This window comes from Salvia splendens, chromosome 1 (assembly GCF_004379255.2).
Source record: "Salvia splendens isolate huo1 chromosome 1, SspV2, whole genome shotgun sequence".
NCBI classification, from domain to species: domain Eukaryota; kingdom Viridiplantae; phylum Streptophyta; class Magnoliopsida; order Lamiales; family Lamiaceae; genus Salvia; species Salvia splendens.
The window spans coordinates 42,877,907-42,947,386 of NC_056032.1; the positions used below are offsets into that span (position 1 = coordinate 42,877,907).

Consider the following 69,480-nt stretch of genomic DNA (forward strand, 5'->3'; position numbering starts at 1 on the left):
ATCAATGACTGCGTGATCTTGACTTCTTATCCAAATATTTAATTTCAATACTTGTTTTATTTACTCTCGTGACAATTTAGATACCCAATTGTAGTAATATGGAGTAATTAATTTGTGAACATAATAATTAAAAAATTCGATTGTAGTTATGCATATTTTGAGATATTACCATTACAAAGCTATCAACATGGTTAACGACTTGACTCGACTCGGTTCTGAAAAAAATTAACAGCTATTTCCACATAATAAATTTATAAATATAATTATGCATATTTTGAGATATTACCAATAGAAAGCTATATGCATGATTAACGAATCAGCAACATTACATGTATGTAAATCGTAATTGTTGCTATTTAAAATGTGAGATAGTTATTCAAGTTTAATTAGTTGCTCTCAAAACGCATGAATGTGATTAATTTGATGACAATGGAAATCTGAAAATCAAATATGAAGGGCATGGTATATATGTAACAAAAATTAGTGATGGTATGCAATAATGAAGGGTGGGTTGGGACCAACAATATGTCAGGGCGTGGGAGAGATGACGAACATGACATTGTCGGTCGTTTTTTGCTTCTTAATCTCACCAACTCACTTGTTTCTCTTCCCTCTCCCTCTCTCCAACCAACCTGTCTCTTGTTGCAAACCACCCCAACACACCACCACCCCTCTTCAATTCCTCTTCTCTCATTAGATTCTCTCTCCACCAAACTCTAATTAGTACAAATGATTTCCAATTCCATGGCTGTTGAGATTTGCCTCATAAACCCCCAATTTAGAGTTAGTTAAAGCTCCAATAGTGATCACTTTTCACATTTCTAGGGTTTCCTCTTTACATATAATCAAATCAACGATGTCTTTACCCGGCGAGGACAAGGAAATGAGGGTACAACTACAACCCGCTTCTTCACTACGCTACACCAAACCCGACCCGTTGTCCGGATCCAAGCCCAAACCAGCCCGCTTGAGCTACCGCGAGTGCCTTAAAAACCACGCCGCGAACGTGGGCGGCAACGTCACCGACGGCTGCGGCGAATTCATGCCCAGCGGCGGCGACGGCACGCTCGAGGCCCTCAAGTGCGCCGCCTGCTCCTGTCACCGCAATTTCCACCGCAAAGACCCCTCCGCCGCAATTGTGCAGCCGCTTCAGCTCCCGGCGCCGCCGGTGAAGATGGCATTCGAGGAGTCGTCGAGCGAGGAGCTGAATTTCAACGAGGTGGCGCCGAGGAAGAGGTTTAGGACGAAGTTCACGGCGGAGCAGAAGGGGAGGATGCTGGAGCTGGCGGAGAAGGTGGGGTGGAGGATCCCGAGGGAGGACGACGCCGAGGTGCAGAGATTTTGCGCCGAGGTTGGAGTCAAGAGGCAGGTTTTCAAAGTCTGGATGCATAATAACAAGACTGCTGCTTCTTCCTCTTCCGCTTCCAAGAAACTTCCACATGAATTCTAGAACCTTCTTATTGTTTTTTTTGTTGAGTATTAGGAGGAGTACTAGTTAATTAGATGAGGCATGTGATGGGTAGATTGAGATTGTTATGTTGATATATGGATTATGCATGCCTTCTTTCTTAGCAACTAAGAACTTGATTTCTCTCTATTCATAATAGTATCTATTTTATGCGTTTCTTTTCAATTTCATGTTATGGTTGTTTGAGTCTATATGTTTAGAGAGAGTGTTTCATGTGGTTTCAAAAAGAGATGTCACTAGTCAGTTTCTAATAACTCCATAAAATTACAACCTCATAAATTGGTTGATATCATATATATAGATACGGCTTTAAGTACAGATGGTATCAATAAATGACTTTTTACAAATTTATGAATGTATAATTGGGGTTCAAGTTTTTCAAAGGAATGATTATTTTGGAAGTTCTTGTTTGTTTTTTCATAGAGTGTTTTGTGTATACGTACTTCATTATTTGTGCTGTATCTGATCCGAGAGAAGCGATTGAACTTGTGCTATGAAAAAAAGCAAGCAGGCTTTGTATTTAATAATGATTTTTTCACATTTAAAGCATTTCTACTGTGCAGATCTTTTCAACCCTGCGATTTCAAGGGTGAAAAAACTGGCATGACTTTCAACGTTTCGACAATTTCAGTCTTTTTCAGTCATGAATGTGTGTGCCAATTTTCGACCAAAATTACGCACCTGGTATTTTTGTTTCCTCTTAAAATGTGATGATGGCATGAAAATTCACTTAAGTATTGGAGGAAAATGACTAATTGTTATTTTTTAAAAAATATTTGAATTATTAAATTTGAAGTTTTACGAACTAGAGTACATAGAAAATGTGTTCTAAACTTCGAATAATAAGTATTGTTATGAAATCTCGAAATATATATGGCCAGCTTCATAAATTACAGGTTCAATACTACACCGAATTTTCATTTGAACCCAACCCATTTTCTTGATAAAAAAAATTACATAGCTTATTTGTTGGGAATTTGGTATAAGTGTAAATTCCGTCGGGTGATGAAGAATCCGATGGGAAATATAGTTATTATTGAAATATTGCAATAATAGCTTTTGTGTGCATGTTATAGGAAAGAAAGTTACAGTTTTGTGATAACTTTCAACCTATTATTTTGATAATCACAATGTCTAAAATCCAATACTAAATAATTAGAAAATTATAATCATGAAAAGCTTTATAATTATACTAATTATAAAGCAGATGGAGTATCTAATTTCTCTCCCATTATCCCTTTAATACTTGACACAACCCTATTAACTTAGAGAGCTGCTACAAAATTACTGATATTTGAAAACATTGATCTATTCTTAGTTTTTATCAAAGAATATTACATATTGATGTAGGAACTCCAGTATGATAACAAAGTACTAGTAAATTCTAAATAAGGTAATGTGGGTTTTTTTTAATTATTAAAAAAACAAAAATTTCGAAGGATGTATCATGATGAACTCATCCTACGACATTTGACTTCAGACATTAATCATTTACCATTATATAACACACGCATAATATAAGAGTCAACATAAAATAGAATTATGAATGCCATCATTAATAGGTAAAGGTGGTAAAAGATCGGGCTGGACCACCTTATCTTAGCCCGATAATGAGCTAAGTGGGCTTGGCCCGAAAATTCATAGGTTGCGAAATAGTGAAATCCAATCTCATGAGATAGAGTACTAGTACTATCTTAATTGAAGTCTCTAAATTTTATTTTTTTAGAGTGAAACACTTTGAATTATATTTAATTTCATTATAAAATATAAATAATATATAATTCAACATTTGATTCTGAATTTTACGGTGGCATGATTTAATAGATTATAAATTTTAATTGCCTACATATCCAAGAAATAGAGAATCTTGAATGAAAAATAAATAGTATCTTGGTTGTATTATTTTAAAGCTAGTTGCTGAGCCTAAAAGACTGTAATGTTTCACGAAATTAACCTTTGATATAAGTTTCAAACGTTTATTAGTGAAATTTATCTTAATTAACTAAATTTATTAAACGATTAAGCAGCTTTAAATCACTCATCTGTTAGTTAATTTTGACTTTTTAAATAAACGTTAAATTTGATGTTTAAATACGTAAATCTAATATTTTCACAATCCGGCAAAATCAAATTTGACTTGGCACCGATAATAATGGAGTGGCATTAAAATATTAAAATATAACAACAAATATGAAATTAAGTTAAGAATTTAAATTCATGAAAATATCATAATACATTAAAATTTATATATTTATACACTCATTTTAAAGATTTAAGTTAAAAATGAAATTCACTAATATTTTGTAGTTTTGCAGCCTATTAAATCTTTTTAAAAAAAAGAAAACTATCTTTCCTCTTTCCTCTCTTTTATTTCTTTTTTATTTATTTTACCATTATCCCTATTTAACATATTTATCCATATTAGTTCTTCTATGTTCTTGATTTTAATAAATAAAATTTCCCATGAATATTGAGGACCAATTAAAATAAATTATCCAAGCCGAATTAAACATAGCAACACTATCTTTACTATTATTAGCCCATTCTTCCAACTTCTATCTTAAATCAGAGTTCATTTATGAGAATGACATTCTGAAGAGAAACCATATCTCTGCCACGACAAATCCTTTCAGGAAAAATAAAAATAAAAATAAAATAAAAATAAAATGGCAGAAAATTAACTACTATTAATTCTCTTATTTTCTTGAACCTTAATTGGAGTATGCATTTCCTCATCACTGCAGCTTGAGATTCCTCATAAGCCTGTTGAAATTCATAAATGGAAAGTATGAGGAAATTTGCTGAAAATATATTATTACTATTAGTATTTTTCTTTCTGATAAAGTGTAAAAGATGATGTACAAAATTCAATGCTTCTAGTCACTTCTTGATCGTATTCATAACTGCAATATATAATATTTTAATCAAACCCAAATATCTAAGAAAGTTCTGTCTGAGATGATCAAAATAGAAGTGTGTAGAAGCTTAATTTTAAAAATGATGGATAATGTGATAGGATCTTATCATGCTTTATTTAAATAAGAAGAAGACCATGTGGGATGATATAAACTTAGGATTAGATTTCATGTGGTGCCATCAAAGAAAATTAAAATACCATATTCGATATCTTCTTGAAAAGATGCATGTACATATATAATGATAAGTTATTTAACTTAGAGCATTATACTATTCACGTGCTTTTGAACACTAAATATAAGCGTGGAGCACTATATTATTCTCCTATTTTTATATTTTCTATTTCTTATGTTATTATTTCTTATTTACAACTTCTAATAAAATTGATTTATATCATAAACACTAATATTTTATTAAAACAATGAAAATGACGTAGATGAAATAAACGAAATATTATATATTAAAAAAACTTATATGGCTGAAATAAATGGAAAATCACATAGTTAAATCCTAATAAAAAATTAAATTGGAGTACAAGTTTATTTATAGATGTGAAATAAGAATAGAAAAAATTAAATCTGATTCTTTAATTAAAAATAAATGAATTAAAAGCCACATGGCACACGAATTAGAGTGCGCAAGTGTGCACTGTGTGCAACCTTCGCATGCTCAATCCGTGCAAGGGGTGTGAGCACGCTGTTGCGGCTGCCCTTACTCTTTTCTTTCCTTGCCATGAAATCCTAAAACTTAATATTTTTTCCTTGCCATGAAATCCTAAAACTTAAACAATGTGATAAAATGGTGAGAGAGAGAGGGTATGATATAGACCTTAGTTCATGGGCATATCCTCTTGCAAGGGCTCTGTAGTTAGGAATGGGGACTTGATCATTCTCTATTTGCATAATGTCTTTAACTAGTATTTCATAATGCCTCCTCACTTCATCTGCTGATTTCCCACCAACTGCCCGGGCTACGTTGTGCCAACGATCCGGTGTGTCCTTGTCGAACCTTGCTAGGGCCTCCTCGAACCTCTTGTTTTGCTTGGACGTCCACGAGCATGCCAACGAGCTTGAGGCCATGGCCTAACGAAGACGAGAGAGATGAGGACAAGTGTTGTTTGGAGGTTTTCACAACTAATTGTTCTTATATACACAACAATATGTGATGGTGGTAGGGTTAGAGATGTTATTCTATTGCTTCAAGGGACAGGACATGAAAAGAGCTCACTAAATATTTTGAGAAAGTGTAATAAAAGGACAGATATTTTCTTGTCCTTTTGTAATAGTAGGAGTATCTTTTTCCTTGGATTGCAAGTGGAGTTCTAGTGCAGCTGGATAGGATTAGATCCCCCTAAACTGATGGCCTATACTATCTAATTCTCATTTCTTACCTCCCACATTTTGTCCACCATTTTTTGGATGAGTTCAAAATTGTTCAAAGCCAGGAGATAATGAGTAGCGTCCGCCAAAACTGGTGATAGTTCAAACGATGCAAAATAAATATAGCTTACCAAAATTAGGGGTGAGAAAACATTAGAAATCCATCGATGCAATTGTTACTTTTGTCCTTAAAATTGTGCCTAGTGCACTGATATTATGTTTTAGGAAATTACTCCTATGTTTGTTGCAGCAGCTGATGATAAGTTTTAATTAAAGTGATAAAGGAACATGATCATCATTTGGAAATTTCATATATATGGGTTATGATAATTAGATGATCGATTTTCTCATTCCATAAATGCAAAAACATGATAAAGATATGTGTTTTCTTTATCTTGTCCATCTTTGATTTATCGATTTTCATGTTATCACGTTAAATTTGTGCATTAATCTCAAACACCATACGATTTTATTTTGCATTTTATGTTAGCAATTGTGCTATCCAGCGCTGAAATTCATTAATTGACCAACTAAAGTGACTATAAAGATTTATTTTTTTTGTTTGAAATTGTCAAACATAATTCACTTCTCTCTTTTTTTTCTCTCTGTGCAATTAGGAGTATAATTGATTGGACATATAACATAAGGTATTTGAAGACGTTCTTGTATGTGACATACGCTACTACAAAAAAATCTATAAGTTATATAATGCTCTTTATTACGGAGAACCCTAGAAAACCATTGAACTATTGATTTGTACATTTGAACTACAACGACCTTTGCAAGATTTCTTGGTTAAATTTAAATTTCTTAGACAATCATAAATAAGCATATTTTGGAACACTTCCATAAGGATCACCTTGGCTCTTAATATATAGTAGTACTAAATAGCCTATTTTAACTCTATAAATTTTTTCCAAATCACTACAAAAGAAAAGCAGCGGACGAACACAAGAAAATATGTATGTATAAAAGAGGCAGCATGCCGTTATCCGCCAACCTCATCCATGAGAAAAAAGTGGTGACACGAAGGAGAAATTCCTAACTTAACAACAATCACAAAATATACTACGAAGCATCCACCAGCCAAACGAACAGTAAATCGTAAGAAACTTCAAACTATAAAAATATAATGCAAACGTTTAAAGGCTAAATGGTTGATTTTCCAATTTATTCCATTTGTTTGGATAAAGTTACTAGTACTAGATATTATTATGCCCCTTCCTGAAAATTTCACATATAAATCCTGAGTGGAATAGATTCCTAATGTACCAAAAACCTTCCTCATCAACATTGTCTTAAGTGAATGGAACATGTGACCAAAGTTGATTCCCAATTCTTTTCCTTTCAAATTTGACCCTACTACTAATTTTACAAATATATATCATTGGTATATATATACCCTATCATTTAAAAACAGTAATCTATTTTTGAATGTCCAATCACGAGGAAGAAAAAGTATTTTAATGGACAAAAATATTGTGATAGATTATTTGAATAATTAAGGGGTCCTACATTAATTTGGAAAAAAAATATCTCGACATAATTGAATCACCAACATGGAAAAGGAGCAATATTTGATGATTCCATGGAGATAGAGAATTGTTCGAAAAGATAAGGAGATAGACCTATGTATATGTACAAACTTTTGGTGCAGCAGCAGACATAATATTCTCATGAGATTTGATATTCTCAATTAGTACAATTTTTATTATTATCATTAGTTTTTACCCGTATATCTTGTTGTGGAAAAGAAAATTCCTACAAATTTGCTGCGACCATAAAATTTTTATTCCCTTAGTTCAATTTATTTTTGTTGTAGCCTTTTCGAAGGATAACCTCCAAATCACAGGAAAAGTATTTATCGTATACTATTTTATTTACATTTTTGTTTATTTTCTATCTCAGTTTTCTTCTATCTTTATGCTTTATGGAGTATTATTTTCTTCATTGTGATCATGTCAGTATTAGAATGTTTGTTGCCTCAATTAGTTCTTTGTTGGGATTAATTTACTTGATTAAGTTGTTGCCAACTTATCTTTCTACTAAGGCAAAATGAAAAGGTTAACTGTTATGTTCAATATGAATTTGCAGAAATTCAATTTGAACAAAGAACAGATACCAAGTTTGTGGTGTAGGAAAGGGCAAAAACCTAATGGAAGAGTGAAATTTGGACAAAAGTTTAGTACTTGGACAAGTAAAGTTGATTCCTTACAAGGGCAAGAAATCACCTGTGCCAACTTCTGCATCACAAAACGGTTATAAGCTCTCTCTCAAAACAATTAAGAAAAACCTTTTTCTCTATTCAAAGTGTTGTTTCAGAACATTCCATGGCAGATCGAAAGTCGTTATTATCTCAATTTTGGCCACCTTCTGCTTCCCGCCCCACACCCACCGCCCAAACGCCTGCTGCACCACCACCAGCCACCACCATTAAACAAACACCTGCATCCCAATCTAGTAGCCAGACCAACCCCACCTCATCACCATCAACACCACCCCGAGCTGAAACCAAGACTCCAGTCAGGAAGTCGACCGCCAAAGGCAGCCCTTCTGCCCCTGCCACTCCACCAAGGGCAGAACCTCAAAAGGCATCCCCCAAGCCAAACAAATCACGGTCCCCATCCTCATCAAAGCCTGCTTCACCCTCTCGTTTGTCAGCTCAATCGAGATCACAGTGCGACCCCCACTTCCATCCCCGTCTCGTGTGCCCCCCTCCAAGCCAAAACAAGCATCCAAACCTCATTCTCCATCCCGCGCCACTCCTCATTCTCCCAAGGGGAAACAGCCGGCTTCCCCCTCAAAAGTTTCAGCACAACCTACTGAAAAGTCCTCCACTTCAGATGAAGCCCCCATTTTGGCTTCAAAAGAAAATGATTCAAAGCCTGCAGCATCTCAACAAGAAGCAGAGGTGAAGGCAGAGGTTAAACCTGATAGCGCCGTAGCAGCCAACGTCCAAGCTCACGAGGGGACGAGCTTCAAGCATGATGACGTGGAGGAAAAGCCTTCTCAATCATCGCAACTTGACAATGCAGCACCACCTGCCAAAAGCCCGGAGACACGTGAATTGAGCAAGAGCGTGGACTCTTTTGCTGTCAATGATGGTGGAGATGCACCCAACATCAAATTGGATGCAAAGCGTGAAGACGTGAAGGAAGTAGTGGAAGCAACAAAAACCGATGAGAAAAAGAAGGAAGTCGATGATTCTGTTGCTCCAAAGTCTACCCCTGAAGCACAAATTGTTAAAAAGGCTGAAATTCCCAGTGAAGAAGATCAGATCCACAGAGAGAAGCACGAGGCCACCGACGTGAAGGAGATTTTAGCAACACCAGGTTACGCTACAGCTTCTCAACCGGTGAACAAAAGCAACACGTCTGATTGTAGTGAGAAACCTGCTCTACTAAATGAAGAACACTCCCCATCGCACAAGAACATCAGGGCCGACCACAAAGAAGTAATTCCTGATAGATCTGTAAGTGTGATAACCCTCGCAGGTGAAAATAGAGGAGCATCGATGCATATGGGGCCTGATACTACAAAAGGAGAATTGCCAATTCACATTCATCGGAGCTACAAGAGCAACCCCGATCAAAGTCCTCAAGCAACTACCGACAGAGAGGAAATCTCCAAAGGGAAAAAGTCAGAAGACGAGAGTTGCATGGAGGATCAACAGACAGAGACATATATAAACAACAATGCACAAGGGATCAACAACGCCATCGTGTTCAACAGTTCCATAGTTGAAGGAAGTCCAGGAGTCCACATGGTTGTTAATCATCTGCCAAAGGAACCGATCCAATCAAAAGAAGAAACAAGTTTGCCTGAAGCACAAATGGCTGAAGTTAACATGAGTCGTGCAGAGAAACTCACCTACAATAAGAAGAAGATGGCTGAGAGGTCTTCTGTTGGAAACAAGTGATTCTTATCAAGAATAGCCTCGACGCCATGGTTGCCATATTGCCATCCAGAAAGGGGAGGATAAAGACAACAAATAAATGTTCTCTAAGATGAAAATCACAAGTACACCTACATACATACATAAAAGCAGATACTGCTCTTGAACCAACACTTGCTTGTAAAAATTTCATATGTGAATAAATAAACCAACATTTTCCATAGTCACTATTAACAAAGCACTTTGAAATAGCTTACTTTTACAACCTGATTTTCTACATGAGCAACACATATTAAGCTTATGAAGGGTGACTGCAAGGTACCTTCTTCAAGGAAATAAGGACCTAAAAGAATACACAGTAATATCTATTTCCATGGACGGAACTCTCGGAGGCCCTACTTAAAACAGAAAAAACCTACTCACATACTGGTTTCGTATCAAAGCTGCTTAAACAGATAGCGAAAGCTTGGAAGGCAGAGAGGGGATATTGATAGTCCATGGTAAATATGTCTTTCCCTATCTTCCCAAATTGCAAAACCACGCTCTCTTGTTCCGGGGATGGAACGTTCTCTGAAGGCTCACCGGAAGCTACGAGCTGAAAGTTCTTGACCGATGCCACTGTAGCACGTCCTCTGAAGTTCAGACACCAACACTGCAGCTGCTCATGCCATCTCGGAATTTTGTTCTTCAAAATGAGCTGTTTACCAATGCTACCGTATTTACCACTGATAGGAACATCGGAAGCAGAATCCTGTCCTCTCCCTACGGAAGGTGTGAAGGGGCTAAAACTATCATCAAGACCATAACTAAATGTTGCAGGAGTGGGAGCACTTCCACCTTCTTGAGTTGATGATACCGGAATCATGTGCATCGTGCAGTTCATCCTTCTTGGTCCTCTTGTACGCAGAACATTAAGTTCGTAAGCAATAGTTGCAACATTGAAGTTGCAAATAGGTATTCTTGGTGCCACCTTCTTTGGGGAAATTCTTTTCCTCGACCAACCGTGAGATTGGATAGGAGTGTTGCATGGAGGCTGAGAATCGTGAACGTAGAATTTGGATCCAAAGAAGTTGGACCTGATAAGATAAAGTCATAGTGTAAACAATAGGAGTATAATGAGGATACAACAGAAAGCAAGTAAGATACGAGAAGGTACCTCAGTTTGCCTGCATAATATTCACTGGTGTGAGAAATATCATTTGCAGCAAAAGATATGACAAAATCAGTTTTCGTAGCTCTTTTGATCCGTTTTGCTACTAACAAAAACTTACTTGCATCCCCTGAAATAGCTGTAACCGACCACACAATTCAGAATCACACCAAACATAGAGTGCTGTAATCATAAAATTAAGCTATACATGTAAAAGGTCATCATGCTATTCATCATAACACAAGTATCCAATTCAAAATCAAAGCCAAATCCAGTCATAGAACTTGCCACAAACTAAGAACAAAGTAAATGTGTTCTAAAATAAGAATAGAGTGAGTGGATCGTCACTTACCGGGGCTTAAGCCGAGGTATAATCTATAAGTCGATGTTGCCCTTTCTCTTCTGATGAAGCACTGAATCAAAGAATCCCTTGGTCCAGGCTGACACACGCACACACACACACATACTCAATCAATCATGAACTACGAATCAAAGAACAACACGACATCTCTACATACACAAACATAGATTACCTGCTTCAGAGACATAGGGAAAGTGAGCAAACCACATTCTTCAGGAGTCTGAACGACCTCCCTAACTACCCCCCTCCACGACCTGCAAACAGCAGCACAACACACCATAGCTCTTCGAGCAGGCCACGCTGTCTCATCAGCCTCTACTCTACCAATGATATCAAGAAGCAACTCCAGTGGCAAGCTGGCCCACCGGCTCTGCCCCACCACCGGATATGAGGAAGACGAGCCCTCAGCACTAAAATCGAAGCTCCTACGCTCCCCCAACCCACATTCCTGCTCTACCTTCTCATCTATCCCCCCTTTCCCCTTGAGATCTCTTAAAATGGATATAAATGGCATTTTTTTTCACTCCTAAATCAGGCACTCACACACTACTATTGTGATTTCCCAAAATTCACCTTATACCTAAATTTTAATCCAGAAAAAAATGCAGATTTGGGATTTCTTCACATTTGTGCCACCACCATTCCTCTCTCAGCAAAACATCAGGAATCAAACTATGTAAACAAAGCCCAAAAACGAATTTATCTCACAAGCAAGAAACAACCATGAAATTTGACTAATTTCTTACCAAATTGCAAAAATAGTCAGCAAGAACCCAACCCAAGCCCTAATTTCACGTTTCTAGGCACCCCAATACAAAGCACAATCACACGCACGCACAAATATAGGCACAGATTCATGCATGTCCATGATTTCTCCACGGAAAAGGGACCCAATTGTCTCGGGGAAAATGAAGGAGACACAAATACAGTGGATGAGAAGAAATACTTAAACAATCCTTCCATTTTCCCCACTTGTGATGAGATGCATTTTGGAAGTCGTAATCTTTTTCTTGGACTCTCCAAAGCTCTCTGTTTTGTGCGTCTCCTTTGATTTTGTGTTCTCTTATTATACTCTTTTTGAGGATCTTGATAAGTTTCATGGTCGGTAAAACTAACTGTCGGGTGGTCACAGAAAAGGGAGAGACTGATAAATTCAGAGAGAGTAAGGAGAGACAGTTATGGGTCCAACATCATCACCTCCATTACTACCATTCACGTGCAATATTTTGGGTAAATTACATTTATTTATTAATTTTGTTATTATTTAATTAATTAAATATGAACATTGTCAATTTATTTTATGTTAGGGTTTTAATTTTATGGATAACTCATTTATGTATCTTTGTTATTTTTATTCATCGAGATTAATATCAAGAAACAAAGATTAAAATAATTTTTAGAGATTTATATTTATGTAAATTGATTTTAATTTTTATAAATAAAATACTGTTAAGTAGTCTATCTAGAAAATATCTTTTTAGACTCCACGGCCGCCGGATAAAGTGTCTGGCTCCACCATGGTACACACCTAAGTTTTATTCATTGATTTACAACGAACATATAGTACTCCACTTTATAGTCAGTCATAATATACTTCATGGTACTCATAATTCAAATTCAAACTTGAAGAATTCCCAGAACAATTTTAAGAAAATGCTTATGACCACACTTTGATAGATATTTAATTTATCTACTCCCTCCTCCGTCCCCACTCCCAAGGAAGATGATCTCTTCTTTGCGCGGTACGAGATTTTATGCAACTTTATTTTGTTATGTTCGTTGGAAAGATTAATTAATATAAAAGGGGAAAAATAAAGTAGAGATAAAATTGTTTGTATTTTGAGTAATGAGTCATCTTGATTGGGACAAACCAAATATAAAGTCGACAGCGACTATATATATATATATATATATATACTTCATTTAATGGAATTTTACGACCATCTTAAACTACTGAGGATGGGATAGGTCGATCGCCTAGTTTTTTCCCGATTTAAGTTTGGATCTAAAAACAAAACACAACACAACACGAGCAAAAAGACAATATAGATATCATCGAACATATAGCGACGTGCTTTTCTTAGCAAAAGCATTAATTAAATATCCACAAAAGAATTATGTGATGGGTTGAAAAATAGTGAAAAGATTAGCTGTGGAACCACAGATTAGTACATTATTATTTAGTTGCTGTTGGAAGCTTTTGTGATATTGAAAAAATCAGCCGACAATAAGCTCCTTGACATGAATGGAATCTCAGTCTCGATTTGTGGCTGTAGCTCACACGTACATTGTGATAATATCATACTTGAGTTATTACTTTTGCTCTAATTCATTAAGAAATAATGCCCGGTTCATCAAACGTGACTTGTGAGATCAGATACAAGGAAGAAGGTCATCATCATTGTCGGTAAACATGTATGATATGTTGGCCTTTACTAGCAATGGATGGCAGACCAAGAACAGAAGTGAATCCCAACAAACCCCGAAGGATTCTACAGCTCTGTTAACCAAATTTCTTTTAAGTTTTTCATCCATTATGGATTGTCAAAAAGTGAATATTTTGGATCAGCTTTGTATTTCGGTCATAGGTTTAGGACCACTTTTGACATTTACTGTTTCAAAAGTATATTAATTTATAATAGAATGTGAGTGTAATAATGATTGAATGGTGGATCCACAAATGGCAAATGGGATATTTTCGGGGACGGAGGGAGTATATTAACTTCTAAATTAATTAAATTTGAGCTTTCAAATTAATTTGGGCCTTTGAGTAATCTTATGTAATGCTATTTCTAACTACACAAGTACTGGGCTTTGAAAATGGTAGAGAATCAGGTTGATGATTGTAACACCCGTAAAAAAAAGAAAAAAAATCAAATAAATCTAATTAAAACTTTTCCTAGTTGACTTGGTCAAATATATTTCTCTAAACCATATCACCAAACGATTTCCCCATATCTATACTCCCTAAAATCTCTCCAACCACCAAATCCATCAATATCTATCAGTTTTGCCTATATATATCCAATCAATCCCACGATCTTTCTACACATAAATTCAATACCAAGAAAAACCAGGAACAAAAATTTGGAGAAAGAACCGAGTTGGAGAAGAGAGTTTTCTACCGCCTAAGAAGGTAATCACCGATCAATTCCCAGCCTTGATTTCCTTGCATTCATTTAGGATAACTCGAATTTTGGAGCATGAAATCTGTAGTATTCGGACAGTAGGTTCCGACGCATGTTTGACCAACCAAACGAACTTCTTTTTATAAGATTCTTTTTTCTGAGTAAACCTTAAGGTGTCTTCTGTGTGGTGTGTGAATTTCAACCTATTTGGACGAAAGGTGTATTTTTGGTGAATTTTTGAAGTTGACTGCGCAGTTCTGCCAGAAATTGTTTTTCTCGACCAGGGAGTTACGTTTTCGATTTGACCGACCTAAAAAGATTATTTTGATGTGAAATTTTAATTGAATGATATTTTATCTGTCTACTGTATTGTGGAAAAGTTTCAGCCCCAACGGAGACTGGATGAATTTTAAATGATTTTTACAAACCAACCGCGCAATTCTGCCAGTTTTGTTGTTAGGTGAAAATATCACTTGTTGCTAAGTTTTAATGAATTATATGATGCATGTATGATTAAAGAAGGTATCCTATGGCATGATTATGTGTAACACGTTGAGAAGTATTATGGCATGTTTTTCCTTATGTTGATGAACGTTCGGGAATGGGCAATCTAAGAAAACGATGAAAGGAACGATAGGACATGCATGATAATTGTAATAATGGAAAACCTGATTGTGTGGTGATATTGACAAGGGTTGTTGCACGTACGAGGGTACCAAGAGTAAAAGGTTGCGTTAATTCGTGATTGTGCGGTATAAGCAAGCGAGGTGGGCTTTCTTTTTAAATAAGGGCAATGCCCAAAGTATATTTTTATGTGAAAATGATATGAATATTTGTCATGCCGTGTTTTGTTTTATTCTATGGAACCTATCTGATGTGGCTTTTGCCATCAATGGATAATCGAATTCGGGTCTGTCTAGGGAGTGAGTCCCTATTCAGGCTAGTGTACACCTATGGAGATCGTGAGCCGTCTTTTGGGTCGGCCGGTCTAGTGACTTGGAATGTGGCCACGTTCCTTGTCATCAATGGATCAGATATGGGAGATAGCTATGGGAAAATGGTTGATCAACCGAGTTTTACGATGGAAATGATTTTAGTGTCTTGGGCGATTTCTAAAGTTAAAACCCCAAGGTCACTCAATGGTGGCATGATAAATACTTTTTATAAAATGTTTTCGGCATGAGTCCACTGAGTGCATCAAGTACTCAGCCCTGCTTTTCTTTTTAAAAATTGCAGGTTGAGCGTGACGGGCGCGGTGGGTGTTGAGCAAGACCGTTGAAGAAATTAAGTGTTTAGAATGTGTCATGTCTTCACACGTGGCATATTCCTTCTCTCGAAATGCTTCCGCTAAGTAGTTGTCTTTCTTTTGAGTTCTTGTATCGATAAATATTGTTTCTTTTGAGTTGTTGATTGTTGAGATACTCTGATTTTATTCGAGCTATTCCCATTTGTTTCGGGCTATGGTTGAGTTGTGTTGATTTCCCCTTTCTTCCCCGCTTCTTTAACCCTCCCCTAGTCGCGATCAACCGTGTTTTCTATCCTTAGAAAATGCGGGCGTGACAATGAGTTGAAGGATTCTATATAAAAGATGGATAATTCCATTCATAGCCCATTTCACTCACTAAAGTCTTCTTTTTAAAATATAATACTAACAATGCAAAAATATTTGATTATTAAATTCTTGATCCTCACATATTTATATAGAAAATGCTGATCCTAATGAAAAAAAATGCTGATTCTAATGAAAAAAAGGAAAGATGCCTTTGATATGATCATTCTATTATATTGACACTTCCGAAAAAAAGCATACTATAATCAATATGAGGATGGTCGGTCGAGGTGCTCTTCATCGTCCAGTGGTTTAGGACATCATTCTTTTGAGGAGGCAATTGGGAGTCAAATATTAATATATATGTGTAACTATTAATTTATAAGAAATTAACTATACGATTCATGAAATATAAAATCAATATAACAAAATAAGTTTGCAAAGAATTGCATTGGTGATAAATATGCCTTTTGATTTTAAGTTTTTCACAAATATGGGAAAAAAGGGGTTCCGAATATAAACAGTTAAATAAATTATCAGGTACTTTAGTGTGGGGCTATAAAAAACTTAAAACCTTTTCATACATAAGGAGGTCGATGAATCAAACTCCATTGTAATGATAGAATACTGAATTTATTAGTATTATTTTAATATAAAGCTATAATGAATAAAAAAGAAAATTAAATAAATCGGACTATTATTATTATTATAGATATAACACTATATTGAATTAAAAAGGTCTATGATAGAATTACCTAATTTAAAAGGATGGACCATGAGCTTTTAATTAATAAGGACCTAATTATTTATACTTTTATTTAGACCATAAACGGAAAAACCTACACCCATACTTTACCCTCACTTTTAATTATGCCTCAAATACACTTCAATTTACTTTCTATAGTTATTGAAATTTCAAACTAATACTATTAAGAAGCAACAACTCAATCGCGGATTCAGGATCCTGATTCCACCGCCAACTTGATGGAGTACGTACTAAACAAGCCCAACAGCAGTAAAGCCCATCAGCCTAAAGCCCAAGAAAGAGTATCAGTTCGGCATGACTAAAGAGTTCAGTTCGGCACAACCAAAGAGTTCGGCCCCAGCCTACAGCTCGGTAAAAGCCAACCAATCAAACTCTGCTCTCAGGTCGGCATCAAGCTCTACTCTCAGATCGGCAAAAGCTGCTCGGCAATAATTCAGCAGTTCGGTCTCAGTATTCGACCGAACTAGGAGATAGTGGACTCATGCAGGATTTCCACCTCCACTACACCCACGATCTATTTAGTGGTGTCAAGCAGTCATTAACTCATGCAGGATAGTGGACCCATGCAAGATCGCCACGATCTCCACGACATCCACTGCCTAGTAAATGGTGCTGCATGCCACGATCTTGGTTCAATGTATAAATAGAACTTAGATCAGATAGCAAAGGGTTAAGCTCTCTAGAGATAAAAAATCAAATAGCAAGTCTGTATTGTAAGCTGTAGAAAACAGATCAAGCAATACAACTCTGCCCTCTTTTCTTCCCGTGGACGTAGATTTACTTCAGTAAATCGAACCACGTAAATTCATTGTGTCGTGATCTGTATCTTCCTGCATTCATCACCATCAGAAATTCGCGGATTCATCACTGGCGCCGTCTGTGGGAAACAGAGAACCAAATTTGTGATAAAGCGAATTTTTGACCCTTTTTCCACCCCAAAAAAAAAAAAAATGCATACCAGATCACATAACACCCATAATACCGTTCGTGATAACCGTGAGGAAGCTAGTCCAGCTCGCAGGTCTGAAAAACGGCCTCGGGAGACATCTACCTCCGGTTCTCACGAAGAAGGAACAAGCCACTCCAGGAGTCATCGCACCGAGTCTTCCCAGCAGCCCGATTTAAATGAAGCTGTCAAGCTGTTCTTGGCCGAGAAGCAGGAGGAGTTCTTAACCTTCCTGCAGAAGAGCCAACAGCCGGAGAAGACAACGGCGGATTCTCCCTCCTCATCCAGACATGAAAGTCACTACCGCAGTAGTGACGTGTCTTCCAGGAGAAAGAATCCTCAACCCCGACATGTTCCTGTTCCTCCTCGGTACCGGAACCACAGGAGAACTCCATCTCCTCCGTACCGAAGAAATATCGGGTTCGCCATGTACGGAGCATTAAAGACTCCGTTCTCGGACGATATCACCCGAACTCCTTTGCCGCGGAACTACCGGACACCGTCAATGACTTATGACGGGCTAGTGGATCCTCATGACTTCTTGGGACGCTATCAGTATAATATGGCGAACCAGGGTCTCAATGAGGTCCATATGTGCAAGCTGTTCCCCGAGCTTCTTATCGGGAACGCGAGAAGGTGGTTCGATAGCCTCCCCCAAGGCAGCATTAGATCTTACCGAGATCTAATGGATGCTTTCCACAGGAGGTTCTTTCAGAAAGCGGAAGCCCGGATCACTTCGGCTCAGCTGCTTTCTATACGTCAAGGTCGCGACGAAAAGATCAGCGACTTCATGACGAGATTCCACAAGGAATGCCTACAAGTAGATGATCTCAACGATCTACTTGTCATTTCGGCATTCCAAAATGGAATCCTGCCCGGAGCTCTCTACAGAAAGCTCGTGGAGTGCGGTCCGCAAACAGCTCAAGAAATGTGGGACATTGCGGACCAGTTTTCCCGTGCGGATGAGGCAGACCGTCGAAAACGGTCTTTAGACAGCTCATCCCGAGAAGAGAAAAAGAAGCCCGATCAAAGCGGCCAGGTGCTTCCTCGCCGAACTCCTTTTGAAAGAATTCAAAGGGCACCGGTACAAGGCAGATTGGGGCCACGTCTCAATCCTGAGAAGCCGCCCGCTCAGTTCGTACCATTAAACAAGTCAAGAGCGGAAATTTTCGAACTACATTCCGATATGTTCGAAAAACCAAAGCGGATGACGAAATCAGCCGCGCGGCGACCTCAGGATCAATATTGCTCCTTCCATCAAGCCCACGGTCACGATACCGAGGAGTGCCGAAATTTGGCTGCAGGTATTGATGTTCTTGTGAAAACAGGAACGTTAAAAAAATACCAAAGCAAGCAGCCGAAAAAGAACAAAAGGCAGAGAGGTGCGAACTGCAATCCTCAGGATCCGAAAAGGCATGAGGATCCCGAAGACGACGACGAGCCGCAATATGATGGAGTAATCCAGACTATTGATGCTCTCCCTGCCGGGAAGACTAAGTCGTCCCTAAAAGCAGAACGCAGAGGTTCCAATCAAGAGGAGCCAACACATAAAAGGCTGAAGAAAGACGAAGTGATTACATTTTCAGATGCCGATCCCGTCCCAGCCATCTCTCCTCACCAAGACGCTATTGTCATTCAAGCCGGAGTGGCAAACAAACTGATCCACAGAGTATTTGTGGATACAGGAGCGTCAGTCAGCATTCTTTTTAAAGAATGTTTCGATAAAATGGAAGTGGATCCAGCTCGGCTCAGTCCGGCTCCACTTCCTCTGAAAAGTTTCGCCTAGGAGGACACCCGCCCTGAAGGTATTATCAGCCTTCCGATCACGGTGGGAAAAGCGCCTACAAGCTCCAATACGATGATCGAGTTCTTTGTGGTGAAAGCTCGGTCCCCGTACAACATCATCCTGGGGAGAGACTGGCTCAACACAGTTCGGGCCGTTTGCTCTACTTATCACCTCACCATCAAGATCCCCACTAAAGGTGGGATAGCGGTCATCCGAGGTGATCAAAAAAGAGCAAAAGAATGTCTGCAGATTGCGCTTAAAAGTGCCGAGCAATCAGTTCGGCACCATCAAGCATAGCAATCACAGCAACCGGAGTCAGAGGCAAGCAAGATGACCGAAGTCACTTCAGAGCCGAACTCAATGACCGTTCAGTTATACGAAGATGATCCATCCAGAACGGTCAAGATCGGCTTCGCAGGAACGCCTCTACTCCGGGAAAAGACCATTCAGCTCCTCAAGGAGTACAAAGATGTCTTTGCATGGTCTCCGTTGGACATGACCGGAGTGCCCCCCGAGGTAATCACTCATCGGTTAAATATTGATCCTTCAATCCGGCCAGTAAAACAGAAGCAAAGACTCTTTGCGGCAGAAAGAAGCCAAGTCATCCATGACGAAGTCCGCCAATTACTAAAAGCGGATGTACTATTCGAGGTGAAATATCCTTCTTGGGTGGCCAATCCTGTGATGATCAAGAAAAAAGAAGGAGGATGGCGGATGTGCATAGATTTTACCGATCTAAACAAGCACTGTCCTAAAGATTGCTATCCCCTTCCGAATATAGATAAAAAAGTAGAAGCTTTGATCGGCTTCGAAATTTTCTGTTTTCTTGATTTATACAAAGGATATCACCAAGTGTTGATGGATGAGAGTGACGCTCCGAAAACAGCTTTCATTACCGATTTCGGCATTTTCGCTTATAAAAAGATGCCATTCGGTTTAAAGAATGCCGGAGCCACTTATCAAAGGATGGTAGACAAGCTTTTTCGGCACCTAATCGGAAAACAGGTTGAAGTGTATGTCGACGACATAGTTGTCAAAAGCAAAAGCACTTCGGAGTACGAAGACAACCTCAAATCCACTCTCGACGTGCTCCGAAAAGCCAACCTCAAACTCAACCCCCAAAAATGTACCTTTTTGGTAGATTCGGGAAAGTTTCTGGGTTGTTGGGTTTCAAAGGACGGACTCAAGGCAAATCCCTCAAAAGTTCAAGTTATTCAGAACATGGCGATGCCGAAGTCCATACACGATGTGCAAAGACTAACTGGATGTCTAGCCGCATTGAATAGATTCCTTTCCCAAGCAGCCGAAAAGCAACTGCCGTTCTTCAAAGTTTTAAAAAAGGCACCAAAGTTTGAGTGGGGAGCCGAGCAGAAAAAGGCTTTTGACGAGCTCAAAAGTTATTTAGCCGAGCTTCCAATTCTCTCTGCTCCAACAGATGCCGAAGTGATTTTCTTATACTTAGCGGCATCCGATCAAACCATTAGCGCGGTGCTTGTACGAGAAGAATGCCTAAAGCAGTTTCTCATCTACTTTACAAGCCGAGCATTAAGAGGTCCAGAAACAAGGTATCAACCTCTGGAAAAAATTGCTCTGGCGTTAGTAAATGCAGCAAGGAGACTGCGGCCATACTTCTATGCTCACAAGGTATGCGTCTTAACCGATCTGCCTCTTCGGCAAGTTTTGACCAAGCCAGAAGCATCAGGCAGAATCGCCAAATGGGCCATAGAGCTGGGAGAACACTCAATCGAGTACCTACCTCGAAAAGCCATCAAGGGACAAGCCTTGGCAGATTTTCTTGCAGAGGCCAAGTTCGATCAAGCAATCCCTGTCATTGCCGAACAGAAAAATTCTGCCAATGCCGAACTAGCACAGCCCTTGGAATCCGAAGAAGAGCCGCCGGACTGCTGGAGCGGATTCGTAGATGGAGCTTCGAATAAAACGGGAAGTGGAGCTGGTATTCTGCTTATCGCTCCCGATGGACACGAGGTAACCTATTCACTTCGGTTCTCATTCCCAACCACTAATAACGAAGCCGAATACGAAGCCCTCCTTGCCGGACTCCAGCTAGCGCAAAGTCTATGTATCAAGTCTCTCAAAATCCATTGTGATTCACAAGTCATAGTGAATCACATGTTGGGTACAAGTGAAGCCCGTGATGAGAGGATGAGGAAATATTTAGACAAAGCGCAAAGCATTAGCCGAAGTTTCTCTTATTTTCGGATAATCCGCATTCCCAGAGCAGGAAACAGCCGAGCAGATACTTTAAGTAAGTTAGCCGCATGTCCAAGCTCAAAGGTGGAGGAATTGATGCATCGAAGCATTGATGAAGCTGAGGTACATTCAGTAACCAGCTCGCCGAACTGGATGACGCCGATCTTACAGTATCTAGATCAAGGACAACTGCCCGAGGATAAGAGAGAAGCTCGGAAAATCACATACCGAGCACTTCGGTACGAACTTCATGGAGGAGTCTTATACAGAAAGTCCTACCTTCAGCCGTTATTACGATGTATAGGGCCAGAAGAGACGGACTACATCCTCAGAGAAGTTCATGAAGGATCGTGCGGCAGCCACATCGGAGCTAGAGCTTTAGCTAAAAAAGTTCTAAGATGGGGATATTATTGGCCAACCTTGGTACAAGAAGCAGTGCAGCTCGTCAAGACATGCCCGAAGTGCCAAATCCATGCAAATATCCCAAGGATGCCGCAGACCGATCTATCCACTATGCAAAGCCCTTGGCCTTTTATGCAATGGGGTATAGACATAGTAGGACCACTACCACAAGCTCCTCGGCAAATAAAATTCCTAATCGTTGCCGTGGACTACTTTACGAAGTGGGTGGAAGCTGAACCATTAGCTACGATAACGAGCTCGAAGGCATTGGATTTCGTCTGGAAGAACATAGTGTGCCGATTTGGCATACCCCACATCCTCATCTCGGATAACGGGACTCAGTTCACCGACAAGACGTTCAAGAATTGGTGCCAAGAGCTGAATATTCAACAGCGGTTCACTTCGGTCTCTCATCCACAAGCAAACGGACAAACGGAGGTAACAAATCGTATCCTGGTGAAAGGGTTAAAAGCTCGGTTAGAACAAGCCAAAGGACAATGGGTAGAAAATCTCCCTCAAGTCCTATGGTCCTACCGAACTACACCCACAACCTCCAACGGTGAAACTCCGTACAGTCTTGTGTACGGCACTGAAGCCGTGATTCCGGTGGAGATCGGCATACCCAGTCCCCGAACTCTAAACTTCTCAGCAGAAATGAATGACGACGGACTGAGAGCCGAGCTAGATCTTGCCGAAGAAAGAAGAGAATTGGCATGCATAAAAGCAGCCAAGTACAAGGAGCAAGTAGCCCGGTATTACAACCAAAGGGTGAAGAAGCTGCAATTTCAAGTGGGAGATCTCGTCTTGAGAAACAACGAAGTAAGCCGAGCAGAAAAGCTGGGCAAGCTCGAACCCACATGGGAAGGTCCGTATCGGGTGTCAGAAGTCCTCGGCAAAGGGTCTTATAAATTGGCTCACATGTCAGGAGAACAGGTACCCCGAACATGGCACATTTCCAACCTCAAGAAGTTCCATTTGTAAGAGACAGTCCGGTCAGTCAGTCTTGAGTCCTGTTCGGTCAATGTGCTTTCTTTGGTTTGCTTGGTCTTTGTGCTTTCTTTGGTTTGCTTGGTCTTTGTTTGTCTCTGTGCGTTTTGTCTGTGTGTTTTGTCTGTCTCTGTGCGTGTCGTCTCTTACAAATGTTACTGAGGTATCTTGTTCTTCGAAGGCTGATCCCCTTCTTAGAACATATACAAGCCAACGATTGTGAGTCAAAGCTTCTAAAGAGGATACAAGACCACAATTCAGCTTAAACAAGCAGTTCGTCTAAAACGAGCTGCAATAAGCCAACGATTGTGAGTCAAAGCTTCTAAAGAGGATACAAGACCACAATTCCGCTTAAGAAACAAGCACTTCGTCTGAAACGAACTGCAATAAGCCAACGATTGTGAAGTCCAAGCTTCTAAAGAGGATACAAGACCACAATTCGGCTTAAAAATCAAGCACTTCGTCTGAAACGAACTGCAACAAAAGTCCGATTCACGCGATAAAACTTGCCTGAATTAGGACAAGGGAAAGTCCGATCCACGCGATAAAACTCGCCGAATTAGGACAAGGGAAAGTCCGATCCCCAAATTAGGACAACGGAAAGTCCGATCCGAGCGATAAAACTCGCCAAATTAGGACACAAACCAAGTCCGGTCAAAGAAGAGTTCACTTCATCAGACCGAGGACAAACATCAACTTACCCCGTACCTTTATCCAGAATGCCGAAGTAATTCACTTCGCTTTTCGGGGGGGGTAGTGATGGAGTACGTACTAAACAAGCCCAACAGCAGTAAAGCCCATCAGCCTAAAGCCCAAGAAAGAGTATCAGTTCGGCATGACTAAAGAGTTCAGTTCGGCACAACCAAAGAGTTCGGCCCCAGCCTACAGCTCGGTAAAAGCCAACCAATCAAACTCTGCTCTCAGGTCGGCATCAAGCTCTACTCTCAGATCGGCAAAAGCTGCTCGGCAATAATTCAGCAGTTCGGTCTCAGTATTCGACCGAACTAGGAGATAGTGGACTCATGCAGGATTTCCACCTCCACTACACCCACGATCTATTTAGTGGTGTCAAGCAGTCATTAACTCATGCAGGATAGTGGACCCATGCAAGATCGCCACGATCTCCACGACATCCACTGCCTAGTAAATGGTGCTGCATGCCACGATCTTGGTTCAATGTATAAATAGAACTTAGATCAGATAGCAAAGGGTTAAGCTCTCTAGAGATAAAAAATCAAATAGCAAGTCTGTATTGTAAGCTGTAGAAAACAGATCAAACAATACAACTCTGTCCTCTTTTCTTCCCGTGGACGTAGATTTACTTCAGTAAATCGAACCACGTAAATTCATTGTGTCGTGATCTGTATCTTCCTGCATTCATCACCATCAGAAATTCGCGGATTCATCACAACTCATCCGGGCTAAAAAACTCTTTAATTCTAAGATGAAATTTATTGACGTTTATAACAAATTTTAACATGAATTAAGTTTGAAACTTAAGAGTTTGAAATGTTTATAAACGAAAAGCGAATAGTTATTTTTAAAACAAAAATAAAGATCTATATGTGAATAATAGACTAGTATATTTCGTATAATATTAGATCACATATATCACCTATTTGAAAACACTCAACAATCTTCTCTCTATTTTACAATATTCATTTTTCCTAATTTAAATAATTCAACAATCTTTTCTGTCTCTTACCCTTATTCATTTTTCCTACTTTAAAACACTCAAAAACATTTTCTCTCTTCTTTTACTTCTCAAAATAAAATTGCATAAAATCTCGTACCGTTCATTGAAGGTGATATCTTCCTTGAGAGTAAAGGAAGTGCGAAACATATCCAAGCAATTTTCCATTGATCTTTTCAATTGCATAACCTACCAAATTGGAAGTTGCAGTGAGTTAATTAGATACAAATAAAGAAAATATATGTGAGTAAGATGTTTATTGACAGTGCTATGCAAGTCATTAATCCAAATAAAAGGTAAATTAATATATAAATTTAACAGCTTAATTTAAAATATATATATGTACGGAATACTAAATATATCCACATTAAATTTATGAATAATTTAAATCACAAAAATTTAAAACTTCTTTGAGAAGTAATGTTTGAAAATTTATATGATCCAATAATCACATTTTAATTCACTATTTATTTCTTCTGTTTAATTTCAATCTATAGCACAACTTGTGATATACATGGCCAAAGACTAAATGAATTTTTTATATTGAAAAGAATAAATTTCTTACTTCCCGCCATATATACGTGTAAAAAGTAAATTATCACTTAAAACAACGATAATCATGTGACAATTACACTTCTCTTTATGAAGAAGTTATACAAACTTTATAAGTTAGATTTAATTTTAAATATATAATTTCATCTTATTCTGTTGTTTAATCTATAAACTTTGTAGTATTGTTTAATTAATTAGAGACGAATTAAAATATAAGAATTAAAAACTTTAATTGAGTAAATATAGTGTGAAAATTGCAAACATTACATATTTCTGTTGTCGTTTAGCTTGTGAATTAATTCGGGGAAAAAGTATTGCAATAAAGGATTAAATTTCAATTTTAGCCTAAATAAATGGAATGCAAACTAAACTCTCTAGCACAATTCTAATTTTAAACCAAATATAAGGCTAATTAATATATAAATTTAATAACTTAATTATAAAAAAATAATGGCAGTGCACTATTTAAATGTGTTTTAAAACTTCTTCAAGAAGCTAGCATTTTATTGGACCATTATTTGTTCAATTGTTTTGCCTTCAAAAATTATTTTTGGATAGAAGACACACCATCTTTTCATTTTCCCTCTAAAAAGGACATCTAGGTCTTTTCACCCAACTTGCACTTTAGATTAGGATAGATTTATATTTTTTTTATTAATTCATAACTTTATTATAATCAGTAATTTAATAAAAAAATTAGTAATTCAATAAATCTAAAATACATACATATCTTGCAAGTTGCGAAACCAAAAATTATTTTGCATGTCATCGGACATACAATCTTAGTAGTAATACGTACCAAACACAATAATTTATTTTTATGCGTATGTCCAAACACAAAGGCCACATTTCATATAGTATGTCATAGAATAGCTGCAATTTCAACCAAGCATTATGCCTTTATCATTTGACACACAAAATAGCTACCCATTATATGTATAATTGCGTCACAATTTTATTTAGTGACGTTTAAAATTTTCATAATTCTTCAAAATTTTATGTCACTATTGAACGTGAATGAAGCCCAATTTAATTTAAGTGACGAGTAAGCGACTAGCGATATCAATACATTCTTGCGTTATTAAACTATTAATACATTTTATTCTTTAAAGAAAATTTTATAAACAAAAAAAATGCCTAAAACTAATCTTATGGCATGGTAACTTCCCTAAATTTAGAATAGTCTTATCTTTATATACATAAATACCCGTCCGAATATTCTAGAGAGTCAAGTTTCCCATCTATATTTGTTAGTATTAGAATAGTCTTATCTTTATATACATAAATACCCGTCCGAATATTCTAGAGAGTCAAGTTTCCCATCTATATTTGTTAGTATAATCTAGAGAGTTCTAGATAGTCAAATAAACAAAATGCACACGTTAATGAGACTTATACAATTATTCTAGATTATTTATCATAAACTCAATAATACTGTTAAACATTTGGGTTCAAAAATTAGTGTATTTGTGAATATTAGGCCACCCGCAACGCGTCACGCGGGCGGCCCGTATTCCGTCACGAAGGGACGAGACGGCGGCGTGACGCGTTGCAGCGCCCCGTCTCGTCCCCAGCCCGTTCCGCGTCCCGTTCCGCGTTCCGTCCCGCCATGTGTGACGCCTACTCGCCGGCCCGCGAGTGGGCTTCGTCACGCTGACGCAATAATTCATTTTTTTAAAAAAAATCGAATTAAATAAAAAAATGTAAAATGAAAAACGGTAATAGTACCGTTATATTACCGTTTTTTCATATTTTTTATTTTATTTTTATTTTTTTACTCTATAAATACTCCTAATTCATCCTCATTTCACACACAAATACACATTTATTCTTCCCAAATCATCTTCATTTCCTCTCCAATTTTCACCTAACCTCTAATCACAAAATGTCCAGCGACGGAAACTCTGGCGGTGGCGGCTCCGGCGGGTTCGACATCAACGCGTTCAACGACTGGGGGGCATGTACAGTGTCCTCGGTGGTGGTTCCGGTTCGTCGACGCCGGGGGGTACCAACCACCCCATTTTGATGTGGATGCATATGCTCGTCCCTCCGCCTCGAGGTATTCGCAGGGATTATCCCAGATTCGGGAGGATTATTCCGTTGATCCCACTCCGTAAGAAGGCCGAGGTGGTGGAAGCTCCAGGGCTGAGGCTGAGGCGGAGGCGGACGAAGAGGAGGATGAGGATCTAGGCCGGCATCCGTACGACCCCAAAGAAACGCTGGCGGTGTACAACGCCTGGATCAGCGTCTCGTACGATCCCATCGTCGGGAATCAACAACCCCGGAAGTGCTTCTGGGAAAAGGTCACCGAGTCCTACCACGAGATTAAGCCGAAGGGGTCCCACCGCCGCACATATAAGATGCTCCGCGCCCACTTTGACCAAGTCGACAGAGAGGTCAAAAGATTCTGCGCCATCCACAAGAATGAAGCGGCTCATTACCAAAGCGGAGCCACGGGAGCCGACATTCTGAGGTCGGCTTTGCGAGTCCACTTCGACGACACCGGCAAACAATTCAAATATGTCGATGTTTGGTAGGTCGTCAAAGACGAGGAAAGGTGGGCCAGCGGTGTTCAGTCCAGCTCGGGCTCGACCTCGAAGTGCACGAAGCACACGGCGGGTGGCCAATACTCGTCTAGTGAGGGCGGTTCGGGCAGCGTCCCACAAGAGTTTGCCTCGCAGGAGGTTAAGGCCCTGGCAGACGATGCCGGGGGTCCTCCGTGGGCGCCGTCGGCCGCAAGGGAGAAATGCGGCGAAGGCGCTAGAGGGAGGAGGGGCCGAGCCGAATCAAGCCAAGCGGGCTCGGGCTCGGGCTCGGGGGGACCCTCGAACTCCCTTATGTCCATGTACATGACCGCCACAATGGCGGACACTTCCCGCATGACGCCTCTCCAATACCAAGCATATCTTAACGGAATTGCGTTTATGGCAGCACAACTTGGCATTCCGCCTCCTCACGGCTTCAGTGCACCTCCACCGCCTTCGGGGGATGATTCGCCGGCGGAGTAGTTTTTTTATTTTCTTTAAAATTGTATTTTAAATTATGTCATTTTTATTTTTTAGGATTTTAATTAAGTGTTTTTTTTTTTGAATTTTAAGTTGTATTTTTATTTTATTTTTAATGAAGTGTATTTTTTTAATTGAATTTGGTTGGAAATAAAAATAAAAAAATTAAATTGAATGAATAGTAATTTAAGGGACGGAGGGTTGCAGGTTCCGTCCCTTAATTAAGAGATGGAGTAAAAAAGTATAGTGGGGCCATGAATAGTAATTTAAGGAACGAATAAGTGACAGCGTTGCGGATGACCTTATGATTTAGAACTCTCGTGACACTCTAATAAAATTAATGACCAAATACATCTTAATTTGGTAAAAAAATCTTCCAACAACAATAAATTGAAGATTCGAGTTGCTTCAAATACATGTATGCAAGTGAGTTAGAGTTCTGACCCCTAGAATTCAAAATTAAAGAAAGTCCCTATCGTTCAGCTTTAAAAATTCCAATAGTATAACTCAAAAAAACACCCATCATATTATTTCTTAATTTAAGACAGGTGAAAGTTGGACATCAAAATCATTATCAATTAAAATAATAACCAAGACTTTGAAATAGGAAAAAGTAGGAAGAAATAAAAAAGTATAGTAGGAGTAGTATATAAAAGCATCCAACACTGACGATATTAAATTGAATAAGCAGGATTGCAAGTTAAAGTGTAGTATTAAAATATAGAGGATCCTTTTACTCATTTTTTCATCTATAATTATTTTTTTAACCTTTTATGTTTTATTTTATGTTCAAAATTATTGGCTAAATATTTTTTATTTTAATTATAATAAGTATAGTAGTGAGTATGGGTGGCTAAACGGTTCTTGATTATTCGGTTAACCCAGAATCAAACCATAACCGGATGGTTATCGCCGAGAACCGAAATTACTCCATATTCTTTTACTTGAACAATCCGTCATTAAATTTGAAAAATAACTTGACTGAAGTGAAAAATATTCGCATTCACATACTACTCTTTTTCTCCAGTAGTATATGAAACTGAAAGTGAGAAAAAACACAGCAATTTTTCGGTCAATCAAATACTCCTATACTCTCTCGGTCATTTCGATTCGTCCTACAATAAAAGTCATATTTTAATTTTACCATAAATGGTAAGTAGGTCACTCACATTTTATTATAAAACTAATATAAGTGACTCATATTCCAGTGACTTATTCAATCTAATTTTCTTTACATTTCTTAATACTCGTGGTATAAACAAATAGAACTCGTATCAAGGGACGAGGAAGTAGTATAAACTAAACGATTATTCAACATTGTCAGCTTGTTTGACTGGAATAATTGTATAATTCTGAAAAAAGAAAAGTTGATCGGTGGAAACTAAGTTGCTTATTTAATGACAACTCTTCTCAACTCTTTCATTCATCATCTATTTTCTTCAAAAAAAGAAAAAAAGAAGGAAAAAAATGGCAGAGAAGATCTTGATCATCGGTGGAACAGGATACATCGGGAAATTCGTAGTTGAAGCGAGTGCAAAATCTGGGCATCCCACTTTTGCTCTGTTGAGAGAGGCCACCATTTCTGATCCAGCCAAAGCCCACCTCGTCGACAGCTTCAACAAACATGGTGTCACCATCTTAACTGTATGTATATATATATACATCTGTGGATAGTTTGATATCGATCGATTTATCTGTTTAAAATGTCCAGAACTTTAGTTGTTTTTCAGTTTAAATTGTTCAGAAATTTAGGCGAAATAAAAATTCAAAGGTTTGACTCAAATCCGAGACGTTTGGGTTTGTGCAGGGAGATTTGAAGGATCACGAGAGCCTGGTGAAGGCTATAAAGCAAGTGGATGTGGTTATATCAACCGTGGGATTCATGCAAATTGGTGATCAGTATAAGATCATTGATGCAATCAAGGAGGCTGGAAATGTTAAGGTATGTGTATACATAGCAATAATTATTTTGATGAACAAGTACAGATCGATGAATTAATAAGTAGTTGGATTGTTGCAGAGGTTCTTACCATCGGAATTCGGAAACGACATCGACAGGAGCCGTGCAGTGGATCCCATAAACCAGAATTTCCAGCTGAAGGTGCAGCTTCGGAGAGCAATTGAGGCGTCCGGCATTCCTTACACCTTCATCGTATCCAACATATTTTCCGGCTACGCCCTCACCAATTTGCTGCAGTTGGGCGCCACTTCCCCTCCCCGAGACAAACTAGTCATCCCCGGAGATGGAAATGTTAAAGGTATGCTTACTAACTCCCCTGTTAGTTACAGATTCATAACATAATTTACTAGGCGAATTTATTAGGTTGATTTGGTTCCTTTGAAAAATCTGCAGCCCATATTAGTAGGCCCTCATGACCGGGCCTAAACCCATGTTGCCCTGGTGTGGATAACTTAGGTCATCTCCGACCATCTTAGCCAAACTCAAACACATTTTTGAATATATGTTACACCAAAAAGTAGTTTTACTCTAACCATTTACACCATATTTATAAAGTTATAGTACCATTTTTGGGTATTTGTCTAATAAAAATTTTGCAGTAACACCAAATATGGTGTAATTCCATTGAAAACTCAAAAAATGGGTTTGAATTCAGTGTATCGTTGGAGAAATTGTCTATACAAAAAATGAGTTTTTGTGTATGATTGGAGATAGTCTTAGACCAAATTTTTTTTGGTATCCGGCAAATTGCCTGAGATTTGATTAAAATTCTGTTTGTTTGAAAAAAATATAAAATGTGGATTTGTTCTCAATAATTTCATGACAAATATTTTTCTTCAAATATTGCTTTTTGTCAAAAAATATCAAAAAATTATTATATGTAGGTAACCATATATATATATTTGTCGTATCCAAACTTAATATTTTTTTCGATTTATTTTTAAAGTTGCAATAGGAATCAACATTTAACCAAATTTCATGTTTTTCCGGCATGTGCCCTAGTAATTACGCCCCCACACAATCCAGTTATGAATTCTAACCTTCATACTACCTCTTATATGCAAATATTGTCATATTCACTATAGTCATTATTACTCAATATATAAGAGTGAGACCGTTACTACCCTTATAACCCATCAGATCCGACCAAATTAATCAACATAAATAACCATAAAAATAGGATTCTTATTCCAATCACAGTGCATTCAACAATTTATTAAAATCCGCACAAGAAAGCATATGTCCTCATTAATTAATTCGCAGACGGAGAGAGCAATGCATAAATTCTATACGCTTGCTAATAAATTCACAACTGCAGCCGTGTTCAACGCGGAACAAGACATCGGAACATACACCATCAAAGCCGCGGTCGATCCAAGAACTCTAAACAAGATCGTCTACATCAAGCCCGCACACAACATCTACTCATTCAACGAGCTCGCTGCTTGCTGGGAGAAGAAGATCGGCAACACCCTTGAGAAAATATACGTCCCCGAGGACCAACTCCTCAAGCAGATCGAAGAGTCACCGATGCCCGTGAACGTGATCTTGTCGATCAACCACTCTGTATTCGTCAAGGGCGATCAGACCTACTTCGAGATCGATCCGGCTATCGGGGTCGAGGCCTCCCAGCTCTATCCCGATGTCAAGTACACCACCGTGGACGAGTACCTCAACCAGTTCGTGTAGTTTGTTCACAACTTTGGTCGGGTATTGATTGTGTGTTTTGTCGTGTTGTTGTACTTGTAATGTGTTCTTGTTTTAGTTGTTGTCGTCTTGTTTGTAACGTTTATGTATGGGTATACTTCGATAGTGAAATAAAAGGGTAATGATTTCTGGATTATAAACTTTGGCCAAAATTTGATTATGTGGCTTTGTAAATTATTGTTGTTTTAATTAGTGATAAATTTAGGCATTAATCTATGAAATATTTAATCCTATGACTATACTTGAGCTCACACTAATTAATCTTACGATTGTAGTATCTCATTCATTGGCGAAGTGTTAAGAGCACAATTCTCTTAACGAAGAAATCCTGCGATTTCACTCGCAACACACCAATCCGGCGCCCCGAACGTTGGGGTCGGCGGCTCAATTCGTGGCTGGCGCGGAGAACTTCCTCCGTCGGCAGTCTTCAAGTTTTGATAAGGAGTATTGCACAAGTAATGTGGGCAAAATAATTCTTCATTTATTGGTTGAATGAATAAAATGATAACAATCTATCCTATTTATAATACTAGAACTACTGACCTAACTTAATGAACAAGAAACAAATATAAGAAAAGAAGATATGCAAATCCCTAATATATCTAAACTAAATACTAATAATAGGCTCGTAACAACTCCCCCACGGTTAAAATCCACCTTGTCCTCAAGGTGGGAACCACGAAGCAACAGAGAGAGTTGAAAGCAGAAGCTTCGGCGAGGCATCTCCTCCTGGATCAAACACACACCAAATAGGTGAACGTCTCCCATCATCTCGATACAAAATCAACAAAGGAGACCCAATGTGGTCGGCAAAATTCCACGCCACAACGACAAGCTTGTCCACGCCTCCAAGAATGTTCGCAACCATCATGTCATTGCGCGGAGGGATCAACCTTGCATCGGTATCGAGCGATGTCGATCGATGATTCATACTTGGTACATCACCGACACAAGCAATGACGGGCAAACCGGTGTAAGCACCATCTCCTTTATTGCTCCAACAATTTCCAACATTGTTGGATGACACTTGAACAACATTGAGTGAGGCGACGACCTTCTTCACTTCATTAGTGGAATCGTCCTCCTCTACATCGTTCAACAATGCCTTTTCCTCCTCCTCTGTACTCATATCGGGGCTGCGCGGTGGGCAGATTTCCACAAAAGATGACACTTGTTGGTCTTCGAGTCTGCCATTTCTACCTTTGCTAGATTGATGCTCTATCTCTATTAACTCATCATCATTATAAATGGTCTTATCACGATCCTCCTGATCCGTTGGGCCTTCCCTTGGCAGAATGGTTACAGTGAGAGCCTGAACTTGTGCAGCTTGCTCCATGTCATACCCGACGCCCTTGATATCATCGTCGATGATGATCTCACTAGCCATAAGCAACTCACTACAAGTTTGGTCACTATGATCGCCATCTACATTGTGATCCGTAACAACAATAACTGTCTGTTGGACTTCCTCGATTCGATGAAGTCGCTGGTTATCGGGCTCCTGATTCACAAGAGAGTTCTCTGTTGTGCGTTCGGGTTGTCGCTGGTCTAGGCAGGTGTTAATGAACTTCCTTGTCGTCTCAAATTGGGGCGCTTTCATGGTGAGATCCTTTGGCCTATCGGTTCTCACGGTTCCGTGATTCGGACGGTTGATAGGGGAGCCCCAAGACGTGGGTTGCTGATAACTCCTAAAGCCCCTATCAGGTCCTTGAGGGTAGCGATCTGCCGGCCTATCCCAGCTCGAGCCATGCCGCGAATCAAGGCAAGCGCGGTAGGGGGCTGCTGCTGTACCGTGTCGTGGAGGGCGGCCCTCTGGCCAGTGTGTCACGCGAACGGTACCTCGTCGACGCCGAATATCCCAACCACGGTCACGCCAGCCGTGGTTGAAATTCCGGGGGACATCCTCGTCGGCCGTCCATACATCACGCTGGAAGCGATATCCGTCCAATTCCGCATAGTCCGAGAAATAGAGCTGATCCGGTTCGGGAAGGCGTCTGGCTTCCAACCTATCAACCCTTCTATCCCTCGCATCCAATATAAATTCCAATTGATCAAATCTTGCCATAATTTTGTCCAGCGCCGACACGGTAGATTCGAACGCCCCCGATACATTGCGCGTCGCGCTGCTTGAATCCGGGTCGTAGCGCCGTATCCGCTGCGATCCGTCACCGATGCGGCCACTCGCCGTGAAGCGTCGGAGCTGATCGGCCATGGTTGAGCTCTGGATGAAAGCACCAGTTGTTAAGAGCACAATTCTCTTAACGAAGAAATCCTGCGATTTCACTCGCAACACACCAATCCGGCGCCCCGAACGTTGGGGTCGGCGGCTCAATTCGTGGCTGGCGCGGAGAACTTCCTCCGTCGGCAGTCTTCAAGTTTTGATAAGGAGTATTGCACAAGTAATGTGGGCAAAATAATTCTTCATTTATTGGTTGAATGAATAAAACGATAACAATCTATCCTATTTATAATACTAGAACTACTGACCTAACTTAATGAACAAGAAACAAATATAAGAAAAGAAGATATGCAAATCCCTAATATATCTAAACTAAATACTAATAATAGGCTCGTAACACGAAGCCACATGAGGGACAGTGGTGCCCATGGCCCAATGGCTCCCACCAATTTAAGTAATTATATATACATATTCAAGAATGACAACTTCTAAATTTTGGCTTGGAAAAAAAAAGAAAGAAAAAATCTAAATTCTGGCTTAAGGTTGCTGATCTCACCAGTGTTTTAATCCCATTTGCGCCAATTTTCATTTATTCTGCGGTTTATTTTCATTTATTCTGCGGTTTAGCTCCAGGAGCTCCTTTTGTTGTTTTAGTTCCATAAAATTCCTTTTGTTTAGTTTTTTACTTTTGTAAGTTAATTTGAGGCTACCCTATATATTTTTTAATCTATTTATTTATCATTTACATAAATAATTTCATCATGAAAATCATGAAGAAAAGTAATTAGAAAAAAAATTAGCGGATAGATGGGAAAAGCAAATAATTATTTCTCACCAACTAATTTTGACCCTAAGGTTCTTTGGTTGTCGGGGGGATCGGCCCCTTAGATCTGCTACTTCTTTTAATTGATTTGAATTTTGTTATTGTAACACTTCCATCGAAGTTACAGCTAATATGGCAAAATTGTACAATAAAAGGGTAAGTTTGGTTAAATTTTGATCTGTATAATATTTTTCAAAATTTAAAGGACAAATTATGTGGTTTTAAAAATGTGCAATTATCCCACATTAATTTTTATCAAGCAAATGAGATGTTGAGTTGGTGTGCAGAGTAGAATTCTGGTGATGTGGATGAATAGTAATGCAACACTGTATTAATGTGACAACATAAGTGAATAACTAAAAAATATCATTTTATGTTTGAAAAACTGAAAAATAATTAATAAAATAAGTACCTTTAAATTTTCGAAAATTTGATTTGATTGTACAACTTGAAGTTTGGCATTCAAGTTTGAAAGGAGCGTGACAAAATTGAAATGGCCAATTCGTCGCGATTCGCGAATTTGTAGGCAATATATCAACCATAAACAAATTACTACTTCGGTGAAAATGATAATTTAGTTATATTCAGATTCTATAAACTGGTATTAGGAATATGTATTTTATTTTCAACTAGGGTACATTTGGTACCATGAAAATAAATTAAGCTATAATTAGAATGCATTAAAATTGAATTTAAATGAATTGGTTCTAAATCAATTTAAATTATTTGTTGGATAAAATTATACACTCCCTTCGGTTCACGGTAATTTAGGTGTATTTCTGTTTGGGCTGTCGGTCTCAACTAACTTGATACAAAATTGTACTCCCCTAATTCCTAACTCTTATTTATTATATAAAAGAAATAACTCAAATGTGATATTCGATAAGGGGATTTTCATGTCATTAATGATGGTAGTAATTGATTATTATCCCAAAATGCACAAGAGAACAACGAATTTAACAACAATTACGTCCGAATTGGAGCCAGCGTGAATGGGCACCACAATCTTGTCCAGATACACTTGATGCAACCATTTTGATTTCAGTTCTTACATCATCATGACATCAAGAAAATCAAATCTATATGTTATTATAACTAGTAAATATGTTCCTCCCCATGTCAATATATTTTATTGTTTAGGGGGAATTACTCTTACAAGTAGCTACAGGGTTTGTTATCCTCGGGTTAGCTTAGGATTTTTTATTAACCTAATAGGCAAATATATATGTTATTATAACTAGTAAATATGTTCCTCCCCATGTCAATATATTTTATTGTTTAGGGGGAATTACTCTTACTTGTTTTTTAGTACAAGTAGCTACAGGGTTTGCTATCCACGGGTTAGCTTAGGATTTTTTATTAAATAGTCGTGGCTCGAGTATGAATTTGAGGTTTTAATCAATTCATAGGGTCTTAACAAGAGAATTCCTATTAAATCAATAATAAAGAAAGGAAAAAGCCTTATTAGAGACAAAAACAAATAAAAAAAAAATAAATAGGTAAAGAGATTATATTTTTTTCTTTTTTATTATGACCTTCATAATTAACTTGTTTTTTTAAGAAAAAAGGTATGTATGTTAATATTCATAACATTAAATTTTTTCACTCTTTCTCAGCATTAGTTAGGCAACGTTACTAAATTAAAAAATTTAACTACAATCATACAAACATAAAGATTATACTACTATATAACACATATAGAAGCTTAAAAATTATATACTACTACTGAAAAATAATCACTCCAAATAATTAAGTATAGTATATAAATTGAAGAAATAAAATATATTAAATACTGAATAATTATCACATATCCTAATTGGATAAAATTAATCTTACTTAATTTAAAAATATAAGTATAAAATCATAGAGAAAATTACTATTTCACCCACCACAACCAATAGTTATATTTATTCACTAACAATACTTTAAAGTTTTTGAGTTCGAGTCTATTGTGACGCAACCTTTAAAAATATTAATTTTTTTATTAGTTCCTTTATCAATTTTGCATTAAAATGTGATTTATCAATTATTAAAATTATTGTTAATGGATGAAGGAAGTATGTGGAACATGACACCTAAAAATGACATAAATAGGTGATGTGAAGCTTGATAGATTAGCCAAGATTGAGTACTACTCCATCAATGTTAGCATTCGATTAGGTAAATTTGAGGATAATATAACATTAAATTACTCTTACCGGAGTACTAGTAAATTTTAATTTTCTGATCTTCGGATAATTCAATCTAGAAACAAATTAATTTGAGCAATCAAGCACCTACCAAAACACATTCTAGGCGTGACAGGGCAATTACGTAATTTTCACCATACATCGCATCCTATATAACTACAGCCAAAACTATGGTTGTTCAAACTGAAAACACGCACTCCATACTCTCATAAACTAGCTTTCTAAAATCTGAACCGAAAATGGCGGAGAAAAGCAAGATTCTGATCATCGGCGGAACAGGGTACATCGGTAAATTCATCGTGGAAGCCGCCGCCAAATCCGGCCACCCCACCTTCGCTTTGGTGAGGGACAGCAGCCCCTCCGACCCCGCCAAAGCCCAGCTCATCCAAGGCTTCAAGGATTCCGGCGTCACCCTTCTCTCTGTATGTATACAGTTTACACACAGCTAGTGCGTGTTTTGTGTGTGTAAAATGTGACAAGATTGACTAATTTGCAGGGTGATTTGAACGATCACGAGAGTTTGGTGAAGGCTATAAAACAAGTGGATGTCGTTATATCTACAGTCGGACAGCTGCAGTTGTCCGATCAAGATAAGATCATAGCCGCCATTAAAGAAGCTGGAAATGTCAAGGTTTTCTTTTTTCTCTTCTTTTTATCCTAAGTTGATTTGATCTGTCCGAGATTAAGGCATTGCAACATCAAACGATGTCGTTTTTTTTTTCAATTTGCGTTGTGGAAATTTCACTCTTTCCCCTGGTTTTGATTGGGTGCGATGTCAGAGGTTCTTCCCTTCGGAATTTGGGAATGACGTGGATCGCACGCGTGCGGTGGAGCCGGCGAAATCAACTTTTGAGATCAAGGCGAAAATACGCAGAGCTATTGAGGCGGCAGGCATTCCTTACACCTACGTGTCGTCCAACTACTTCGCCGGCTACTCACTGCCGACGCTTGCGCAGCCGGGAGCCTGGGCGCCTCCGCCGCCCAAGGACAAAGTAGTCATTTATGGAGACGGCACTGCTAAAGGTAATACACCCACCAAATTATTCATGTTATATATAGGTTTATGTGTATAATCCGGTTTCAAGATTGAATGAGATTGAATCAATTTTTGAAATTGGATCATTAAGCGAATCGGTTTGTTTTCTTAATTCATAGCGATTTAATTGTTCAACATTATCTAAGTCAAGATCGAACAACACAATAGTGACTGAACTAAACGATTCGGTTCGCTTTTTAAAACACTGTATATAATATTGTTTGATGTGGTTGCATAGATGGAATCATCATTATTTGAGTGGTAGTGGTGATAGAACAGAGAGTTGTCACCTTTATTTAGTGCGTGACACCTTTTTTAAGTGCATTTGTTAGAAACTAAAATATAAGCCTTGGCACAATGTATGGATACAAACTGCTACTAAAATCTCGTGTCACCTAACAAGTGACATTTTAACCGGGACATTAAGAGTAATAGCTTTTTGAGAAAATACAAAAAATAACCCATGTACACATACTCATCACACACTAACTCTTGTGGGCAACGTGAATTCTAACTAATTAGTTGAAGACGAAGATCTTACAATACGAGTTATATATATGTTATGTATGTCGACTAACTCTTTCGGAAAATGGTACATTTGATTTAGCTGTGTTCAACGAAGAACATGACATTGGCACATATACCATCAAAGCTGTGGATGATCCTAGAACTTTGAACAAGGTCCTCTACATCAAGCCTCCGAAGAACATCTACTCGTTCAACGAGCTTGTTGCTTTGTGGGAGAAGAAGATAGGCAAAACCCTCGAGAAAGAGTTCTTTCCAGAAGATCAACTCTTGAAGAAAATTGAAGGTGAGTGTTAATTCTTACTCCCTCTGTTCATAATCAATACTCATATATTTTTCATTTTATGTCTTTTATGAAAATTACTCACATTTTTACTTGTGTCGTCCATGCAGAATCACCAATTCCGGTGAACGTCATACTAGCCATCAACCACTCGACATTCGTTAAGGGAGACCAAACCTACTTCACAATCGAACCCTCCTTTGGTTTTGAGGCTTCAGAGCTCTATCCAGATGTGAAATACACCACTGTGGAGGAATACCTTGATCAGTTTGTCTGAGAAGAAGATGATCATCTATCATGGAGCTTACATTTTCCATTTCTTGATTGGCAATTTGTTATAATCAAGAAACTTTGTCATATATTAATGTGTGTGTTTTGTTTGATTTCGCTTGTTAATTGATATCTCCTCTACATTTCACATGTAAGCTCTCAAGAAATAAAATTTCAATTCGGTATATCGTTTTACATGTACATGTAAATCCAGTTTTTTGTGTTAAAAAATTCTCAAAACCAATGACAAAGAAGCAATAAAGTGTATAGACATAAATGAATATATCTTTGCGCACTACATTACTGAAGAAAATCAGCAGACAAGCATAAGCAAATTGACAACACACGTCCTGATATTATAAGCCAATATCATCCACTCGAGAGGAGTGGTCTCACACCAACTCTGAACAGAGGGAGAAGTTCGAATCAACAATCACACAATACACCATAAAAGCATCCACTAATCAAGCAAACTAAAAAGAAGCAATCAAGCAAATGTCATAAAGGCAAAACTCACAAAACAAGCAACATATGTGCACAAAGTTTCAGATAATCATAAAAGTGAGTAACAAAAAACTTACATAGATAAACAACAACTAAATCATAGCCCTAAACTGTATCAGTTGATATGAATTAGGGAATTTAAAAGAGAATAGATCTAGTTAATTTGCTAATGTGATTCTTGTATTAGGGAATTTAAAACAGAATAGATCTAGTTAATTTGCTAATGTGCATGATTCCTAAGATCAGAGCATCGTCATACCTTAAGGTATGACAATGAGATCAGACGAAGATCTGAAACCATTGTTATGATATCATCTTGGCGGCGATTCACCTTTGTCCAAGCTATTGGTTGACCTTGTCGAGTTGTGATACGAATCACTATAGTTTCAAATAGCTCATCAATGACACAAATTCACTGCAAACACGTGTCCACTCCAAGAGTGACAATTGAGTGATAATTTCATATTTATATAGTACTCCCTCCGTCCCAACTCAATTGTCACTCTTGGAGTGAACACAGGTTTTAAGAAATGTAAAGAAAAGTTGGTTGAAAATTTTAGTGGAATGTGAGACCCATTTTTTTATATTGGTTTTATAATAAAATGTGAGTGAAGTGAGTTAGTGGAATTTGAGACATACTTACCATTTATAGTAAAAATGAAGTGTGACAATTAAGTTGGGACGGAGGGAGTGTAATAAAAAAATCAAACAGAATAAATGCATCTGTCCTAATTAGTTGTATGCTGTCACAACTAAAAGTCAAGTTGCTAGTTGAATGGGCACTTTCAAAATGCTTCTATAATACCATGATAGCAATGTGACAGATGCCATGGGATATTTTTGTTTGAAGCAATATGTGATTCAAGATTCATTATTATCTTTCTACAGTTGTTGTGAATTGAAATGCTTTTCTTTTTATAGATGTTTCTTTTGATCTGGAAATTAAACCATTGAGAATTTGCAACATTTGGCATAAATGTGTCTGTGGGTGACATGCTTCCATCAAGTGCTTCTTGCTTTTCGTATGGGATGGCCCATCCCTTCTTATCTAATAAATCATCATGTATTGTGGTATCAATAGGAAATCTACACATCTTTTTAATAATTATGGTTACTTGAATGAGCAAAAGTGAGAGCAAAATTCTTGCTTGACTTTGAAGCAATGACAAATTCAGTGGGGTCGGGTCTCGACTCCACACCATGGCCATGAGGGCTGGAACACTCACTGAATTTAGTATTTAGAGTTGTCGGCAACTCCATGGTGCGGCAAGTCCACCCCAACCCTTCGAGATCGGGCGCACTTCTATTATTCATCCGCTTTCCATTGTCATAGTTGACATTGCCTTTCAAATCAATGACAACCATAAGTTCTGTTTTTGGATTTGACAACCATAAGTTCTGTTTTTGGGAAATAATATTACCTTGAATTGTATTACAAAATTCAAATGCAGAATTCACTTTAATTACATTTAAAAAAACTTACTTTCGTATATAAAATATATCCAAATCATTGGATGGAAAAAGTATTTTAGATAGCATTATATTGTACTCCTGATTAGTAACCCAAAAATGCAGCTAACAAATTAATAAAGCAGTCTAATTTCAGCCTCTCTAAATTGCGTTTTCTTTTATTTCATTTTGACAAATATCTCTATAAATTATTACAAAAAAATAAATAAAGATCCTATACCAACAAATAAAACTTTCTACGAAAGTGTATCACTATTTACAACCATCCACGTCAGATAATTAAAAACGTCATTTTATACTCCTCTACTCCGATCAAAATGACTCATCAACTCAAGAATCGCACCTCCGCCGCCGTATGCCGCCGCTGGTGCTGGTGTCGCTGCCACTGCCAGCACCGGCACCGGCACCGGGACGTTTAATTCAACAAGAGCCTTTCTCGGCAACAATAATTTCAACTCTTCCCTTCCTTCACCTACTAGGATGAACGTAGAAAAAAATATTGGTAGATGATATATTTTCTAAAATTTATTCGAGAATAAATGCTTAATTCATGACAATTTACATAAAACTCAAATAAATTCGGAAAATAAGGGGCTTGGGGTGACGAATACATACCATCTAATCTCGATTGAAGATTTGCCGACGGAGCAAGGCGAACGAGGGTGGGAGTGACGGCGGTGAGAAGAGCCCATGAAGACAAGATGACAATGTAGATTCTAAGAGCACCCGCAACGCGTGCCGAAACCGTTCCGCGTGCCGTTCCGCCGGAACGGTTTCGCCGCGGAACGCGTTGCGGCGCTGCATTCCGCTCCCGTCCCGTTCCCATTCCGTGCCGGGTGCCGACGGCACGTAACGCGGCACGGAACAAGCCGCCACGCGCCTGGGCGACGTGGCCGATCCCCGTGCGTGCGTGCTTCCCACTCGCCGGCCCGCGAGTGGGACACGTCAGCAATGACGCAATAATTATTTTTTTTTTATAAAAATCGAATTTTAAAAAAAAAAAAAAAAATTTTAAACGGTAACATTACCGTTTTTTTTAACTTTTTCTTAATTTTTTTAATTTTTATTTTTATTTTCTTATTCTATAAATACACCTAATTCATTCATTTTATACACAACTACACATCTATTCTTCCTACATCAACATCAATTTCTCTCCAATTTTCATATTCTATCTCTTCAAAAAATGTCCGGCGACGGCAATTACGGTGGTGGCGGCGCCGGAGGGTGGGATCTCAACGCGTTCGGCGATTGGGAGACCATGTACAACACACTTGGTGGTTCTGGGTCATCGACGCCGGGCACGCAGGGGTCGGCGACGCCGGGTGGGTACCAACCACCCACTTTCGATGTGGATGCCTACGCTCGAGGCTCCGGCTCGCGGCTTTCCCAGGGTTTGTCCCAGATTCGGGAGGATATCCCCGTTGAACCCACTCAGGGAGGAGGCCGAGGCGGTGGAAGCTACAGGGCTGCGTCTGAGGCACCCGAGGAGGATGAGGAGGAGGAGCCGGAGGATCTGGGCCGGCATCCCTACACCAACGAAGAAACAAAGGCGGTGTACACCGCCTGGCTCACCGTCTCATATGATCCCATCGTCGGCAACCAACAAGCCGCCAAGTGCTTCTGGGAAAAGGTCCGTGATGTCTACCACGAGACTAAGCCGAAAGGGGCCCGGAAGCGCAAATATACAATGCTTCGTGCTCACTTTGGCCGAGTCGATTTACAGGTCAAAAAATTCTGCGGGATCTACTCCTCCGAAGCGGCGCACTACCAAAGCGGAGCTTCGGGCGCCGACATACTGAGGGCGGCTATGCGCGCCTTCCACCAGGACACCGGTGTACAGTTCAAATATGTTGATATTTGGCAGCTCGTCAAGGACGAGGAAAGGTGGGCCGGTGGTGTCCGCTCCAGCTCGGGATCAACCTCAAAGCGGACGAAGCACACGACGAGCGGCCAGTACTCGTCTGGTGACACCGATGCGCCCAGTGATCGTGGCACGCAGGAGGTTGGGGTTACGGCCGCCGAGTACGAGGGATCTAGCCGTGGGCGCCGTCGTCCGCAAGGGACGAAGGCGGCGAAAGCGGCTAGAGCGAGGAAGGGCCGAGGAGAATCAAGCCAGTCGGCCTCGGGATCGGGCTCACAAGGAGGCTCGAACACACTTATGGTGGCGTACATAACCGCCACAATGGCGGACACTTCCCGCTTCTCGTACGCCCAATTCACGGCCTGGTGGAACGGAATTGTGCATATGGCAGGACTACTTGGTCTTCCCCCTCCCCCTAAACCTCGACCGCCTCCGGAGGATGATTCGCCGGCGGAGTAGTTTTTTTATTTTCCCACGTTTAATTGTGTGTTTTTTATTGTGTGTTTTTTATTTTTTTAGGATTTGAATTGTGTGTTTTTTTTAATTTTTTTAAGTTTAAGTTGTAATTTTTTTAATATTGTGTGTTTTTTAATAAAGTATGTTTGTTTTTTAATAAAGTATGTTTGTAGTGTGTTTATTTAATTTAATTTAGTTGGAAATAAAAATAAAAATTGAAATAGAATGAATAGTAATTTAAGGAACGGTTAAGGAACGGTTAAGGAACGGAGGGTTGCAGGTTCCGTTCCTTAGTTAAGGAATGGAGTAAAAAAGTACAGTGGGGCCCTCAAATAGTGGTTTAAGGAACGGTATAGGAACGGTATAGGAACAGCGTTGTGGATGGCCTAACACTCATTGCTGACAAAAGTGTTGAAAGATATGAGTATTATTCATTCAACTTGTTCAGAGAATTACAATAGGTACGTCTCCTTTAAATAGGCCAAGGGTTACATAAAATTGGCAAGATTTGCCATAATACTCATTCCCTAATTAATTTTTTTTCCTTGCTTACCTATTTTCCTTACTTACATATTTTCCTTTCTAACACTCCCCATCAAGTTAAATAATGGGATTACCGATACTTAACTTGCCCAATGCCTCATGGAAGCTTCTTGCATCGACAGCTTTCGTGAGTATATCCGCCAACTGATCTTCAGATCTCACAAAAGGAAGTTCTACCGTCTTGGCCTCTATATTGTCCTTGATGAAATGTCGATTCACCTCGACATGTTTTGTCCGATCACGCTGAACTGGATTTTCAGATATACTGATTGCCGCCTTATTATCACAGAACAACTTACATGACTTCTGTGAGTTTAAGTTCAACTCAGTCATCAATTTCCTCAGCCACAGAATCTCAGTCAACCCACTCTTAATCCCTCGAAATTCAGCTTATGCACTTGACAAGGCTACCACTTTCTGTTTTTTGCTTCTCCACGTGACAAGATTTCCTCCCACAAAGGTAAAATATCCAGCAGTTGATTTTCTATCATTTGGGTTCCCTGCCCAACCAGCATCCGTGAATCCATGAATCTCTAAATGTCCATGATTCTCGAATAGAATCCCATGGTTCGCTGTCCCTTTCAGATATCGAACAATCCTCAGTGTTACTTCCCAGTGAGCTACTTGAGGTGCATGCATAAACTGACTAACTACTCCAACTGCATAAGCTATGTCGGCTCTAGTGTGGGATAGGTATATCAATTTCCCAACTAAACGTTGATATCTCGTGCGGTGAGTGGCTTCAGCTCCTTCAACTATCCGCAGACAATGATTCTGAACCATAGGAGTATCTGCTGGCTTACAGTCCAGTAGTCCTGTCTCGGTTAACAAGTCAAGTACATATTTCCTCTGACTGATGAAGATCCCCTTCTTTGACCTTAGCACTTCTATACCCAGAAAGTACTTTAGTAATCCCAAGTCCTTCATTTCAAACTCTGCAAACAAATTCTTCCTTAGCTTGTTTATTTCCTCTTCATCATCTCCCGTGAGAATCATGTCATCTACATAGATGATGAGGCATGTAATCTTTCCTTCTCTTTTCTTCAAGAATAATGTATGATCAGAGTTGCTTTGTTCATACCCATACTTCTTCATTGCCTCAGAGAATCTCCCAAACCAAGCTCTAGGTGACTGCTTTAGCCATATAGTGTTCGTTTTAGTTTGCAAATCTTTCCTCCTTCGAAATCTCCAACAAATCCAGGTGGTGGCTCCATGTAAATGGGCTTCTTCAGTTCCCCATGTAAGAATGCGTTTGTCACGTCGAACTGATGTAGTGGCCATTCCCTGACTGCCGTTATTGAGAAGAACACTCGAATAGTACTCATTTTTGCTACCGGTGAGAATGTTTCAGCATAATCAACTCCATAAGTCTGAGTGTATCCTTTGGCCACAAGTCTCGCCTTATACCTTTCAATCGACCCATCTGGCCTCCGTTTGATAGTGAAGACCCATCTGCATCCCACAGTTCGAACTCCATCAGGTTTAAGACATACTTCCCATGTATTGTTCTTCATCAGAGCCCGCATTTCTACTAGCATTGCTTCTCTCCAGTGAGCAATTTTCATAGCCTCCTCGGCCGTATATGGGATTTCTTCTTCGTAAAGTGCTGCTTCAAACGCCCTAGCCATCTCTGTTAGATTTGCTTTAGCCAGATTCGCCATAGAATATCGGCTTCTACTAATCCTCTCAGGACTGTATCTCTTAGCCGGGACCCCACGAGTAGTTCTGTTGGGGAGTATATAGCGGCCGGTATCACCATCAATTGCTGCATTCTCATTCTCTCTACACCAAAAGTGTCAGGAGTAATAACTGTATTATCTGAGCTAGTTTCAGGAATTACCTCGGATATCACTGGAGGAGGACTCGATTCAGGCGTAGGCGGTTGAGGAGGCTTTACAGCAGATGTGACTGACTTGGCAGTGACACTAGCTTGTTCTGTTGGTTCCATGTTCGAGATACTTGGATGTGGCATCGGAAAACTAAGGGGTCCAATTTTATCACACTCCCCCTGAACAGCACTCCCCCCTGACCCCGAGGTTGGGTGTGATAGAAGTATTCACTTTCTAGAAAATTACAATTCATGGTTGTTATAACCTTCCTAGACCCCGGGTGATAGCATCGATAGCCCTTCTGATTTACCCCATACCCCAAAAAAACACATTTTATTGCACATGCAGAAAATTTTCCTCTTTCGTGTTTCGGTACATGCACATAAACGGAACAACCAAAGATTTTGAGCGGAAGTATGAGAGGTGGGGGAATATCAGTAAGGGATGCGAGAGTCTGCAAAGGAGTTTTCATACCCAAAATTTTTGTAGGCAAACGATTAATCAGGTAGACAGCAGTGGCAACAGCTTCGGGCCATAAAAATTTAGGAACATTTGAGTAAAAAAACAGGGCTCTCGTGACCTCTAGGATTATCCTATTCTTTCGTTCAGCTACACCATTTTGTTCAGGAGTGTAAGGACAAGTAGTTTGATGAACTAACCCCTTTTCTTTAAAAAAATCAGTCATGTCTTTGTTAACAAATTCCCTACCATTATCGGATCTAAGAATTTTGATCGTGGTTTGGAATTGTGTCTGGATCATTGTAAAGAAACGGGTAAATTTTTCAAAAACGTCAGATTTATGCTTCAAAAAATATACCCAAGTCAATCTAGTGCAGTCATCCATAAAAATGAGAAAATATTTAAAACCATGATCACCAACAATAGGAGCTGGACCCCAAACATCGGCATGCACTAGAGAAAAAATAGTCTTAACACGAGTATCACTTGATCTAAAGGATTGTCTGTGGTTTTTTGCCAAAACACAAGATTCGCAAGTAATATCCTTAAAATGGGAAAACTTTGGAAAAAACAATTTTAAATACCCCGAGGATGGATGCCCTAATCTGCGGTGCCACAACCAAGCTTCCCGATTTGCAGATCCGTGAGCAAGCATCGCGGTGCCACCTTGTTGAGTAATCTCATCCACATAATAAAGACCTTGACGCTCAATGCCACGCCCAATTATCCTCCTCGTCCTGATATCCTGTAATACACAGAAATTTGGATGCATTAGTAACGTACAGTTTAATTCTTTCGTTACGTGGCTGATAGACATAAGTTTATGAGATAATTTGGGCACATAGAGGCAATTTGTAAGCTTCAGGGTTGGGGATATTTCAATGGTTCCACTCCCACCCACAGCGGTCAACTCTCCATCGGCAGTTTGAATTTGGCTTTTAGTTGCCCCATTAAATTCACAAAAATCTTTCAGATCCTAGGTCATAGTATCAGTTGCTCCACAATCAAAAATCCACTCACTCTCCTTAGGGTCAATTTTACTTTGGGCAATGCATGCAATAGGTATATTTTCCAAGGGTGCAAAACGATTTGGGCTTAAGACGGAACTTTCAGACAGTTTTGGGGTCAAACGTGGAATATAGTTTTTCTGGGGTCCTAATTGTAATTTTCCCGGGTCATATTGCATATATTCTGAACTATAAGGACCAAAAATTAAATTACTCATGCTTTGGGGTTTATTCTGAAAATCAAATTGGGGATCGGGGTTTCTCAACCCCAATCCGTTACCTCCATATGACCCGCCTCCTTTCTTCTCCGCGAAGGCTGCCTCGCCGGGCCTGCCGCCTCTACCCGGTTGAGGACCGGTATCTCCTGCTCTCCCACGGGTGTTAGTCATCTCCCTATTCTCTGCTCCTTGCAGAAATAATCCGCCTCCTTCTTCGACTCCGATGGCTAATCGAGCTTTAGCCTTTTGATTTTCATCCCACCATTCCGGAAATCCAACGAGGAGGAAACATGTATCTCGAGTATGTCTTTGTTTTCCGCAATGAGAGCACCAAAATTTTGATTTGTCGGGTTTGAAACCGCCTTGGCGATTGGGCTGTTGCGCGGCGGTTCGTGGTGGTGGCTGTTTTGGTCGCGGTGGTGGCTGGTTTCTGACGGCGAGCTCGTGTCCGACTTGGCCCGATGATGATCCATCGTTGATTGCGCCGGTCTGGAGATCGATGTCTGCTGCCGGCATGATTTTCAACCGCGTAGCTTCTCGTTTTACCAGACCGTATGCGGTCTCGGCTGAGGGCAACGGGGTTTCCTTGAGAATATCCCTTCGGATCCCGTCATATCTTGCATTCAAGCCTGTTAGGAATTTGAACAGCCGTCTTGTTGCTGCATACGTTCGAAGTTGGCTAATCCCCTTGTCGCAGCAATCCACAGGTTGATGTTGGCATCGGTCAATTTCGACCCAGATTCCGTGGAGATGTCGCCAATATGTTTCTAGCCCATGTTCCCCTTGCACGATTCGGCCTGCCTTTTCCTCTAGATCGTACAACAAATATGGATCTGCAGTACTTTCGAATGTAGTTTGTAGGCTCTCCCACAGAGCTTGCGCGGTTTGGTGATGTGCAAAGTCGACAACAATTTCTGTTTCGACGTTGTCAATTATCCATGAGAACACTGTCATATCGGCTTCCTCCCATTCTGTGTACCCCTTCATTCCAGGTTCCGGCGGCTGCGGTGTACCGGTGATATACCTGTTTGCTCGTCTTCCCACGATGGCTACTCTCATCAGCCGTTTCCATAGGGGATAATTCATCCCGTTGAGTTTAACGGCTAGAGTAACATTCTTACTCATCTTTAATCGTGTCTCCTCCATATTTGGTTTCTCTTCATCGTCTGACATGTTGCAGGTTGAAAATAACTGCCTTCTTGGTCGGGAAAGGTATTAGGCTATGATGATTTTTTTATGAGCCTTTGCTCTGATACCATGTTGAAAGATATGAGTATTATTCATTCAACTTGTTCAGAGAATTACAATAGGTACGTCTCCTTTAAATAGGCTAAGGGTTACATAAAATTAGCAAGATTTGCTATAATACTCATTCCCTAATTAAATTTTTTTCTTTGCTTATCTATTTTCCTTACTTACATTTTTTCCTTTCTAACAAAAAGTGTTTGGCAGCCATTGAAAAAGCTTATAAGGGAAGGAAGGTTTTTATTATAATATATTGATATTGAATTATTAACTGCAATGCAAGTTGGGAAGCTCCTATTGTATCTTAGCTGCCAAATGTAAAAGATTATACATAGGTTGTGATTTTTGGTTGTTTATTTTTGTGTGCTTAGTTTTTGGTTGAGCGGCTATGGAGGTGGCAGTATCGTGAAGAAATGGTGAGGTGAATTGGATAATGTTTTTTTTAATTTTATTATTAATATAAAATCATTTTGATGTATTCACTTGTCACTTCAACTTTAAATTTGTCCGATAAAATTTAATTTGGGGGAATTCTTAAACGTGGAAAATTCTATCCAATATCAACGTTCATAATTTTTTTATCCACTTTTTTAATTAAGTTCATAATGTATACGAGTACTAAAACCGAAGTTCGTAATTTTGTCGTTTAAGCTAGACCAGATCCATATATCTTGTAGGGCCCAATCAATAAAACAATAAATAAGTACATCTTTTAATTAATATAGGCCCAATCAAACCTCAAGCCCAAACTAAGTCATCTCTTCTCTCTTATGCGTGCCTCTTTCTCTCTCTCTCTCTACGATACACCGAAACCAGAAGCCTCGCATCTCGTCCTCACAAATCCCGGCGACCTCCTCACCGTAGTCGAACGCCACGATTCCGTATCCCCACTTTCTTCTCTCCAGATCTGATCGCCCCCAATCCGGCAAAGGCCGCTGCCTTCTCCGCCTCTTTTTTTATTCCTTACACATTAAGGTTTGCACACTTACATGTGTATTCACACCTCTCACACCGTAGATCTTAACGCTTCTCTGTAAATTGTAGGTGCCAACAACCAATTCAGCTGCTTTGTGTGGATTTGATTATGTCGTCAGCTCAAGACCCTTTTTACATTGTGAAAGAGGAGATTCAGGATTCTGTAAGTTTTTCTTTTGTACCTAATTGTTCTTTTTTAGATGTGCTATTTCGATATGAGATCGATCGGCTGATTAATTTATCAATGGGAATGTTTGATCAGTCTATTAATCCATCCAGGATTTTTTTTATGTATTCTGTTAATTGCTTGCTTGAACTGGATTTTACATTGCTTGATGAGCTCAGCACTCGTATTTTATTTGATTTTGAAGCTTTGATGCGAATGAAATTATGCATATATGCCTTTGCTGTTATTTGTGTATTATCAGTGCAGCTTGGGTGTGGCTTCATTGTGCTTGATATGTAGAATTGTACACCTGGATTGCTTAGTGCATGTAACACCAGTTGCCCATGTGATTAAACACTCTAGTATCGTGGCTTAGTACTCTGGTACCAGCATGACCTGGATACCTTATATGTTATGCAGTAATTATTAGCTCATTAATTGTGATATCTTGAATACTTCTGCTAAGCAGTAGTGTTGCATATAAATAGGTTTGAACATGTAAATTTGAGCACCGTCTAACTGTAACATGAGTTGCCCATGTAGCTAAGCACATCTAATATTATAGATTAATTTGAGCACCAAATATGCTATGCAGCAAGTGGTGGGCTTGGTGGCTCTTTAATTGTGATATTGTTGAATACCTTCTGCTAAGCAATAGTGGACATCCGAGTAAAGATTCTCCTGTCTAAATTTGTGCACCATGAATCTTAAAAATGTCTAATGTAACCATAGGCCGATAGTTTGTGAGATAACACCTTTTACATGCTAGTTTGTTTATATACCTTTACCTGACAATACTTTGATATTGTGCCCAATGCTTGAATAAATTTTTTGATAGCCTCTAGTACGTTGATTTGTATTTGTTGAATGTTAGCTAAATAATGATGTTCCTGTTTGGTTAGATTGATAAGTTTCTCCAAACCTATAACCAATGGGAACGGATGCCTTCTGATAGTGGGGAGAGGATACGCCTCACTAAGGAGATTCTTACTGGATCTGAGAGCATAGAATGGCAGGTATGATATTGTATTTGAACTTCAAGTATATACGCTGAGCAATCAGTTACATATCCGAATTCAGATAAGACTTCCATTTGCAATTGGAACATTCCACTTTTTTAAGGCCTCTGAGAGTTTTCTTGCTTCCATGCTACTAAGATTATAGATTTTGTCCAACTGTCAATACTATATTAGCAAAGCACCTCATGTGATTATTTATCATTGTGGATGATCATGCTGTAGAAGTAGTATTATTGTTTCACATTAGTACTGAAAGTTTCCTGACTGGAAGGTAGATGAGTTGGACAAAGCAATAACCGTTGCATCTAGAAATCCTGCTTTGTATGGTATCAATCAAATGGAGCTTGATAGTCGAAGAAGATGGACAAGCAATGCTCGCGATCAGGTATCAGCTGTTACATTTAAGGAGATCGGCCATCCTTTTCCGATTCCCTTAGAGTCAAAATATTTGGTTTGTTTCTGAAGATTAAATTTTGTAAGGATTTTAGTTGAGTTATAGACTGTAGTGTTTTTGTTCATTAATCGATTGATTATGGCTTTTATAAACTGAACTTTTTCTTGATCAACAGGTGAAAAGTGTCAAGAAATCAGTTGTATCTGGAAAGGAGTTGAATGACACTAGCACATCTAATTTCAGTGAAATGCGCCGCGAGCTTATGAGACTGCCAAATCCTCATCATGCTGATCGATCACAAAAGTACAGTGCAGATAATGATGATTTCATATCATCAGAATCTGATAGACAATTACTTCTCATGAGGTAATATTATTCAACCCTTGTGTTGTTTTGCTTCCTCTAGTGAACAAAATAAGCAAGGCACTGGATCTTCATGTTATGATCAATACTGATTGATGAGTCTTCTCGTACAGGCAACAAGATGAAGAGCTAGATGAACTTAGTGCCAGTGTGCAAAGGATCGGAGGTGTAGGGCTTACTATACACGAAGAGCTCCTTGCACAGGTAAAAGTCCCCTCTACCTCTGTTAGTAAGACATACAACAAAGAGCATTCTTCTAGTCTGAACATTTTTCTCAACCCTTCAACCTGAGTATTTGCAAATTTATGTTCTGGTTCCTGTTTATGAATAATGCTTTTTTGTCTATAGGAGAAAATTATCGATGAACTTGGCATGGAGATGGACAGCACGTCGAATCGTCTTGATTTTGTTCAGGTAAAAAGCAAGTCACCATCTAGCTGAAATGAAGTACTTCATACTTAAATATGGTAGTTAATGGTTAGTCTTCTTCTGTGCTATTCCATATTTGCAGAAAAAGGTTGCTGTGGTTATGAAGAAGGCGGGCGCCAAGGGCCAGATCATGATGATCTGTTTTTTACTCGTCTTGTTCATTATTCTATTTGTGCTGGTCTTCTTGACATAGGCAAAGGTCAATTGAGCTGAATGCGAGGAGAGAGCGTTCTTAGAATAAGTGGTATTTTTCACTTTTGTTGTAAATGTATTCCTTGTGAGTGGACATCAAGAACTATTGTTAGAGGCATCATCCATACTCAATGGGATTTGATGAGTGATCAAAGTTTTTATATCACTTGTGTTTTAAAATGTTGATTATTCCTAGTGATGTTGAGATGTGAAATGTGTGATTGAAATGTTTTTTTTATCGTAGTATTAGAAGCTTATAATTTATGCTATGCATTAGTATTCAATCTTTACCTGAATTGGTAAATTGATGATTTTTATTTACCAATTTAGTTGAGTTAACATCATTCAATTTCGGACTCCTTTGGGTTTCTTTGTGCCAATCGAGCTGAATTTTTATACGCAATGCATCCCTTAATACGATAAAAAAATTATCTAATTTTACTACTTTATCCCTGTAGTGACTTGAATATGGTGTTGGTTGTAAGTGGTGGTTAAAGAAGATTATGGTTTTTATATTGTTTAGGTTCATTGTTATGTTTTAATTAGTTTATGACATAAAATGAAAGCTTTAAGTTTCTAAAGTTAGAATGAATTCATGTTTTCAAGTTTTAAAACTACTTAAAGTGCTTAAATGCTTGAGTGACGCATCCAAGGCTCGAGGATCGACAACCAAATCAAGCGTGAAGAGAGTATTTTCAATTTCATCATTTCTTGTAGAGTTTATAATCATTGTTGTGTTGTGCGTTATTTATATAAGCTTATATGGCACACGAGAGATCAAATCCACGAGGAATCATATGAGCTGATAGCCCACGAGGGGTCAGGTCCCAAATTTAATTAAACACAATAAATAGTGAAAGTTTTGTATTGCCAACTTCTTTTTATAGCCCCTTACTCAAAATCTTTGCATTTCTAATAATAACAATTTGATGAGAAATAATAAAATTTAATCAAATTTTCTTATGTTTTACTATTTCAAAAATTAATGTAAAAGATTATGAAATTTATATTTATTCATAATTATTCTACAACCAAATTTTATATGATTTGGTAATTGAAAATAACATGTGAATGCCACCAACTATTATCTATATAAAAAGAAAATAATGTCATTTGATTGAAGAAAAATATAAATAATAGGAGTATATTACATGTATCGAAATTATTACCCTAGGATAATTGCGAATGTATAAAATTTATGATTGTTTTAGTTGATTTTTATCATCGCAGAACACAATAACTACTTTTTTTCCGATAAACAATTGAGAAAGTAGGAATGTGGGGTAATTACATGTTTCATACGAAATATTTTACATTTGTTTCAATTTAGTACAAAAGTAATAAGATTACATATTTCATACAAAAAGTTTACTTAGTGTTCCAAAATAGTACATTCCGTTAAGTCTCTATTAACACCGTTACTTCCAATTACATCATACATACAAAAAGTTTCATCAATGTTTCAAATTTGTACAAAAATTTTAAATTAAAACTTTCCATTAATTATTTCAAACACAGTTATTTTTATTACTCACAAATATGAAAACACACATAAAAAAATCGTCACTCTTCACCATCAAATTAGCGAATTGCATTTTATTGTCGAAGCTTTCTCATGTAAAAATGGAGAATACAACTAGAAAGATATTGAATCTTTTTTGTAAAAATTAAATATTGATTTATTGAATGTTTGGAGCTCAAATTAGCCATTTTGTAAAGATGAAATAAAAATATAGAGTATATTGAGAGACATAATTTTTTTAACCACGATCAATTGCTGGAAGAATTGATATTGACTGTCATTTTTTTAGAGTGATTAATTAATTATATTAAATCTCTAATTATTCTTTTATTATGATGATAAATTGGTCAAATTATAAACTAACTAACCGTGTTTAAAATATTAAATGGAATGTATTAATTTAAAACACTAATTTAACTTTTTATATAAAATAAGTAAATTTAATATTTTTTGTACTAAATTGAAACAATAATAAAATATTTTGTATGAATATGTAATTAACTAGGAATATCGTACGGTATAAGTTTAGATAGTATGTAAAACTGAAATCCCCAATTTGCCCCCGTAGGCCTACTGGTTCTCCGTTTTTGCTTCTGCCCTATTCCAATTGTGGCCTCCACACTCTCCCTTCCCAAGAGCAGCTCGAGAATCCATTCAATTCGACCAAAAACACTTTCAATCTCAACTCATTCTCAGATCATACACCACACGACCAACATACCCACCCAATTCCATCAAAATGGGGAGCTTAGGAAGAGCGGTTTACACTTTGGGGACTTGGATTCGGCATACGGGTCAAGCCATGGATCGACTCGGTTCCACCTTCCAAGCTGGATACTATCTCCAGGATCATGGTAATTCCTTTCCCTCTTTTTAATTCCCTTTCAAAATAATGGTTTTTCTGGGGGGGAAAAGTTTTTATAGATTTTTAAGTTTTTTTCTAAAAATGGGAAATGTTTGAGAGAAGACAGGGAAAGGGGTGCTCTTTATCTTCTTCTTTAATGTGAAAAATTCTTGCTTTGATGCCTAATTCGAGGTTTAATTTCCTTTTTATTCGGAGCTACCCACGCAAATGGTCAAATATTAGCCGTGTAATTGTTTCAATACGCAATGCTGTAAATGGTGATTACAATGTACAGTATTCTTAAGGTCTGCGTGGAGCAAGGCACAGATAATTGATATGGGTACATTTTATTGATCAATGATTACATGGGTCAGACTATGAATTGTGTTCATCAGTATTGTTGTCATATGATATTGAAGTTTTTGTGGGTTTATTGGGTGCACTGGCTAGTAATTACCTTTCCAGATAGAGTGTCATAGTTGCTGCAGGGTGCAGACAAAGTTCATGGTCTATTCAGATAGAGTTTACTGGATTTCTGTATCATCGGGCCTTTTAGCTGAAATTTATGCTGCTGCTATCTGATATAAGGATTCACGGTTTGCTAGTTAAAAATGATTTAGGAAGAAGAGTATAGCTTGACAGCCATGTATTTGGTATATAGATTCAGTTGAGAACATAATGAGAAGAAGAATAGGATAATTCACAGGAATGTATTAGGTGTATAGATGCAGTTAAAGGATGGAATGAGAGGTTGAAAAGATCACAAACAATATCGAGGCATGTCTAGTTTCATGTAGTACTCGTATCAGTCCAGATCACTCGTAGATGTTAGAATTAAGTTCTAGGACACTCATGAAGTCATGGAAACATCTTTCATTGTAGATAATCAAGCCCTTACATGTTTTGTACACTTACTAACTTGTCTGGAATCTAGATGAGAGCAGTTTGATCTTATTCTTATATTCTTTAGTATTTTCAAGGGAGCATAGTATGTCTTATTCAGATTTCATCTTGTATGTGGAATGCTTGGTAACCATAATTTCAGGGTTATTTTCGTTGGATCTGCTTTCATAGAGTATAAGATTATGTCCTTTCTTCTAGCAGTCTGCTTTTTTATTTGCCTGGCATATTGCTGTAGCATGGATATATGCTCCTTGATTTTGAGCTTATTTATATCTGCAGTTCATGCTGCACGTTCTTTTAAACAGCTTCAATATTCGATTCTATCTTTTCGAATTACTTTTATGTGTGCGTTTGATCTCATAAGAATTTATTTTCAGTTTCTAAGCACCGAACACTGATGAACATCTATGATAAATCTCCGGTAGTGGATAAGGATGCATTTATCGCCCCAAGTGCCTCTGTCATTGGTGATGTTCAGGTGGGCCATGGATCATCGATATGGTATGGATCTGTCCTTCGAGGTACGCACCTTAACAGTCGCTTCGAATTGACTATGAATATTCTGCAAATATTGGTCATACTGAACCATAGTCCTGTATTTTCTTTAAGTTTCCTACTTTTGAATTTCTGGGATTTTCAGCTCTGTTTCTGCTATGTGTATATTTTTTCCTAATAGAATTTTTACCTAGGGGTTGCTTCAAAGGGAATTGGCACTTTGGCAGGTCACACCTCTTTTTCTGTGGTTAAGTGATTTTTTAGTTAGGACCGACTGATAGAGAAGAGTATAAAGAGTGGCAGAAAACAATTTCAGTTAGCTTAATCAGTATGTGAATTATCTATTCTTGAGATGAATTAACAAATAAAATGTTGCCTCTCTATTGAATTTACTCGAAGAGACATTCTAGATTTTCAATAAAAATTTGAATGCACTACACTAGAGGAATAAATCATCCTGCCTAAGTGTAAAAACATCCAAGGCCCCCTCATCCTTTTTAGTTTAGGTGCCCCATAGGCATAGAAAATGATCATTCTTGTTAGACTTATTCTGATTCTCCATTTCATGCACTGAGTGAATTTTCGTCCTGTTTTTCAATTTCATGCAGTGCTCGAGCTAAGTTTCTGTTTCCGCACACTAGAACAGTTCAATATAAACATTATCCCGTTATTTCTCATCTTAGTGTTTCTCCATTTGCTAATGACTATACTTTATCATACTTCGACCAATTTTCATAGTCTTAGTTTGCTCTGGTCTTCTTTGCTTTTTATTAGTTTTTCATAGTACTGGTAACTTAATGATTCTGATGGGCTTCTCCAGAATTGATCATTTGAAGAAAACAAGTTAAATTTCGAAACCGAATGGAGCTGTTCATTCGTGATGCAAATTGATTTGTCTGCCTCTTTCCTGGACACAGGTGACGTGAACTCCATCAGTGTTGGTTCTGGAACTAATATACAGGACAATTCCTTGGTGCACGTGGCAAAATCTAATCTAAGTGGGAAAGTACTGCCAACTATTATAGGAAATAATGTTACAATTGGTAAGTAATTTTGATTGTCTACCTTAGGTTTGTTAGATACAAAGTAGAAATAGTCCAGCAATTGACATATCAAGAACTTCATATAAATTTCATATTTGTCTACTTATGTTGGAAAACATAGGTCATAGTGCGGTTGTGCATGGATGTATAATCGAGGATGAGGCTTTTGTTGGAATGGGAGCGACCCTTCTTGATGGTGTGGTTGTGGAGAAACATGCCATGGTTGCTGCAGGATCCCTTGTGAGACAGGACACCAGAATCCGTACTGGAGAGGTATGCCATTCAATTGCCATATGCACTTTATTTTTATATTCCATTGTCTATCTTGCAATGGGAGGCTAGCCTAATGGACTTCTTTCTTTTCCCCTCCTGAAAGAGTTCTTATGATGAGGAATAGAAAATGCTGTGTCAACTCATCCGTCTCATTGACTTGGGATTACCCAATTTTGTGTCATTGCTTTATAGGTTTTGGCAATAAGGTTACTCTAAGCTATGTTAGTTTTTAGTACTTCACGATAGTCATGTAAGTTGATTGGCATTGAGATTACGACAGTCATGCTAGCTGAAATTCCTTTCTTAATCAATAGGAGTTCACCGTTGCTTCTCAAATTCCTTACTAGTCCATCGAATTTTGGAGATATAACCGGCGCCTAATATCTTGGACCCCAGCATGAAACCAGCTTTGTAATAGGAGATGTTTTTGTACCACATTAGTTTAGTACTCCCTTTGTCCCATGATAAGTTAAACATTTTTTTTAACACGCGGAAAATAAAATAGAGAATAAATTAGATAAGTTAACAGAAAATAAAGTAGGAGACTAAATTGGTGATTTTTGCCAAAAAAGAAAATGACCCACTTTCCCCGGGATACCCTGAAAACAACTATGACTCAATTGACAGATAGAGTACTTTTTTCTTCAATTTTTAGTTTCTATACAATATTTTTTAGTATCATGTGGTAAGAGCAAGTGTATTATTCATACCCTTTTTATAAACTACGAATCCTCAAATCGTGATATGATCAAGTGTCTACTCCTTTGAAAAGACGGTGAAATACCATTTCGCCTTTTCAATCTTTAGCTCCTTCTCATTAACTTAACTTCTTCTTTTTTTTCCTTTGCTCGAATTTTAATTTTCCTTGCCTTCTTTTTCCTATGCATATGTATTGGATCAACCCTCTTAAGGGCTTCCATAAATGACAACAACGGTTTGATCATATTGTTCGGAACTCGTATATTTACAGATCTGGGCTGGTAATCCAGCCAAGCTCCTCAGAAAGCTCACTGAAGAAGAGATCGAATTCATCATCAAATCAGCAACCAACTATGTCAACCTAGCAAAGGTCCATGCTGCTGAAAACACCAAATCCTTCGATGAGATCGAGTTTGAGAAGATGCTGCGCAAGAAGTTTGCTCGCCGTGATGAGGAATACGACTCAATGATTGGTGTAGTCCGCGAAACTCCACCAGAGCTTGTCCTTCCTGACAACATCCTACCCGAAAAATCCCAGAAGGCTGTTCAATGAGATCTTCCGGTACAATTTTTTGGCATTTTAGTTATTGCTCTTGAAGGCTACTGATCGAACCCCTGCCCCGCGCAGACTCTAATAAACAGTGAGCATTCATTGCTTCTGATGAACTTATACCGGGTTTATTTAACCGTGCTACATGATTCATTTTGTCAGCTCAGCTCGATTACACCCTGGCTTCATGATGTAGAACCCCTTATGTAAAAGCAACATGAATGACAATGAGATTCTTGCACTTGAATTTGGATATTTGCAACGAGTGAATTTGGAGCTTCATGAGTTATGATATGACTCATTGTTGGAGTTTCCTACATTTCTTTTGTAGCCTTTTTCTTTGGAATATTGTGAGGATGAATACAGATTCTAAAACATGCATATTAAATTACAATATTCAATTGGGGTAGTCATATATAGGTATATATGTATAGGTAATATAGCCAATACTTTACATATAAAAATTTGGTGCTGCATTTTTGTTTAGAATTAGTGGGGAATCTCTAAAAGCAAAATGTCATGATTGGCCGCTCCGTGATTTCAGCACTTTTAGATAAGAATATTTAAACATTCCCTCTATCTATAAAATATCGTACTCCTATATTTTTTCATTTTGATTTATCCCCACTAATTCTATTTACTCACATTACTAACTTTTTTCATCTTCTTTTCACTATTTTGTTGAAAATATTGAGTGATTCATATTTTTATAGTATAAGTTATTTTGTGGGTAAGGAAATCATATTTATTATATTCATCGATCCAATAGTTTGGTAGCTTTTCTTGAATTCTTTTCTTTCAGTTTGAAGTTTACTAGTTTACTTTTGTTCTTCTTCGTTCATTATACATTATTAGTGATAATCGCTACATCGCAAATGCTTTGTAGTGAAATTTTTTCACTGTATTTGATCTCATTACTAGAGCCTATAGTTGTATCTGAATGGGGTGCATTAGGGTAACCACAATAGGAAGGACACGGCGGTGGGTGGCGGACAAGAGGTGCCCGACTAGTTGGCTTGCCCGCAGCTGGTGAGGAGGGCCGCGGCGGTGGGTGCATTAGGGTAACCTCAAATGAGCTTTGGGCCGTTAATTTTAGTAAATAAAAGTAAAGCCTATTGAATTAATTTGATTGGAAATGGCGCATATTTATTTTGGAGATTAGAAATTGGAGATTGACATAATTTTTTATAAGTTTTCACATATTTCTAATTAATTTATGTCCCTTTTTAAAATTATTTTCAGTCCGATAATTTTAATTCTAGTTAAATTAAAATATATAATCAATTGATAAAACAAAAAAAAGTGTCCATTATTGTTGTGGACACTTTTTTTTTGTGGGACAAATAAAAGTGGTTGTGGACAAAAAAAAATGGCTTGTCCACCTATGTGTCTTCCTTAGGGTGGATACTCTTATAAGATACCATGAATTTGTCATCTTGTGCTCCATGTTCTTTTATTTGCAGAGGCTGACTCAGTTACATGGCTGCAATCAGAAACTACTCCATCCACTTGCACAATCAATTTTCAACAAAAAATTTGTAGTATTTGGTAGTAATATATTCGTAGTAGTATGTTTTTTTTTCATAATGTGAGTACTACTCCAGTTTCCAAAATTGAAATTTTCTAAATAATCTGAGATATATGAGACAGTTTTGCCTATATATATCCAACTTCAATTTATTTTTTATGAATATATTCATAATTACTATGATATACTAATAAAAAGACTGTTTTTCCTATTTATTCAACTTTAATTTACTTTTTAAGGATATATTCATAATTATGATATAATTGAAACTTTCTAAATAATTTAAGATGGATCAGTCTATTTTGGTTAATAGTTTATCCCACATTAATTTATTTTATAGAATATATTCATAGAGGGACATATATTTGAGTACAAATGTACACTTGACACGCAATAACTAGTAGGGTGGAAATCTATTGATTAATTGATGCTTTTACTATTATATCTATAATATTTCCAATAAATAGAGATTATGAAAAATATGTGGAGAATTTATAAGGGTTGATGATGGAATCTAGTTGATGTTTTATAAATTGTGTCGTCGAAATTTCTCAAATTTATCCATAACTTATAATTGTACCATTTCTTCGACTTATTAATTATATAGTACTATCAAATTTTCAATTTATTTCATTTCCTCTTATCAGAATTCTATAAAATCGTAACATCTCCTAAAACCGCGAGATATTAGTATACTAGTACTACAATTATTTTTACTTTTATTTTTTATAAATAATTATCTGAAAACGATTTATTAAATCATTTAAACTGAAAAGATTGAGCATTTAAAATGAAAGATTGAGAGAATTGGAAACTTAAATGTATATAATAAAATTACTAATTTTTTTATATATATATTTCAGAATTTAAGATAAAGTTGAAAAATATATTTGATGATCAGCCAAAAATGCAAATATTGAAAGTTGAGGGGTTGTTGCGGTTTATAAATAGAGGGTTGAGAGGTGGAAAGGAGGGGAGGAGCGGAAAAGGGCGGCAGCAGCAACAGCTTTAGCCACTTGGATTGGATTGGATTCACATTCAACCGAATTATGGGTCTTGAAATCCAGAGCGATGACGCAATTCATGGTGCTCCGCTCATTCTTGGGTTACAGCCCTCTGCTCTCGTTGACCACGTCGCAACAGTTGATTCCTCCCTCCTCTCCCGCATCCCCGGCGAGGCCGGCGGCTCCTTTCCTGTAAAACCCCTTTCTCTCTCTCATCACATCAGTGCGATTGTTGTTTTACTTTTTTCTCACTTCCAATTAATCAAAGATGGAATCTTTTTCCGATTTTATGATTTTGTGTAGTGATGATTGGGTTGGAAATTTGATTCTTGTATTGGATAATATATCTGATTACCTTTGTAGCTTTTGTTGCTTTAATGGCCGTGTTTTTCAAAGGACAGATTGCTGCAGACGCATTATTATTTAAAGTTTCATGCTTTATTGCTTTTGTATGATATAATGAGTGTAATCACATATTTCAGTCCCATGTTTTTGATTTGGGTAGTACTATCTCATAGGTGTGTCACATAGTGTTGTTGGGAGCGTGGGGCGCTCTGAGGGCGGTTAGGTGAAATGCTTCATGTGTTCGAATTTGTGTGTATGCAGGGTGATATAAACTAGTATCTGTGGAGCACACTTTAATGAGGGTGCAAAGGTATAAATGTATGTGTATTGATCAAACTTTTGGCTTATGCAGGTTGAGGCTGAAGAGCTGAAGTTCGTCTTGAGCGAGGTTAATAGCCATTTTGATGCTTCTCCTGAAAAAGGTGCTTCGTTGAAGACCATAGCAGGTGGTAGTGTTGCTAATACAATCCGAGGTCTGGCTGCTGGTTTTGGGATCACTTGTGGCATAATAGGGGCTTGTGGGGATGATGAAGAGGGAAGTTTGTTCATTGAAAACATGAGCTCCTACAACATTAATCTGTCGAGATTGAGGCTTAAAACCGGGCTAACCGCCCAGGTGAGCTTTATTGCAATTAGCTTGTATGTTTTAATCATTCTTGAGGCAGTAGTTAAGCATAATCTGAGACATGGATTGAAATCTATGATGCAGTGTGTTTGCTTGGTTGATGAATTTGGCAATCGTACTATGCGGCCATGTCTCTCGAGTGCAGTGAAAGTTCAGGTGTATACAGTGTTATAATTCTCAAGAAATTAACATTGTTAGTCTGAACTTGCATATGAACATCATAATCTTATGCTTTTACCAGGCAGATGATTTGACTACGTCGGATCTTAGAGGTTCCAGGGTAAGGCACTATCGACTCTATCCTCTCATTCGCTTAACATATGGCCCGGGTTCTTGCTCTTGTCTCCTTGCATATAGACATCGACATGTGTAACTCTGTATGGATATTAATAGTTTCATAAACTAATTTTTATATTTGCTTATCAATCTTGGTTGCATCTGCCATCTCTAGCTAATAACTTGTTTCCTATATCTGGTTTTCATTGGCCTAAGTTGGTTTCCATGGTACAGTGGCTAGTGATGAGATATGGAATCTTTAACATCGAAGTTATTCAGGCAGCCATTAGAATTGCCAAACAAGAAGGTGTTTTAGTTTCCCTCGACCTTGCCAGTTTTGAGGTAACGTTTCAGGAGTTTTCATACTGTCTACGAGTAAACTTGATTAATGAACTTATTCTGATCTACTTTTGTGTTAAAATAATCTACCTTCTGCAGATGGTAAGGAAATTCAGATTGCCACTTCTACAGTTACTGGAATCGGGAGGTGTAGACCTTTGCTTTGCAAATGAGGACGAGGCTGCTGAGCTCTTGAGGTGATGTCCAATTCCCTTCCATATGAGTTGTGTGAAACAGAGTTGTAGTGAGATTACATTCGAACAGTCTCGTTGATCGTTTCATCTGATCCTTGCGTTGCAGTGATGAGAAAGCAGATCCTGAATCAGCTCTCGAGTTCCTTGGGAAACACTGCCGATGGGCTGTAGTGACTTTAGGCGCAAAAGGGTGTATTGCGAAGCAAGGGAACGAGGTCTGTTCCGTTTCTCTTCTTTCTGTCCTCGACATACTCTTTCTGTCCGTGTTCATCAACATAGCTTAGGTTATCGACTCAAATTTGCTGATGACTCTCCATTGGTTTGTGTGGTATTAGGTTGTCCGAATCCCAGCAAGCGGGGAGTCGAAGGCAGTTGATGCAACGGGAGCCGGGGACCTCTTTGCTAGCGGGTTTCTGTACGGGCTGGTGAAGGGATGGACGTTGGAGGAGTGCTGCAAGACCGGGGCATGCAGTGGTGGCTCAGTGATCAGGTCGCTCGGGGGCGAGGTAAGCCGAGAGAACTGGCAGTGGATGTATAAACAAATGCGGATCAAAGGGCTTCCTGTGCCTGACCACAACAATTTTGTCTATGACGAAGTCATGATCTAGAGATACATGCTGTCTTTAATAATCCCTTTGCAAACAATGTTGTAGACTGATATCTATTATTCACGGCCTATATAAATGAAATTTTGCTGATTTTCATTAAGCATATCTATTCATTAAATTTAGAATAAATATTCGAGTTTGTCACGCCCTTTATAGCATTACCTCAAGATAATTGCAGAGTGGTGTGGAATGTATCAATTTTCGCTTAATGGAGGATATTGTTTCACTCACCAACAATGGTGTGCACATATAATTTTCTAATGTCATATCAAATACATTTCAAATAAAATCTTTCATGAAATAATAGTGAACAAATCAAAACTACATAATTTTTAAGATTAATTTTTAAAGTTGTAAGACCGGAATTTAGCCTTTATCAAATTACTGCATGTCCAAATTCTCTACCACGTTATCATTTTTAGGGAACAATCAAATTCAACCTAAGATGAAAAACATAATGTCAACCCTACACCAAGAGAGTTCATCAACGCATCAGAAATACAAACACAAAAAGCAAGGGATAAACTTAAATAGTCGCACTGAAGAATCACAATCCAGCCAGTAATATCTGTTCAAGGTGTAAAGTTTCAGCAACACGAACATGATGCCCGTTTCCTACAGCGAGAAACGTGAGCAGAGTAGATTTTGGCAGTATCAGATATCCATTGGAGCTGCACCTTGGTCAGGGGCTGCTCCTTCAGCAGCACCTGGAGCAGCAGCTTCGGCATCTGGTGCAGCAGCCTCGTTAGCAGGGGGTTCTTCACCAACTACCTCAAATTCATTGATCAATCTTTGCACAGTTTCTTGATCCAACACGTGGAACGCCTCCCCAGCACCCAGTATGGAGATTGTGCAGATTGAGCTAGTCATTTTTTCTCCTTGTAAGGTCTCCCTCAATGCAAAAAGAGCATCCTTGATCAGATCTTCCCGCGATGAGTCCATGAAGCTCTCAAACTTCCGTTCTAGGTATGTCTTTGCAGCCTGTGACCGAGATCCAATTGCAAATGCTTGATACTCAAAGTAATTTCCACTTGGACAGTTGTAGTATAGATGAGCTCCAGATTCATCAAGACCACCAACCAGCAAGCCGACGCCATATGGTCGCTTCCAAGAGCGCTGGGTGCAAACCTGCATTTTTGCAGATAAAACAAATGATGCTTCAGCAATCAGCATATAGAAAGAGCTTCAAAAAAGAAAAAAACTCAATGATGATACTTCAACAGCTACTCACATTTACACGCTTTATCCAGATAAGTTGCCGAGTAACAAGAAATCTTTACATAAACAAGAAATCTTTACATAACAAGGATAAAAGATACTGACACTTAATGAAGTACAATTAGAGTATAAAAAATCACACAAGGTTTGATTTTTGCACTGAAAACCATCATGCATGCATGCATCCAATTGGCCATAAATTAAAGCCACAAAACATACAAGGGCTACAAACATTGAATTTACAAATTCTTCTGGGACATTCACTAAGTAAGATAGAGAAGTCTTTTATGAGACATGTAACATGAAACATACGACACAGTGAATACACAGAAGCATGCAGAAGTTAGGTTTTGGCCAATATAATGATGATGAAGCCCAAATATAAGAAAAGCATCATAACTTTTACTTAAATGCCAGCCCAAGGCTTATATGAAAGATGAGACTATAGCTGCTACAAATCAGAGGGAGAATATCATCGTTCCACCTTAAGATGTGTCATTTTGAAATGGAAAACCTCACCCAGATAAAAGACAAACTTGAGCATCATTTACCTTAAAAGTAAAAGATATGACAGGTACAAATAATATTGTAACCAAGGCAGGCACAAAAAATAGAAAAGGAGAATGTATGAAGCTGCAACAAAAATCTAAATACATGTTAGGTTGAGGTCTTATTCTACGTACAGTTAAAATTTGATGGTATATAAACCATTTCAAGTCCCTGCAAAATCAGAACGTCCTAAGTTCCTATCATCAAATTTTTCTGAAGCCAGCACCTAGAGACAGTGTTGTTAGGAGCAGGGGCGCACTGGGGCGATGAGGTAAAAATCCAGGGCAATGGGGCATGCGCCCCACTAATTGGGGCGCACTAACATATAACTTACAACAGAAGTCCACCAAAATGTGCATATTTTAGCATAAACTTTATTTTAATCTAAACTATTCATCAAATGCCAAGCACAACAGACAACTCCTTCCCAATTAGTGAAAACTTTATCATTAACATGTTTGGCTCTATAATTACGCTAAAGCCACAAAAATGAGTAGTGCTCTAAAAGCAAAGAGTTGACAAGAAATATAGCAGAGGGTATACGAGAATGGTTTCCTGCAAAAGGTTAACTCCAATGCTGCACCTAAAAACAAAATTTGGTGCAGCTTTCACATCATTTTAATTCAACCCCACATCAAATCTTACACTAAATTCAGCACAGGCGAATTGAACATTTTGGAAGATGTTCATGATTTCCATATTATTAAGTAGTGTACGACGAAAATTTGGTTTGAGCTGGGAAGTTGAGAAAAGCGGTGTTAAAATTGACTACTTTGGAGCAAAATCCATGCTAAATGATGTTCTGCATTGGATATCGTCTAAAAAGCTTTTGTCAAAGAGTAAAAACGCTACCACAGATGTATTCGAGTTTACCTATGAATTGACCATATCTTCAGATTCTCAAAAAATGCAGTATAATAGTACTACTTTGCCAAGTTTCCATTCTTCACAAAATATGAACAAATACTTATTGCTGACAACCAATATCAAACATTCTAATTTCTTTTTTCTTTTTCTTTTATTTCCAATATCATGTGTATGTTCTATTTGTCGATTTCTCCATCATAGTAAGCTTCAATCACACAGTGTTGTAGTACTACTACTACTAAGGAAAACTAGCCAATGATGTCATTTTCACTGTCTAAAAGTACAACAGAGTTCCTTAATAATCCCAACTGTAGTGCCAAAAGTTTATGTGTGAGTGTTCACTCCAAAATCATATGCATATCTAAATTTTCTTCCCACTTTTCGGCAATAGTTAGCTCCAATAACACTCTACTCTTTCAGGGAAAACTGCAGAAATATTTCATTTCCATCCTCTAAAACCCCGTACCTCATCTCCTTATGCCCAATGTCTAATTCCTCAATTCAACAGGAAATTAAAATGTGTATTTGTGTAACCAAACAACCTAACTCTCAAGATACAAAATTCTAGATTTTCACAAAACAAACAACCATTGATAATTACCAAAAACAAGAAAGAGGTAGTCAATGTTAGCAATTGATGAATTCTCATTAGGGTTCGCCCTCGGATCCTTTCGAGAACTCCCGCTACTAACCCTCATTCTTAAAACCTAACTCCCAATCACGCAACAATCCAGATACGAAATCATAAAAGCTATACGAGAAATTGAGAAAATGATACAGTTTAGGGTTTAATCAAAATGCTAAAATCAAAACCTGAGCCTTGTCGGCGAGCTGAACAACGAGGCGGCCAACGGGGAGCGGCGACTCGTACGTGTAGGAGTAATTAATACACTCGTTACGCATGTAGCGCGAGAGCACCCTGCCGTCGGCGGTGAGTCCGGCGATGGCGACGCCGATGTGGTCGTCGACCTTGAAGATCTTCTTCTGGTGCGACGAGAGCTCGGAGCTGGCCTTGTTGACGCTCGCGAGCACCACGTGAGTCTTCGATCTCAGCCCTATCGCCGCCGAACCCTGCTTCACGGCCTCCATCGCGTACTCGACCTGGAACAGCCGCCCCGCCGGCGACCACGTCGTGACGTCGGTATCGTACTGGTTCCTGAACATCTTGAATTCAAGGAGAAGATTGTGTTTACGATTTTGGGGAATGCAGATTCGAATTGATTGAGAGTGTTGTGTTCTTTTCTCGCACTAAAATAGGCGAAGCTGATGAGAGAGAGAGCTTTTCTTTTTCTTCAAGGCAGAAAAAAGAAAAATGGTGGATTTGGGCCTTCATTCAACTGATTTAATGGGCTACTTGTTGTAAAATTAGGCCTATAACTAAAGATATTTGATTATTATTTAGTACTTGGGCTTATAATTTAGATTCTGCAAATAAGTGCATCCTCATTCTCAAGTTATTTGAACTGTTTTTTTTACATAAATTTAAGTAATAGTACATCTAAAAATTAAATAAATAGATAATAAAGTATGAGATGTAATAGATTTTGCGATGGAAATGGAATCATAGTAGAATAGTGTGTAAAGTACAAGAGATAATAAGGTTTTTTGTCCAAACAATAACTAAAGTAAATTGGAATAAATTGAAATGGAATACATCTCAAGTAGCTTATTTTATTGTACAAAAGATAATAGTAAGATTTTTTGTCAAAAAAAAACTCAAGTAACTTGAAATAAATTGAAATAGAATACAACTCAAGTACTTAGCTTATAACAAAATAAGTAATTATAATCAACAAATAACTTAATAGGTCAATTTATATATAAGTTGGAAATTAGTCGATCTCAAATAAATGGATGAAGCATGAGTATCTACGTAAGTTTAGCTAAGTTCATAGATGGGTCATGTTGAGTTGATCAAATCAGATAATTCACACTGATCGTAATTGCTTGCTTGCTCATGTATGCAAGCTATTAACGAAAGCTCTCGAAACGTAAATACGAAAGCTGAAACTACTATCAATGGAAACTTGTAATAGTTGCTAATACGTACTCTCTCCATCCACAAATAATGGCCTTGTTTTTCAATTTTGATCCTTCGACAGAAGGTTAGTCTAGTTCTATTTTTTGAAAAAACTTCCATCTCAACCATGTTCCTATGCTAACTACTATAGTAATTTTAATCAATTTTTTCTATATTTTTTTAAAAAAATTATAGTATTAAAATCTGTGTTATTTATTGCCAATATTATTGATAGTAAATAGAAAAAGTATTATACATATGGCAGTAAAAGCACACTATACTACTATTGCACAAATCACACTTAATAGTTAGAACGCATTATAACGCATGAAACACTAACTTTTTAAAGTTAATCAAGTCTTTTTGTTATTTAATTTGGCAAATTCATAAATCCACCCATTGTCATTATGAATTTAACCAAAGGATGTGCTATTCGTTATCGATGACAAATGATTTAATTAAAACAACCCACATTACATGAAAACCACCAAATGTCATGCATGATTTAGAATGGATGCAATTAATGATTAAAAGCTATTGGGATAGAATAAGTTTGAAAATGAAAACAAGAGTTGGTAGGTGATAGCCATTCATTCTAGTCTTTTTCGAGTATTGATGTGTCAATAATGGCCCAAAAAATAAAGAAAGTCACTTTACTTTAATTTCTAATATATTTGTTTTATTTTTTTGTCGAAAGGAATAGACTTTACATCTCTTCTTTATTTTGTTCCTTTGTCTTTTGTATATTGTTGAACGTGGGGTGTCAATTTTGTGACGATGAATCGTGGCTTAATTAATCAGATGCTCAGAGTCGTCATAATTATATGTGGATTCCCTATAACTGTAAATTATACTACTATAAATCTTCCATGATAATAATATATGGTTAATTACTTGTGACTAAATTGAGTAGTATAAGAGCATCCAGGGGATAGAAGAAAGAGCTAAAGAGAAATAGTACTATATATTTTTGTTTTTTTATAATTTTTTTTCTTGAAAAACTATTTAAAAAGGTATATTTACCTATTCTTAACACAAAATATAAATAGTAAAGTTATTTTTTATACATTTTTTAATTTACTTTTTTTAATTGGAATACACCATTTTTAAGAAATTATATTTATTTTTTAAAAAGATAAATAAGTACCATATCTTCTCAATTTACATCTTTCCTTTATAGATGCTTTAATATGACAATAATATGAGCGGTCAATAATAAGTTTTGGTAATTATAGTATTGAATATACTATGTTGATTAGAAAAATATTGATTTAAATCA

The 69,480-nt window shown here is 38.0% G+C and overlaps 10 protein-coding genes across 10 annotated transcripts; 7 read left to right on the forward strand and 3 right to left on the reverse strand.

Annotated features, from left to right (window-relative positions):
• Positions 1 to 461: 461 nt before the first annotated feature.
• On the forward strand, positions 462 to 1,633 carry LOC121753441 (zinc-finger homeodomain protein 9-like). The gene has a single exon (XM_042148719.1). It carries the CDS (start codon positions 857 to 859, stop codon positions 1,448 to 1,450), a length of 594 nt encoding a protein of 197 aa, XP_042004653.1. The 5' UTR covers positions 462 to 856; the 3' UTR covers positions 1,451 to 1,633.
• A 2,391-nt stretch (positions 1,634 to 4,024) lies between these two features.
• LOC121800957 (protein RADIALIS-like 3) lies at positions 4,025 to 5,565 on the reverse strand. Its single transcript, XM_042200445.1, has 2 exons — positions 5,213 to 5,565; positions 4,025 to 4,231 (listed from the first exon to the last, which is right to left on the reverse strand). The coding sequence occupies exons 1-2, from the start codon at positions 5,461 to 5,463 to the stop codon at positions 4,204 to 4,206; spliced, it is 279 nt and encodes a 92-aa protein (XP_042056379.1). The 5' UTR covers positions 5,464 to 5,565; the 3' UTR covers positions 4,025 to 4,203.
• Positions 5,566 to 8,093: 2,528 nt separating this feature from the next.
• On the forward strand, positions 8,094 to 9,682 carry LOC121792229 (nucleolar protein dao-5-like). Its single transcript, XM_042190103.1, has 2 exons — positions 8,094 to 8,380; positions 8,425 to 9,682. The coding sequence occupies exons 1-2, from the start codon at positions 8,094 to 8,096 to the stop codon at positions 9,680 to 9,682; spliced, it is 1,545 nt and encodes a 514-aa protein (XP_042046037.1).
• A 150-nt stretch (positions 9,683 to 9,832) lies between these two features.
• LOC121753457 (tubby-like F-box protein 5) lies at positions 9,833 to 12,337 on the reverse strand. Its single transcript, XM_042148720.1, has 4 exons — positions 11,342 to 12,337; positions 11,161 to 11,248; positions 10,815 to 10,947; positions 9,833 to 10,734 (listed from the first exon to the last, which is right to left on the reverse strand). Exons 1-4 carry the CDS (start codon positions 11,681 to 11,683, stop codon positions 10,074 to 10,076), a joined length of 1,224 nt encoding a protein of 407 aa, XP_042004654.1. The 5' UTR covers positions 11,684 to 12,337; the 3' UTR covers positions 9,833 to 10,073.
• Positions 12,338 to 29,612: 17,275 nt separating this feature from the next.
• LOC121800965 (eugenol synthase 2-like) lies at positions 29,613 to 31,997 on the forward strand. The gene is made up of 4 exons (XM_042200451.1): positions 29,613 to 29,838; positions 30,002 to 30,136; positions 30,215 to 30,452; positions 31,473 to 31,997. The coding sequence occupies exons 1-4, from the start codon at positions 29,662 to 29,664 to the stop codon at positions 31,841 to 31,843; spliced, it is 921 nt and encodes a 306-aa protein (XP_042056385.1). The 5' UTR covers positions 29,613 to 29,661; the 3' UTR covers positions 31,844 to 31,997.
• Positions 31,998 to 37,224: 5,227 nt separating this feature from the next.
• On the forward strand, positions 37,225 to 39,351 carry LOC121753473 (isoflavone reductase-like protein). The gene is made up of 5 exons (XM_042148721.1): positions 37,225 to 37,474; positions 37,549 to 37,683; positions 37,832 to 38,075; positions 38,696 to 38,899; positions 39,007 to 39,351. The coding sequence occupies exons 1-5, from the start codon at positions 37,292 to 37,294 to the stop codon at positions 39,171 to 39,173; spliced, it is 933 nt and encodes a 310-aa protein (XP_042004655.1). The 5' UTR covers positions 37,225 to 37,291; the 3' UTR covers positions 39,174 to 39,351.
• Positions 39,352 to 49,490: 10,139 nt separating this feature from the next.
• LOC121753587 (syntaxin-61-like) lies at positions 49,491 to 52,528 on the forward strand. Its single transcript, XM_042148803.1, has 8 exons — positions 49,491 to 49,736; positions 49,806 to 49,899; positions 50,805 to 50,918; positions 51,193 to 51,306; positions 51,491 to 51,681; positions 51,792 to 51,882; positions 52,027 to 52,092; positions 52,190 to 52,528. Exons 2-8 carry the CDS (start codon positions 49,846 to 49,848, stop codon positions 52,298 to 52,300), a joined length of 741 nt encoding a protein of 246 aa, XP_042004737.1. The 5' UTR covers positions 49,491 to 49,736; positions 49,806 to 49,845; the 3' UTR covers positions 52,301 to 52,528.
• Positions 52,529 to 54,401: 1,873 nt separating this feature from the next.
• Positions 54,402 to 58,947, forward strand: LOC121753578 (gamma carbonic anhydrase 2, mitochondrial-like). The gene is made up of 5 exons (XM_042148792.1): positions 54,402 to 54,675; positions 55,946 to 56,089; positions 56,981 to 57,106; positions 57,228 to 57,379; positions 58,350 to 58,947. Exons 1-5 carry the CDS (start codon positions 54,561 to 54,563, stop codon positions 58,629 to 58,631), a joined length of 819 nt encoding a protein of 272 aa, XP_042004726.1. The 5' UTR covers positions 54,402 to 54,560; the 3' UTR covers positions 58,632 to 58,947.
• A 2,166-nt stretch (positions 58,948 to 61,113) lies between these two features.
• LOC121753546 (uncharacterized sugar kinase slr0537-like) lies at positions 61,114 to 63,647 on the forward strand. Its single transcript, XM_042148755.1, has 8 exons — positions 61,114 to 61,352; positions 61,858 to 62,121; positions 62,215 to 62,286; positions 62,372 to 62,410; positions 62,641 to 62,748; positions 62,845 to 62,942; positions 63,046 to 63,154; positions 63,275 to 63,647. Exons 1-8 carry the CDS (start codon positions 61,206 to 61,208, stop codon positions 63,545 to 63,547), a joined length of 1,110 nt encoding a protein of 369 aa, XP_042004689.1. The 5' UTR covers positions 61,114 to 61,205; the 3' UTR covers positions 63,548 to 63,647.
• Positions 63,648 to 63,962: 315 nt separating this feature from the next.
• On the reverse strand, positions 63,963 to 67,458 carry LOC121753570 (proteasome subunit alpha type-1-B-like). Its single transcript, XM_042148784.1, has 2 exons — positions 66,995 to 67,458; positions 63,963 to 64,675 (listed from the first exon to the last, which is right to left on the reverse strand). The coding sequence occupies exons 1-2, from the start codon at positions 67,343 to 67,345 to the stop codon at positions 64,202 to 64,204; spliced, it is 825 nt and encodes a 274-aa protein (XP_042004718.1). The 5' UTR covers positions 67,346 to 67,458; the 3' UTR covers positions 63,963 to 64,201.
• Positions 67,459 to 69,480: the final 2,022 nt, after the last annotated feature.

Bases quoted from the DNA above. Each gene is read 5' to 3' on its own strand.
- LOC121800957 (XM_042200445.1), bottom strand. From the start codon at position 5,463: ATGGCCTCAAGCTCGTTGGCATGCTCGTGGACGTCCAAGCAAAACAAG. The intron at 4,232-5,212 runs GTCTATATCATA...GAATTTCAACAG, and splicing joins GGATATGCCCATGAACTAAG to GCTTATGAGGAATCTCAAGC.
- LOC121753570 (XM_042148784.1), bottom strand. From the start codon at position 67,345: ATGTTCAGGAACCAGTACGATACCGACGTCACGACGTGGTCGCCGGCG. The intron at 64,676-66,994 runs GTTTTGATTTTA...GCAAAAATGCAG, and splicing joins AGCTCGCCGACAAGGCTCAG to GTTTGCACCCAGCGCTCTTG.
- LOC121753546 (XM_042148755.1), top strand. From the start codon at position 61,206: ATGGGTCTTGAAATCCAGAGCGATGACGCAATTCATGGTGCTCCGCTC. The intron at 62,411-62,640 runs GTAAGGCACTAT...TCCATGGTACAG, and splicing joins CGGATCTTAGAGGTTCCAGG to TGGCTAGTGATGAGATATGG. The intron at 62,943-63,045 runs GTGATGTCCAAT...CTTGCGTTGCAG, and splicing joins GAGGCTGCTGAGCTCTTGAG to TGATGAGAAAGCAGATCCTG.
- LOC121792229 (XM_042190103.1), top strand. From the start codon at position 8,094: ATGGCAGATCGAAAGTCGTTATTATCTCAATTTTGGCCACCTTCTGCT. The intron at 8,381-8,424 runs GTCCCCATCCTC...CTCGTTTGTCAG, and splicing joins CCCAAGCCAAACAAATCACG to CTCAATCGAGATCACAGTGC.
- LOC121753473 (XM_042148721.1), top strand. From the start codon at position 37,292: ATGGCGGAGAAAAGCAAGATTCTGATCATCGGCGGAACAGGGTACATC. The intron at 37,475-37,548 runs GTATGTATACAG...ACTAATTTGCAG, and splicing joins CCGGCGTCACCCTTCTCTCT to GGTGATTTGAACGATCACGA. The intron at 38,076-38,695 runs GTAATACACCCA...CATTTGATTTAG, and splicing joins TGGAGACGGCACTGCTAAAG to CTGTGTTCAACGAAGAACAT.
- LOC121753578 (XM_042148792.1), top strand. From the start codon at position 54,561: ATGGGGAGCTTAGGAAGAGCGGTTTACACTTTGGGGACTTGGATTCGG. The intron at 54,676-55,945 runs GTAATTCCTTTC...ATTTATTTTCAG, and splicing joins ATACTATCTCCAGGATCATG to TTTCTAAGCACCGAACACTG. The intron at 57,380-58,349 runs GTATGCCATTCA...GTATATTTACAG, and splicing joins CCAGAATCCGTACTGGAGAG to ATCTGGGCTGGTAATCCAGC.
- LOC121753587 (XM_042148803.1), top strand. From the start codon at position 49,846: ATGTCGTCAGCTCAAGACCCTTTTTACATTGTGAAAGAGGAGATTCAG. The intron at 51,307-51,490 runs GTATCAGCTGTT...CTTGATCAACAG, and splicing joins CAAGCAATGCTCGCGATCAG to GTGAAAAGTGTCAAGAAATC. The intron at 51,682-51,791 runs GTAATATTATTC...CTTCTCGTACAG, and splicing joins AGACAATTACTTCTCATGAG to GCAACAAGATGAAGAGCTAG.
- LOC121800965 (XM_042200451.1), top strand. From the start codon at position 29,662: ATGGCAGAGAAGATCTTGATCATCGGTGGAACAGGATACATCGGGAAA. The intron at 30,137-30,214 runs GTATGTGTATAC...GGATTGTTGCAG, and splicing joins AGGAGGCTGGAAATGTTAAG to AGGTTCTTACCATCGGAATT. The intron at 30,453-31,472 runs GTATGCTTACTA...TCACAACTGCAG, and splicing joins CGGAGATGGAAATGTTAAAG to CCGTGTTCAACGCGGAACAA.
- LOC121753457 (XM_042148720.1), bottom strand. From the start codon at position 11,683: ATGCCATTTATATCCATTTTAAGAGATCTCAAGGGGAAAGGGGGGATA. The intron at 10,948-11,160 runs GTAAGTGACGAT...GGTCGGTTACAG, and splicing joins ATACCTCGGCTTAAGCCCCG to CTATTTCAGGGGATGCAAGT. The intron at 10,735-10,814 runs GTACCTTCTCGT...TTATCTTATCAG, and splicing joins TATTATGCAGGCAAACTGAG to GTCCAACTTCTTTGGATCCA.
- LOC121753441 (XM_042148719.1), top strand. From the start codon at position 857: ATGTCTTTACCCGGCGAGGACAAGGAAATGAGGGTACAACTACAACCC.